We start from the raw sequence: 72,089 nt of genomic DNA, 5'->3' as shown, positions 1-72,089 counted from the left end.
GTGATCACAATATTTTAGAATTATGTGTTGCGTTAATATTCAACCAATTTATCTTAATAATAGGTTGGAGCAAATTGAATTTTTGTTTGTATGCCTTTGAGATCGCAGGAATGTTTTTCACTATAAGAATCGAGTAGAGGCAAATACGGGCAAATGTGACTCCATGACTCACTTTGTACCATCATTACCGATCCTCCTTTCGTGGTTCCAAACCATATGGAGTTAGTAATATCATGGATTATGAATGGGGTGTAACTTTCACGGGTCAATCGTTGTTGCCTATCGTTGTCCCTTTATCGTGGTTGCCTTTTATGATCAGTGAACGGTTTACAAGTTCCTTAAAAACTTGTTGGCGGCTCCCTACTTTCCTTGTCCCTAATCGTATTATTTCAATTCCCACTTCCTATGAGTGCCAAGCATATTCACAACATGCTTAACGTAGGTGCACTTCGAACGACGCCTACAATTATAATAACACAATTAATTTACCGGTATTAAATCTCATCTTTCGAATCTCGACCTAACCATTTATAAATTAACCTGCCTATTGAAACTAGACCTAAACATCAATTCTCATCTATCGAATCTCGAATTAATATTGTCAAACTCATGCAAAAAAGATCAGGCCTAATCTAGTCACAGAGCATTAAATCAATCAATAGAAAATTAATCTAGCATTGACAATCAACACAATAAATTACCCCTTCATATTATTTATGGATCCCCATAAACCCTAGAAAGAAAACTACTCACACATAATAGAAACTGAACTAATCAAAGCAATAAAGCAAGACATAATTAAAGGAATAAAATAAACATCTAAGATTGAGAGAAGAGAAATCGTTACCAAAATAAATCTGGAATTAAGAGTAGATTAAGAACAAAGATTTTTGAGAAGGAAAATTTAAGAAAACAATTAAGAGAGTAAAGTAAGAGTAAAAAGAGAGAGAGAGAGAGATCCTAAAATCGTATTACGGAGGAGTATTTATACCCCGTACAAATCCTAAACTAAAACAAACTTAAACGAAAAAATAACTCCTAATATTTACACGCGCCCGATCGGGCGCTTCGGGTAGAATCTCGCGCCCGGGCGGGCGCATCACCGGGCGCCGAACTTCGCTTCTCCCGCCCGGCCGGGCGCACCTCCGGGCGACAGCCTCTTTGGTCGGGCGGCTTTCTTAGGCCATTAATTGGACTACAATTGGGCTCCAATTCTTCGGGCCAATCTGGGTTTCCTCTTCGGGTCTTGAATACTCGGTCCAAATGCCCCGGTATCACCTATACCGAGCCCTTAATCACCGGTTTGATGGCTCTAACCGGCCCTGGGCTATAAAATCTGGTCGTGCTTCTCCAATGCTCGTGATTGCTCCAAAATATCTCGGGAAAATACTCCAAAAGTATAAATCCCTGCAAAAGTTAACCAAATCTACAAAAACACTAGAAAACACCAATTAGTAATAAAAGTGGCTTTAAAGAGCCAAAAACACTACTAATTATGACCAAGGGATGGGGTAAAATACTATATAAAATAGACACATCACTTGGCCCTAGGACGACCCATTTCTAATGGCGAGTAGTGGGGACAAGTAGAGAGAGAAGCCTTTTAAGGTGATGAAGCATATTCATGATGGGCATGAGTGAAGAGCGAATCATGCTTAGTTCTCATAGGAATATGATATGTTTTATTACTTTATTATTATTTATTTATTATGCTTGCAGACTAACGCAAAGGTTTTAGTATCACTTGGTTTTTAATAAGGGCCTTCAATGGTTCCAAGTTGTAGGTTGACTTGATTTAACTTTGTTTGACTTTATATTCGTTGGGGTTTGACTTTGAAGTTAACTTGTTTTGAATGGTTTTAAAAATAGGCTTCCACCGTGTGTTTTTAATATTTGCCTTAGCCGTTTTCACGGTGGTGGTAATGTCTTAGATTTTTCTTATTTTGTATTTTAAAAAAGGGCAAAGCAGGTATTTTAAAAGGAAGGAATTTCATGATGATAATTATAAACAAGTGATGTTTATATTGGGTTTTGCACCTTATAGGTTGAGGGTATTAGTGTAATTTCCAATTTAACCCCAAACAGTTTTTGTTAATGTCGCTCTTCATCTCCTCCATTAACATCACCATTCTCTCTCCTCCATCACATAAATTTGATGAACTTCAGTGGAGAATTGGCTAGCTGCAATGGAAAATTGGAAGTAGATGGCATACCTTACCTTTTAGGGTTAATCATGTCCTATATTTCACCATGTTTTCATAGCCTTCATTTGATTCCGAAGGTGAACCGCTAGGATTGGTGGTGGTCAACCTGCTCGTTATTATTGGTGTTGGCGAATTTGAAGGTGGTGGTCGACCTGTTCGCATAGTTGGTCGTGTAGTTGTTAGTGGTGTATATTGTTGGAGATAGGAGGAAGAAGAAGAAGCTAGTCAGTCGTTAGAGATGGAAAAAGATGAAGCTGGTTAGTCGTTACAAGAGGAAGAAGGTAAACTAACACAGTTAATATTGCATCTTCCATCACACATGGCCAATTGCAAGTACATGATGTGCCACATTTTACTGTTGCCAAAATTCACCAAATTCCCACTAGATAAAAAAAATATGTTTATCTCCAAGATAAATGGGGCTTTCCCAAGGGCAGAAACATCATCATTAAACTTCAATTTCTGTAATAAAATTATTTGTTTGGAAATTTATTTATAAGTTTCTGGAATTTGAGAGAGAAGAGTGAGCGAGGAAGTGAGCACTAATCGACGGCAGGGAATGGAGGTGGGGGGTTGGGGTAGGGTCGGTTGGCTAGGTGAAGGGACTCGATGCTGGTGGGGAACTTAGGCATTGCCCTGACAGTTGATGTGGAGGGGGAGAGGGTGGCTGGGCTGGTAAAGGGAGGGTGTTTTTTATTTCAAAAAAAATTATTTAATTATTATAAAAATAACCATGATTAAGTATTTTAATTAAAATAGCTATTATATGTGTTAATTAAATATTCATGATTACCATTGATAACAAATTTTTTTATAATTTACCAAAGTGAAAAATAAAAAGTTGGGTGATATTAAAGAGAATTTCCCTTATAAATTTTATATATCTTAAGGTATGAATTCCTAAAAAACATATTACATATAAATATATTTGGAAAAGGCGGTCCAATATAATACAACATGACTAACTTTTAATGTTTAAAAAGTTGTTAACTGATTAAATTTTACCACCTTTTTTTTAATCGAATAAGGAGGGGTGTTTTTATTACATAATAATAGTCATTTGGCACTTACAATCATCACTTAAGAAATTCAAAACTCAATACAAGTATTTAACACCTCTAAACTAATGACATCGCTTCTAAACTGCTCCTGAATAATTTTATATGTCTTTTTATCGTTCTTGACAAAGCTCCATTAATGTATAGTCGCAAAATTGATAAAACTTGATTGGTCATCAATATCGGCAATTTTGCAACACAAATCTTCTAAATCTGCAACCCTAAACCAGAAGACTCGCAATTTCACATATTCGCAAGAAGAATCTTCCAAATCTGTATCACTACCCACACAAAAACCGAACAAATTAAACAAACAATACTAAAAATCCCATCATTAGGGAAGTGACTAAACCCTACATGGAGGGACTGACTTTAATCACCATATTGTTGATGATTTTAATGGATAGGCTTGCTATTGATAAAATCCATGACAGCCCTTAAGGTTTACGATGGTGCATGGCCAGGTTTAAAGAGAGAGAACACAAATCATTTAGGATTTTTATCTTTTATTAAATTCCACCATCCTTTTATGCTATTTTATAACTTTTTTTAAAAAAAAATAACCACACAGGATGTTGTTGCAAAACTTGTTTTTTCTTTCTAGTTTATTTTTCAATTACAAATAAAAGATGAAATTAAAATGGGAATTTAGGGGAACTTAGTAGCCAAAAAAGCAACAATTCAAGATCGACTAATCCCCATAAAAAAGAATAAATAATTTTTGAGGTAATGTAGTTTTTAAATTGTTGTGTGACTTGTGAATTCTATGTGGAGTTTTTTTTTTATTATTATTATATTCTTAATTTGTATACTTTCAAAATTCATAAGGAGTTTTTTTAAATTAAATTTTAAATTTGTATCTATAGTATATATAAAAGAGAATTGCTGGTTTGGGCTAAAAGGGTAGCTCTACAATAATTTGTTTTGGTGAAATCTCTTTCAAGTCCCAATTGATGAGTTGCAACGTTGCAAGCTATAGCATTATTTATTTTATTTTTTTTAACAAAACCAAGTTGCAGCATTTACTTATGGTGTTTATGTTTTTTTTCCATCAAAATTTTAAAAGCAACTGTAGACAGCCATTTGTGTCTCCCCAAAACCAAATCCGGTGATGAGTACCTTTCACGTCGAATCATAATCGAATGAAACGAAAGTGTGGAAAGGTTTAGTGTTGCGGAAAGTTTTATTTCTTTTCTTTTCTTTTCTCTTCTCTCTGTTTTTTGAAAACTTTATTTTAAGAAAACAGCCAATCCAGTTTGGTTGGTCCATGATATGGGTCCAATAGTGGTGTAGTTGGATGGGGCTTGCAAAGACCTTTCCAACAATATATTATAAGCCCAATTCCGATGAATATTGAGGAATTTATGGCCAATTTACTAAACTGAGCCCGGTTTGAGCTTTAAGTACGACCCATTGATCTAGGGGAGGGCCTAATATGATTTATCATTCCTAATGTAATTAGGAATGGTTTTGGTCTTCTAGAACATTCTAGAAGGTTTTATCATTCTTAATTTAATTAGGACTCTTCAGAGTTTTAATCAAGATCAAATAGCATTTTCGACTGAAATTATATTATTTTATCTTCTAGTACGGGAAATTTTATCAGATTTTCGAAAACGCGTTAAAAGCCGGTTTGGCGTCCAACCCCAGGAATTGACGCCTGGAATCAGGATTGGCGCCAGACGCCAGCCATTGGCGCCTGGTGCTAGCCACTGGTCCTGGCGCCAAGTTAGTTTTTTGATCTTCAGACTCTGTTTTGATAAATTATCTTTTTTGGATGTTTTTCTCTATAAATATCGTATCAAAAACTCCGTTTTCAATCATCAAGAGTCACCAATTCTCTTTATTCTTAAGTTTTCATCAACAATCACTTTATCAATTACCATTCATTAATTCTCTTCATTCATCATCTACATCTACCGTTCATCAATTCTTTTCATCATCTTCATCTCTTTCATCAATAATTCTTAACATTCATTCATTCTTCCTTTAATATTTTGTTTTTTCATACAAAATTCCGCATTCACAAGATCTTGATACACCTAGCCATATTCGAAGTTGCCTTCGCCCTAGACGTGAAAGGTTTTAATTTCTGAGGGTTTGGTCCCAAATCTCTATTTCAATTATTTAATTTAATTGTTTTGATTATTATTTTTCCTTGAAGTTACTAACGTGTGTATTTTGTAATTAGAAAGAGGTACGAGGCATCCAAATAAGTACTTTAATTGATTAATTGATTTTATGATGTAGATATCATGCTTAGGTCGTTATTTTTGATTCTTAGTATCATGTCTAGGATAACTTATATCAAGTATGATTTAAAGTATGATGCTTCCTATGTTCTTTCTAATGTTTATGATTATGATTTATTATGATTATTTATTATGTTGCTTGATATGCATATATATTTTATATTGTTATTACTTGATCACCTTTTATTACAGGTTAAAGGGAATTTGTATTTGTAATCACGCTTAATAAGATAATTAATAATCTTGTTAGGTTAATTGTGATTATAATTCAAGTGATCGCCAATAATAGTTTATTTGTGCATTAAATTCAACCAACATAGATTAAACAGGTTTAGGGTTAATCCTATTGATTGTATGTTAGTCAAAAAGCGCACATGAATACGAGCAGAATAAAGTAGAGGCCTATTATTAGGGCAGGTTCAATCTCTTTTAGGTTGGATTTGTACCTTCATCCCCGGACCCTTATTTGGTTCATGAGCTTATGGAGTTGACGATCTCTTGGATCGTTAAGGGGTGTAACCTTCACCTCGTGAACGGTTTACAAGTTCCTTAAAAACTTGTTGGCGACTCTTTTGCTCTATCTTCTTCCCTTTTGGACGCCACCGTACTTTAGTGTATGATCACAGTGGGGTTCGAGCTAGTGGGATTTTAAAGGCTTGAAATTATTCCCTACAGCAACGATTATGTTATTTTATTTTGTTTTTTTAGTAACTTTATTTCATTGGTCATGAGTATGATTTATAATTCTTACTAAGGGTAGGACAAGTAAAAATTTGTGTCGTATTCATGTTTGGTCTTGTGTTCATTTCGTGTTGTTTACCAAATTTAACAAAAACCTTTGTTTTTTTTTTTCTAACAAAAAAAATTAATTTCCATTTATTCTCTTTGTTTTTTTTAAAAAAAATTTGTAAAATAAATCCATATATTTAAATTGGAAAATCCTAGGATTTGAGTAGGTTTGTAGAAAATGATTTACTTTGATAACGATGTCACAACAAATCATGCCGACAAGAGATTGATCTGAAGTGTAGTATGCAGTTCCATATGTCAAATAATAAAGAAAACTTTTCGGATGTGACGAGACTCTTAAATATATGAGAATGTGTGTAGAAAATTGGAGCCATAATATTGTCAGATGGCATGCATGCACCCATGCAATTAAATAGCTCATCACTTGCATGACAACCACCATCAATGTCCAAGTATGTATTTTATTTTTTGTTTTTTTTTTAAATATAAATTTATGGTTTTGTTTCTTACTAGCTATGTTTTAGTGTTATTTTGTCATTTCCTTTTCTTATATTTTGCCTCATCCAAAAATAATACCACAGAGTATAAAAATACAATATATGACCCATATTTATCACTTTATATTGTCTTTTATATTGTCATTAATTATGTATCAACTTCAAATTAATTTGAATTTACCTTTTCACTTTATTACTTTAGATAATAATGAATGAAATTAAAAAGAGTATATTGAACTATCTTATAACCAAATTGTTTTACTACATTTTTATCAAATTACTATTCAATGTTGTCTTTTTTTTGTTTTTCTTTTTTTCCCATGTATACATACATAGAGGTATCAATATACTGTACATCTTTTGGCATATATTTTCTTTGTTGATGAGCATAGTTATCAAGTTACTGTTTATGCTTTGGCTTTTATGATTGTGTATATAAGTAGATCTTTGGTGGTGCGATAACATTTTATTCCATCTTCATCCTAAAATATTTTGATACATCAAATTATCATGTGAAACTACATTTGTATTTATTTTCGTTCGTGTAGTTACATTGATCATCAGACAAGGTATTACTAAAAATCTATTACACCAAGAGATGACACGTGTCATTACCGGTGTGTCTTTTAGTATATAGTTATTGATGGATTGATAGATAGATTTACCTCTTTCATCTTTAGATATTACCTAGGAAATCGTGATTTATAAAGTGATACATCTTAATTGAAACAGAAGGAATATAATATTTCATAGTTTAATACTTTGTGTAATTCATGAGTTAAATTAGCTAGTTATTCAAACCAACTTTGAATCAGAATTTTCAAATTATTTTATTTTCTAAATATATACATTTTTTCCCTTGTCCAACACAACTCTATACTTAGTATTCAAAAACCCGATCCGAGATTAACGTGTTCCCTTTCTACTACACTTCCCTATCTTCTTTTACAAACCAAGGTGTCACATCATGTCTTCTTATATTTTCTATTTTTTTTCACTATCTTTGTTAACCCTTTTCTTACTCTTTATCTTCATCATCTACCTTTATCAATTCTACCTTTCTATTTTCTCTCTTTAATTTTACTCCTTTTACCTTTTTTCACGTCTAATTTAGAAAAAAAAAAGTCCCAAAGTTTATTTCTTTACTCATTTTGTTGAATTGGTTATACATTGCACCCATATATAATGCTTTAGTATATTGGTACTTCCTCACTCATCTTTCAATGCAGTTTTTTGTGAACAACACGCGCATTGCATGGGATTTTAGTAACTCTAGCTAGTTAATAACTTCTCACATAATGTTCACGTGTATTACTTCTACTTTTATAGTCATGTCTAATATGAAGTATAATAATTTCTTTAAGCATAAATATGTCCCATATATTACCGGTATAAAAGATTTGTTATAATCTAGGAGCCATAAGTACTTTTAATGAATAAATCTAAAACGTAAACTTTTAATTACAGCACTCCATCTAAAAAAATAAAAAGCTCAATACCTCCCTATATCAATAGTTTTCCCATATTAAACCCTCTAAATGAGGTAGTTTTGAGTTAGATTTATCACTTATGTGTTTTTAGTACTATCTCCGTATTTTTTTTAAGCAAAATGTTTAATTTTGATTTTATACACTATTCACCTAATCTATTTTAACTAACATATTTTAACTAACAATTGATTTAGAAAAGTTTATTAATTTACAATTGTTATAATGTTTACTTATTGATGATAAAAAATATTATTGATTATTTTAAATTAAAGTTTTGTATTGGCATACATGCACTAGAGAAACGTCTTATTTAATTTTAAAAAAACTACAAAGGGAGTAGAATATATATCCAAATTCTATAGTTTCTCCATTATTTTTTAGTTGACCAGCTTTGACTTTCACACAATTCACAACCAAACTTCTTTTGACTGTAGTTTGTGAGTTATATGTAATAAAAAAAAACATGTTATTGTGTGAGATCTTGTTAGAATCATCTTAATAAGTATTATCCTAATATATTATGGACAATTAGAGTTATTAATTATTAAGTTCTAGCTACTTTGGCAAGCGTGATAAGTGAAGTGTGTCAATGTGAGAGGGAATAATTAAATAAAATTTTACATCGATACACTTAAACGATAGGATTATTATAAAAGGTAAAAATAAAATTTAGTTAGTTAGTTTTATAAATATAACTTGTTTGAAATAATTATAATTGATTTATCGTACAAATTGTACCACTTAGGTCATCAATCAATCAATCAATAACATAATACTAAAACAGAAACCGAAAATGACACATGACACTTTTTGGTGTTGTTTTTTCGCTCCAAAAAAACACTTTCCAAAATTAAATATAATTTTACAATATTTTTCTTTTATATCTTTTTTATTGACAACTTATTTAAGACAATAAAATTATACGTGTAAAATTTATATATGGTATAGGATAAATCAGTCATTGGACAATCACCCTTAACCAAACACTAATTCTACCTAAACCAACCTAAGACAAGTTTAGGGTAAGCAAAGGATCGTATCCACGGGGAATGGGTAAATAAAACCAAGAGTATGAACGGTTGTAAGCTAGTCCAATCACAAATTGGGGTTTTGATTAGTTAACTTCTATAGAGATGAACACTAGGGGAAACGGGATTTAACACCAACCAAGCAAAATAATCGATAACAAGGATAAATCATGAACATACATAGGTGATAAAATAGGAACTTAACATTGTCTTATTTCAAAGTCACAATATAAGTATTCCCTAGATCAAACACTAACATGATAAAAGAGTAAGCCTCAATGGTAGGAAGTGGGTTTCTAGTTCGAATTTGTCTTTCGATCAATTCGAGCTAGCATGAAGCACAAATAATTGAGATTTCTCACCTAATTACTACACTAAAGCATCCTATTCATTGAACCAAACATATATATTCATGAATATAACATAATCTAATTGCATAAGAAAAGATTCACTACCAAACCCCATTATCTTTTAATGTGAGTAAGGAAATGAACACATGAGCATGAAGTGGCCACCAAAATATACATGCAATAATCAATTCAAGCACAAAGAGACATCAACCCAATGTAGAACATGAAGACATCCAAGTTAAATCAATCAACCAAGGCTTGGTTGGGTTTTCACCCAACCCCTAACTAAAGAACTACTCACTAAACATGGTGGGAATTATTCTAGAAATTATATCTAGGGTTTTCATGAATTCAATTATATTAGGAGAGAGATAAATCAAGGATAGATTGAACATGCACGAACAATTAACAAGAATTAGAGATAAGATAAAGCAATTAAAACATATATAATCAGAAAATTAGCAAGAGATAAAGAGGAAAGAGATTATTATAATTGATGCTTCAAGGTTTGAGAAATTGTTGAAATTGATAGAACAAACTAATTCTATTGAGTCTTACAAAATGATTGAGTTTTTGGAAATTTAAACTATGGGAGAGGAAATCTATGCACTAAATGTGTGAATAAACCTAAGGGAATTAGGAGAGAATAAGGTCCATACAAAGAAGCTCAAGGGAGGTATTTATATGACCCCTAAATATAAAGGATAAAGAAAACAAGAATTGGGCTCGAAAGCAGGCTTGCATAGACGTGCCACCTTATGCACGGATGTGCTGGAGTGAGCATGGTCGTGCTAACTGCCTAACTGGAAGGAAGGGAAATAGTAGGAACTATTTTGAAGCTGGGCACTCTACACGGACGTGCCACCTTATGCAAGACCATGCAGGTCTTGTAATGCTGAATTAGTGCCTCCTTATTTGAACCAAGATACCTTGCACGAACGTATAGGGTTTCGCACAGACATGGCAACGTGCCTTTGCTACAGTTTTCAGTACGGACCACTGCATTTGCAAAGCATGGGCTTAGTGTGGAGCGTTTGACCCAAGAGAAGGAGCAAGCCATCTAAGAAGTCACCTCGTTGAAGTAGCAGGTTGCGGACCTGGAGTCATAGCTCAAAGAGATTAAACGTCTTCGGCAACAGGGTATCCGGAGAGTGAACCAGCTCAAGAGAGAGCAGAAGGAGGCTTGGGAAGAGATGAAGATGTCTCTGGCGGATTTGGAGTCGAAAACGGAAAAGTTGGCCAACATTAAATACTAGTTGAACACGGCTGGCACTCAAGAAGAAATGGCGAAGGCTTGACTCTTAACAACAGACGGGCATGCCCATATTGCAGACTCATGTGTTAAAGCCAATGAGTTGGGGCAAGAAACGGGCGTCCATCGTATTCAGGATGCGCTTGAACTTGTTAACCCAATTCTCTAGTTCAGGCCTCTCTATCACAAGTACCAAGAAATCCTCCAAAGCGAGCTTGATGAGATGATGAAGAATTTCTCGGTTTGCGATGAAGAACTGATAGGCGTGTCACGTACCTAACAAAAATTACCAAACTCTACTATGTAGTTGAGAAAGTAGGGGTCGAATACTAAGAGACTAAGGACTAACTAATTAAACAGACTCAAATTAATACTAAGCAAGTAACCAATCAATATCGAGAAATCTATACTAGAACAACTATGAATTATCAAGCAACGAAAATTATAATAATGAATTAATTAAAAAACTAAAGAGATCTAAGATTAAGTATCCCCACTAACATGAATAAATACAATAGAACAATCTCCTATCCCTCAATTAAACCAATAAATGGTCCACAGAACGGATGCTCTCTGTAACAATACTAAGAGTTTCTTTCAATCAACTAATAGCTTCCCTAATATGCAATAATACCTATTTTCATGGAATCATACATATTAAAGACATTGAGAACGACATCCTATAAGTCCTAGCAAGAACAATTAGTTATATTCATGCATAAAAGCTCTTACTTTTAATTAGGGTTTTAAAATCAATTAAGAATCAACTTTCGTTGTAAACTTAATTATTACATTCAATAATACTATTTATAGTTAATCATTGATAATTACACCAACCCTAACAAAGAGAATCATAAATTAATTAAATTGGGAATTGGGAATTAATTAACACATCAATCCATATTAGGGTTCAACTTAACCCTAGATTATGAAACTACTCACACATGATAATAGAAATAAAAAGACAATTAATTAAAGAAAACATAATAACAATAGAAATTAAAGAGAATAAAGAAAAGAAATCAATACTTGAAATTTAATATGAAATCTTTAATCTTCAAAGCAAAACCCTAGAAAGTATTGTAGAAGAACGTAATACCAAAAAAACTCTACAAAAGTATATAAAACCTATTTATTTGATAGGAAAATAGTAGTAGTCATTTCTTAGGATGAGGACTCCTAAAATCCCAAAAATAGAGCTAAATTCATTGGTAATGAAAAGGCCGCAACCGAGCTGCGGTACAGGGTCGTGAGCCGCGGTACAGTTGTGAAGTGGGCTGTCAACTTTGAGTTTACTGCTCTTTTGTGAAGTGCGCCGCAGGCAAGCTGCCTGACAGGCTAAAGTCGTATCACCTAATCAAAAGTAATTCCTAAATCCTCTAACTAATGTATATAGGGAAGTAGGGTCGAATCCACAGGGAAACTGGTCTTTTTATTCCTAATTAATTAAAGCAATCTAAATTATAAAGTAACCAATATATTGTAATCAAAGGAATACTAAACTACTAAGAGTAAAAGTAGGGAAATATAAAAATAGAGAAAATCAATGAATAAAAGACCTAGGGTATAGGTTCACCAATAAACAATATTCCAGGGTAAGGCATAATAATAAAACATCAATGCATAAATTAATCAGATAATAAAGGGCTTTCACTACGTATTACAATCACAGAATTAATCTACCGGTATTAAATCTCATCTCGACTTAACCATTTATAAATTAACCTGCCTATTGAAACTAAATTAATCAAAGCAATAAAATAAGAAATGATGAAAAGAATTAAAGTAAATAACTGAGATTAAAGTAGAAGAAATTGTTACCAAAATAATCTGAATTAGGGAGTTGAATTAAGAACAAAGTTGTAGAGAGAGAAACTAATCTAAAAGCTAAGTAGAGAGAGAAAGTCTAAGGCTATGTTTGGATAACAAAAAATGAAAGGAAAGGAAGGGAAGGGAAAGGGAGGGAGACAAACTTCCTTGTTTGGATAATAAGTTGGGGGAGGGAAGGGGAGGGAGAGGGAGAGATCCAGTTTCCCCCCTCCTTTAATAAAGACAATCCCTTCAAAATTGGAGAGATTTGGAGGGAAAATGGAGCTCATCATTTCCTCCACTTTCCCTTCCTTCCCCTTCCTCCTATTTCCCCCCTTCCATTTCCCTTCTAATTTGTTATCTAAACCTAGAATAAGAGTAAGAAAGAGTAAAAATATCTTACTAAACTTGATTAACAGAAAAGTATTTATATTACGCAAGAATCCTAAACTAAAACAAACTTAAACGGCGATTAAAAATCTACTAATGCTGACACGCGCCCGATCGGGCGAGGCACCACCCGATCGGGCGCGCCTTTTTCTTCAAGTATATCTCTCGCGCCCGGTCGGGCGCAAGTTCGGGCGCCAACTTCTCTTCCCCGCCCGGCCGAGCGCGCCTTCGGGCGGAAGCTCCTTTCGCCGGGCGGCACTCTTGGGCTACTCCTTGGACTTTGATTGGACTCCAATTCTTCAGGCCAATCCGGATTTCCTCTTCGGGTCTTGAATACTCGGTCCAAATGCCCCGGTATCACATATACCGATCCCTTAATCACCGGTTCGGGGCATAGAGAAGCATGATTTATAATTCATTGGAATGTATTTTTGGAATTTTTTTTTATTTTTTTCAATTTTCTTGTATTTTTCATAGAAGAAAGCAATAAAACTAATAAAAAGTAATAAATCTAATCTAAGAAAACACACCAAAAAAAATAAAAGAGAAAAAGAAAGATACCAAATCCAAAATCTCCCCGAAGCTAGAATAAGACAATGTCCTTATTGGCTCGGGAACTAGCCCAGCATGGCTAATCCTCAACATCCTCATCCATGGAGCCAAATCCTCCACCTCCGCTGCCACCTGCACCACCTACATCAGAAGAGCTACCACCAAAATAGTCAGCGTGAAAACTCCCCCCCGGTGGTCCCCCGAAAGGAATGTCCTGGCCGTACCCATGGAAGGCAGAATAGTCAGTATAAATACCATGGGCAGTGGGATCCCTATCGTATCCCTAGGGTGGAGGCCGAAACCAGTTAGGGTAGATGGCATCGTCGGGAATGTTGCCCCGACGAGCATAATCATCATACATAGGGTAGATGGCTCTACATTTGTTCCTCTCAAGGTACCCTAATCTATGGTCAATGGAGCCTACCATCCTCCTAAGGTCAATGTGGGAATGCTCAATACGGCCTAAAACCTGACCTATACTCTGGAGGTCCCAAACTGGGTCAGAGTCACCATGGGGGACAGAGTGAGACATGTGAGGTGGTGAAAGCGCTACCTCAAGCTCGGGCAGGGGTGGTGGAACTGGCGGTGCTTGCCCCCTAGCGTGGGCAACTAATAGGTCGTACGTGTAGGACGCTTGCTCGGGGGGAAAAGCGGTCAAGTCAGGACTAGGTAAGGGAAAGATAGGCAATGGCTGCTCAGTCCCAGTCCTAATACACCAGTGGGGGGTTTGCTCACTATCCTATCGTACCCAAACCAACTCCTCAAAATACCTAGCAATCATATAGGTATCCGGTCCACAGTTAGTCATCTGGTGGGGTCCACTCTCAACAAAGCCGGCCTTTTTAACTGCTATCCTAGTGATCAGGCCTCCTATACGAATAGGGGTACTAGACTGGGTACTGGCCGTGGCATGTCTACTCAAATGGTGGATGATGTATCTACCTATGTTCAGTTTACCAAACCCATACACATAGTGTCCAATAATAGCTAGTTCGTTGATTCGGGCGTTATGAGGCTCGTACCTACCAAGAAAACACAATCCTGCAAATCTTTGCCAGATTTTTGGGATAGGGTGATGGATAGGTTTCGTACTAGCATGTTGGCGGTCGGGGTCGGGGGTCGATAAACCAGTTAAAGCGTGATAAATATCGCCCATTTTATAATAAGCATGCCATTGATGAGGTAATTCAGAATTCAATTCAAATAATTTACAAAATTCAACATATGTCAAACTAATATTCCTATTGTTCAACTTAAAAAATAAGTTCGGCCCATTTCTACTATTTATAAATTTCAAAGAGGACAAAAATTCGCACGTTAATTCACGATATGTAGGATAATGCATGTCAACGAATTTTCTCATTTCTATATCGTTCAAAAAATGTTTAACAAAATCATATAAGCAATAAGATTCAAGGGTAGAGCGGTGTAACCACCGTGAAGGAATTACCTCACGCCCGACGAGGTGTTCTAGCCGTTCTTTTTGCTCCTGGGTAGCTATTTGGATTGTTGGCCAATAAGGAAGCTGCAAATCTAGATCATACTCCTCCCTTGAACTATAACTCCTCCCAAAAATTGATCGGGGCCTCTTTGAAGCCATAATAGAGAAATGGGTTGAAAAATATTTGATTGAAACTTGAAAAGTTTTATGTAGAATTGTACAGGATGAAGAGGGGATGAAGAATATGTAAAAATTATTGGATTTGTGTGAGAATTGAAGAGAAGATCTTAGAGAGAAGGTAGAGGTTTTAAGGTTTTAGAGAGAGAAAGTTATGGAGGAAGGAGAGAGAAATAAGAAAAGAAGGGAGGAAGAAGAAGAAAAAGGGGCGGGGTTGTGTCCCGCCCGGTCGGGCGAGCTATCGCCCGGTCGGGCGATCTGCTTCTTTATTTTTTTTTCTTGCTCTCTCGCCCGATCGGGCGATCTGTTGCCCAGATTCTCGCGCCCGGTCGGGTGATCTAAATCACCGTATAAGTCAAATCTCGCGCCCGATCGGGCACCATTCGCCCGATTGGGCGAAAATTGCCGATTTTTCTAACCTTACTCTCGCGCCCGATCAGGCGAGCTTCGCTCGGTCGGGCCCGAGGCAACTTTTGACGCTTGATTTTTTTTATTTTCTCCAAATTTGACTTACTCTTTTCAAAGCTGTACAACTCAATAAACTCATTAAATTCCATCCTCTCTCCTCTCATAAGAAAAAAAAAAGAAAAATTAGCCTAAAAAGTAAGAAAATACGGGTTGCCTCCGGCAAAGCGCTGGTTTATCTAGGTCCCGCACGACCTTCTTACCAAGTTTAATAACTAGGACCCTTGACCTAACGCTTGGTTGGGTGGTTTCTCACCCGGTCGAGCGGTGTTTAGGCCACGACGCGGCTTCCTAACACACCCTGTGAGACGCCAATTCACCTTGTCTGGTGGATCCTCCTTGACTTGGGTTGGGGGTTCTTTAATGCTACACACTAGAGACCCATCTTCGATCGATGGTTGCTTCAAATTGTCACTAGGTTTAGCACTTGCAACTCGATTAGGCGGAACATGTACTGTAAGCTCAATTTCCATAGCTTGCTTGTTTATTTCCACCTTTTCATCTTCAAAGCCAAGACCGACAGTGTAGAGGGCTCTTTCTATTACATCAACTTCCTTTTGCCATTTGTCTATCTCATCTGTAGAAGATGCAACACAAGATACCGCCTCCAAGGGATCTTTTACAAGAGCTTGAGGCTTGTTAGAATAATTATGAACCACATTAACACTAAAACATTTCTCCTCTGTCATGGGGATTTTAGGGGTATTATTCAAATTAAAAGTAATTTTATCATCCCCTACTAATAGTTTCAACTTGCTACATCTCACATCTATAATTGCTCCTGCAGTGTTAAGGAATGGTCTACCCAAAATAATTGGGGTTTGCATATCCTCAGCCATATCAAGAATAACAAAATCGACAGGTATATAAAATTAACCTACTCTAACAGGAACATCTTATAAAACACCTAAGGTATATTTAAAAGAATGGTCGCCCATTTGTAGAGTAATGTTAGTAGCTTTTAATTTACCCATATTTAGCTTGGAACACACAGACAATGGCATAACACTAACGCTAGCACCTAAATCGCATAATGCATTATCAATCATTAGATTGCCAATATGACAAGGGATAGAAAAACTACTCGGATTTTTCAATTTAGGTGGAGATTTATTTTGAAGTACGGCACTACATTCTGTAGTGAAAGCTACTATCTCTACCTCACTAATTGTAGGGAATATTTCAAGCATTACCCCAAACTTGAACCCCACTGTGATCATATACTAAAGTACGGTGGCGTCCAAAGGGAAGGAAGATAGAGCAAAAGAGTCGCCAACAAGTTTTAGGAACTTGTAAACCGTTCACGAGGTGAAAGTTATACCCCTTTACGATCTAGGAGATCGTCAACTCCAATAGGTCTGGAACCATGACTGGTAGTTCGGGGATGAAGGTACAAATCCAACCTAAAAGAGATTGAACCTGCCCTAATAATAGGCCTCTACTTTATTCTGGTCGTATTCATGTGCGCTTTCTAACTAACATGCATCAATAGGATTAACCCTAAACCTGTTTAATCTATGTTGGTTGAATATTAATGCACAAATAAATCTATTATTAGCGATCACTTGAATTATAATCATGTTAACTCTAAACAAGATTATTAATTATCTTATTAAGCGTGACTACAAGTACAAATTCCCTTTAAACATGCATAAAAGGCGTGATCAAGCAATAAAAATAATATATATCAAGCAACATAATAATAATCATCATAATTAAAATAATAATATTCATGTTAAAGCATAATAATAGCAAGATCCTAGGCATGATACTAACAATATTAATAACAAACCCTAGTATGTCACTAAACAATAAAGATCAAATATATAGCCCTAACATGATACTAACATGAATATTAGGAAAGAAAATAGGAAGCATCATAGAAATCATAATTGACATTATATTCTTTACCCTAAACATGATACTAGGAATTTATTGTTGTCACCCTGAACATCAAATTAAGAAAAACATCCTAACATGATACTAGGAATCATAATAACAACCTAGACATGATTTCTATCATGATATCAATTAAACAATTAAAGCACTTACTTGGATGCCTCGTACCTCTTTCTAATAACAAAATACACACGTTAGTAACTTCAAGAAAAATAATAATCAAACAATGAAATCAAATAATTGAAATAAAGATTTGGGACCAAACCCTCAAAAATTAAAACCTTTCACGTCTAGGGAAAAGGCAACTTCGAATATGGCTAGGTGTATCTAAGTCTTGCGAATGCGGAATTTTGTATTTGAGAAAAGGCTAGTTTAGAAGAGAGAGAGAGAGAAAGTAATCAAGAGAATCTTGATGAGAGTTGGTGAGAATTGGTGAATGAAAAAGGAGTTTTTAGAAGACTATTTATAGAGAAAATCAGCCAAAAAGATAAAAAATCAAAATAGAGTTCTGACGCGTAAAACAAGGTTCGCGCCAGGCGCCAAGCTTAGCGTCAGACGCTAATGCTGGCGTTTGGCGCTAACTTAATTATTGACGCGTTTTCTAAAATCAGATAGAAATTGCCGTACAGGAGAATAAAATCGTATTTTCCTCAAAAACATTCTTTTGTTCTGATAAAAACTCTAAAAAGTGAACAAAAGTCAATTTATCAATGCTAATTGAATTAGGAATGAAAAGAACCTTCAAGAAGAATCTAGAAGACTAAAACCATTCCTAATTGCATTAGGAATGATAAATCTATATTAGGCCCTCCTCTAGATCATTGGGCCGCATATAAGGCTCAAATCAGACTCAGTTTAGTAATTTGGCCATAACTTCCTCAATATTCAGCGGAATTGGGCTTATAATATATTGCTGGAAAGCTCTTTCTAAACCTTATCCAACTACACTACTATTGGACCCATATCATGGACCAACCAAACTGGATTGACTGTTTTATTAAAATAGGTTTTCAAAAATAGAGAGAAGAGAAAAGAAATTAAAACTATCCACAACACTAAACTTTCCACACTTTCACTTCATTCGATTATGATTCGACGTGAAAGGTACTCATCACTAGGTTTGGTTTTGGGGAGACACAAATGGGTGTCTACACTAATAGACCCTTTTCTTGTCAATATTTCCTTCCTGAATTTTGCATATGCAGGAATTGTGTAATTAATTCGGTGAAGGGAATTGTTACCTGCAAATCTTTAACCATCTCCAGAAACATACCAAACTGTTTATCCAAATTTGTGTTCAATTGACGATTGGGGAATGGAAGTTTGATAACTGGCTTTGGACCATTACTGCTCTTATCTGGAGCTGCTACCTTCCCTGGAGTTGTACCCTGCAATGTATTTTCAGAAATATTAGTACTACTTTTAGCCTTGCAGGGCTATTAGCTACATTGCCAGGTTTAATGGAATCAAGATTAGCATTATTTATTAAAATAGGTTCATCATCTATTGGCATAGGAGGCCTTTCATAGTGTGAACCACTTCTTAGAGTAATAGCATAGGCTTGATCCGTAGGCCTGGTTGGTTGTGCTGGCAGGGCTCCCTGTTGACGGGCTTGCAGAGTAGCAGAAATTTGCGCAATTTGATTATCTACAATTTTATTATGTGTTATGATCGAATCAATTTGGGCATCTCTGCTCTTCATGTGTTTATGCAAACTAGCCAGCATTGCTCTAATTTCTGCCAAAGCAGGGTCGGAAGATGAGGAGGGTTGTTGTGGTTAGTTCTTCTGGCCAGCATTGGGGTGGTAATATTTCTGCTGTTGTTGTAGTGGCACCTGTGATTCTTGTGGAGGTTGTGGATTTTGAACATTGATGCTCCGGTAGGAAAGATATGGATGTTCTGGAACCCAGGATTATAGGTGTTGGAGTATGGGTTATTCTACCTATAAGCTTGAAAGACATTGACTTACTCCATGGAACTCCTGCAATCTTGCTCCCAATGACCTACAATTCCACAATTTTCACAGAAAGCCTTATTAGCATTATTATTAATTGCAGAATCATTAGCTACATTTGCAGTGCTAAAATTATCTAATTTCTGGCCGATAGAGGTTAATTGAACTTGTAAAAAGGATACAAAGTCGACACTATGTTTCCCTTTGTTAGCCAAGCCTCTAGGATTCCTATATTGGGAGTTATGAATTGCCATATCTTCAATAATTTGACCTGCATCATCAACATTAAGGTTCATAAACCTCCCACTAGCTGCAGAATCCAATATTATTCTAGATGAATTTCCAATCCCATTGTAAAAGGCTTGAATCAACTGCCATTGTGCCAGATTATGGTGGGGGCATTCTCTCTGAATATCCTTGAACCTTTCCCAAGCCTCATATAGAGTTTCATCAGCCTCTTGGGCAAAGTTCTGAATTGCACTCCTTAGTACAGATGTTCTCTCTACAGGATAATATTTATTATAAAAATTTAAAACAAGTGTTTCCCAGTCAGTTATACCAAGTGCAGTTCTATTCAATCCATTAAACCATAATTTGGCTTTTCCACATAGAGAGAAAGGAAAAAGAATCTCCCTGATTTGGTCTTATGTGACCCCAGCTTGCCTGATGGTGTTACAATACTGACAGTAGTCTACAATATGAAGATTTGGGTCTTCACCGTTAGCTCCACTGAATTGCTTCCTTTCTATCATCGGGATAAATTGGGGTTTAATCTCGAATTGTATCCCATCAAGAGCTGGAGTGGGAGTAAGGTGTGGAAAATCTGTAAGCTTCGGCTGCGAATAGTCACTAAGCTTCTGAGGTACCGCCATCTATGATTCTGGATCTGAAGATACCTCTGAATAGTTAGAATCAGTTGGAGGGTCTCGATGATTATTATTATCACCAGAACCCGCCAGGATTTGTCTCTAAAGATTCTTTTGTCAATGGAAGGATTGTTCGATCTTAGGATCGAATGGGATATAACCTGATCTGGAACACCTGGGCATAAACAAAGAACTAAAAGAAAATGTGAGACTTGCCTCAAATAACTAACTTTCTCTGAGACAAAAAGAAATAACCTAGACTACATGCAGAAAACAATCAGAAATAAAAATAAAACTGTTTCCCCGGCAACAGCGCCAAATTTTGACAGGCTAAAGTCGTATCACCTAATCAAAAGTAATTCCTAAATCCTCTAACTAATGTAGATAGGGAAGTAGGGTTGAATCCACAGGAAAACTGGTCTTCTTATTCCTAATTAATTAAAGCAATCTGAATTATAAAGTAACCAATATATTGTACTAAGAGTAAAAGTAGGGAAGAATAAAAATAAAGAAAATCAATGAATAAAAGACCTAGGGCATAGGTTCACCAATAAACAATATTCCAGGGTAAGGCATAATAATCAAACATCAATGCATAAATTAATCAGATCATAAAGGGTTTTCACTACGTATTACAATCACAGAATTAATCTACCGGTACTAAATCTCATCTCTCGAATCTCGACTTAACCATTTATAAATTAACCTGCCTATTGAAACTAGACCTAAACATCAATTATCATCTATCAAATCTCGAATCAATATTGTCAAACTCATGCATAAAAGATCAGGCCTAATCTAGTCATAGAGCATTAAATCAATCAATAGGAAATTAATCTAGTATTGATAATTAACAACAATAAATTACCCCTTCATATTATTTATGGATCCCCACAAACCCTAGAAATAAAACTACTCACACATAATTAAACCTAAACTAATCAAAGAAATAAAATAAGACATCATGAAAAGAATTAAAATAAATAACAGAGATTAAAGTAAAAGAAATTATTACCAAAATAATCTGAATTAAGAACAAAGTTGTAGAGAGAGAAACTAATCTAAAGGCTAAGTAGAGAGAGAAATTCTAAGAGTAAGAAAGAGTAAAAAGAACTTACTAATCTTGCCTAACGGAAAAGAATTTATATTAAGCAAGAATCCTAAACTAAAACAAACTTAAACGACGATTAAAAATCTACTAATGCTGACACGCGCCCGATCGGGCGAGGCACCTCCCGATCAGGCGCGCCTTTTTCTTCAAGTATATCTCTCGCGCCCGGCCAGGCGCGAGTTTAGGCGCCAGCTTCTCTTCCCCACCCGTATGGGCGCGCCTCGGGCGGAAACTCCTTTGGCCGGGCGACACTCTTGGGCTACGCCTTGGACTTCGATTGGACTCCAATTCTTCGGGCCAATCCAGATTTCCTCTTTGGGTCTTGAATACTCGGTCCAAATGCCCCGGTATCACATATACTGAGCCCTTAGTCACCGGTTTGATGTCTCTAAACGGTCCCGGGCTATAAAAACTGGTCGTGATTCTCCAATGCTCGTAAATACTCCATAATATCTTGGGAAAATGCTCCAAAAGTGCAATTCCCTACAAAAGTCAACCAAATCTACGAAAACACTAGAAAACATCAATTAGTAATAAAAGTGGCTCTAAAGAGCCAATAACACTACTAATTATGACCAAGGGATGGGGTAAAATAATATATAAAATGGAAATATCACTGCCATAAGTCATGGTGAGCCGCAATCAAGCTGCGGACTAGTTTGCCCATGAAGCTTCATGGATGCAAGAAACGCTCCATATGAAGAATATCTCGCAAACAAAGCTAATTCCAAACAAATCAAACAAATCAAGCCCTATTCCTATAAAAACAAAAACAAACAAATCGAGAAGAGCAATATCAAAATAGGAAGAATATTAACTCTAAAAGATTAGGAGGATGAAGAAAACACAAGAAAATATGACCAAATATCACATATAAATCATATATAATATCATGTTATCAAATTCCCCCACACTTAACCTTTTCTCATCCTCGAGTAAAGCAATGAATAAATAAATCATACTTCACCCCAAAAACAATCAAAATCAAGAACAACCAATTCAAGGTAAATCCAAAAACTATGCTTCAAAATCAACCTATCTCATCCATCCAATCACTCATCATCCCTAATAATTGTTAAACAGAGCAAACTACAAGAGCATATAGAATTCAAGACTAGTGCTCACGCACTCGACTCTCATATATGTGGCGAGTAAAAGACGTACTCGATCGCTCTCCATCTCAACCCCATCATGTGAACAATGCTCTCCCAAATCACGCACTCGTGTGTTTAAAAAAGACATACACTCAACCTAATAGTCGACTCGGAATATGTCAAGTCATTTCTTGCATCGGTAAGTAACTACTTTCACATTCACACAACTCTACGCACAAAGGTCGAAAGGTCTTCAAAGCTTGTAATGTAAGGCTTAGGATAAAGGGTAGAAAATATTTGGGAAAATGTGAGAGTAAAGTCATGCTTAAGGTCTTCAAACCAATGCCAAGAATAAATAATGACCAAAACATCTCTAACACAACTCAACTCTACAAATATTCACCAAACAATCAAATTAATATCTCACAAAATTACCATCACTTACAACTTCACTCATAAAGATATGATAATATAGAACTTGAGTGAATAAACAAACTTTGAATTATTTCTTTATTTTTTTCAAACTTGAAAATTATTTTATTTTGAATTCTTTTTTTTAAGCAACCTTCATATAGAACATTTGAACATTGAAATAATTTTTTTTCTTTTGCTCTTTTTTTTTCTTTTTATCTCACATTGGAATTTTTTTAACCTTTTAAACACAAATTCTCATCATTTTTTCCAATCACAATATAAAAGAACAAATTATTCTTCTTTTTCTCCCACATTGTGAAATTATGTGCACACTACAACTCCCTCACCTCACTAACTATTAGCTCCCCTAAGCCAAGCTTGGGACTAGTAACCAATGGGGCTTAAATCGGCTTGTAATGTGGCTAATAAACAACAAAAAGGTCACGATGACAACAACATGGGTAGCAGGAAGGGAACAAATGCATCTAATTTCATCTGAAGGTCACCTAAGAGAACAATGCCTTCGTCCTCCTCAATGCGCATAATAACGAGTCATAAAACACTACTTATAGTCGCATACCAATACTCAAATTCATTGACATACCAGGAACTAAAACACATTCCTCACCAAATCAATTAGTCAAACACTATATTCACAAGTAATTGGAAAAAATTGACGTATGTTAAGGAATCCAAGCAATCAAATATCAAATCATGGCTAACCTATCCACAATACTCATCATCATTTACCAAGAATCAAAACAATTTTCAAGTTATGGGGCACAGGGAAGCATAATTTATCATTCATTGAAACATATTTTTCAATTTTTTTGTTTTTTAAAATTTTTTTTAATTAATTTATTAAATTTTTTTTTTTAAAAATGAAAGCAATAAAAACTAAACTAAGCACACCAAAATATGGAAAAGATATAAAGTAAGAAGGAGAAAGGGTAAAAATGTACCATGCGTACACAAGAACCTCCCCCAAGCTAAATCAGACGATGTCTTCATTGAGGGGGAAGAGGAGGGTTTAGAAACCCTTGAGATCGCAGCCAAACACCAAAGTCAATGAAAGCCTTTGATAAATAAGCCAATTGGTCCTTGATTTCCTTCAGCTCGACTTTGATTTCATCAACAGTCTTTTGCACTTTTGTAAGTGCTTGTTCAATCGACATAGGAGAAACTCTAGCAATTTCAGGAGGAGATGATGAACTGGGTGGCTAAGGAAGCAATGGAGCTTGGTCTCTCAATGAAGAATGAGTAAAGGACCAATTATTCATGTCCTTCAAAGACATTTTCTCAGGAGAGAGGAGTGCACCTTCCTCTTTATGAGTGCACCAAAGGGTGGTGCCATCTTTCTTTTTCAACCTACTGGAGGGAATTTCTACATCATCGATCCCATCTACAAAACCATATATTTTGAGGTCTTCATTGTATCCTAGATAAGTTTCAATGCGAGTGATAAACCCTCCTTGCACAATTTTTCCTCCAGTAGTGTTATTATTGGCTACGTGTTGCAGTTGTTGAATGAGGAAGGCACCAATGTCTATAGGTTCAACATGAAGCATGTTATGGAGCATATATAACTCATCCTTACGAACCCTATCTACTTCCATCTTTTTGACCAAAAATTGTATTGGAAAACAACTTGAGAGTATAACGTAGTGTAGGGTGGTGGACGGACATAATAGAACTCCCCTTTGAATCGTATGTGCCTTCACCAGTGAGGATCCGCCAAAGGTCATCGACATTCCATCTTATTGGGGTCATTCACGAGCCATCACCCTGTAATCCAAGAGCCAAATTAAGATTATCCAAAGTCCAAGTATGATCATTGTTAAATAGCCGAAAAGTGATCTTAGTCTCGCCACTTAATGGGTTAGGGAATAATTGGACTTTTAAGGAGCTTAAGAATTCCAAAGTCGCTCTCTGTGATGTTTGGAACTTAGTCATGAGAAGGTTGCCCGTCCCGACATTATCGAAAAGCCAACGAATATCATCCTCAATGTGTAAGGTTGTCAAAGTATCAAGGTCACCATAGCGTGTAGCAACGACTCCTCGATTAAATAGCTGCTCATATTTATCCTTATACTTTGCATCCCCATTAAAGTCAATGTCAAAGTAATTGACGGCTTCATTGTTCTTGGCTCTAGTGATTGACGAGGTTGCTTTCTTGCCATTAGAGACGGAGGAATTTCGCTTGGATGATGAACCTTTCTTTATAAAAGGCTGCCTTGCCTTAAGAGTGGAGTTATTAGTGTCGTAACTGTCGTTCTTTTGTCGAACTCTTGAAGTGCGTGCCATGAGAGAGAGGTTTTAAAAATAGGAGCAAATCACTACCAAGCACCACAATTACAATTTGTACAACAATAAGCACCCACAATTACTCTACTATCCGATTATCTAGCCAAAAATCACAATACTCCCCACTTGAGCATCAAAAATCAATTCAATCGGCAGAGTTCTCCAATGTTACAGTACCCGCACATAATTTGAGCCAAATTCACAAACTAAATCGTCAATAATATCATAGGTATCCAAAAGATTGTCAAGCAAAACATACCATCCAAGAATTTGAACCCAAAAACCTTTCAAGTAGCAATTAGATCTCGACCGTAATTGATCCCAACGAATGCAATCACCCCAAAACAGTAGATTGACCCGTATACTCCAAAATTGATGTCGAAGCGACTACTAATTTGAGTGAGAAAAAAGATTTCAAAATTTTTTAATATTATTATGTAGTAAAATAATTAAATTTATAAAGTTAATTCAAAAAGTTAAACTTATTTAATTAGCAAGCTAGTAGCTAACCATTAGGGCACAAAATAAGTACAAAGAGGGTTAGCGTGATATCATACATGGCAATGTGGCATGACAAGCTAATTTTATTTAACAATGAGCATACCATTGGAGATGCTCTAATGATCACTCTATTTTGGGTAGTAATTAATTATTTGCTTTAGTAGTAATATGTATTAGGTTTATTTTCCTTATATATATATATAATAGGTCAAATTTTACTAGATTATATAAGGTATATAATAGACTCTTTTTTTGTTGTTGTAATTTAGAGAGCCATAAGGAAAGGCCAGAGGTGAGAACTGATCTCAATATCTCCTAAAATCGAGAGAGAAACTCAAATCATTTAAACTATCCCTCACTCTCATAGGTATATAATATACATGAATACAAATTAAACTATGGAGGCTCAGTGGAAAGCAATATAATATTAACATGGAGTGTATCTCTAGTGCTTCGATTCGTTTATTTTCTATAGTTAATCTACTGATGATATAAATATCTACTTTATGTAGTGATGTTTATAATAAATTAAGAAGCATTAAAAAAAAAAAGCATTAACAACCCCTCCAAAATATAAAAAGTATTAACAACGTTATTATTGTTGCATCTTTTGTAAGTGTACTTAAAAATTGTCAATAATTCAAACTGATCAACTCGACATAAAAACTATCATTATTGGTTTTTAGCCTTTGTCTATTCTTTAACTTTTCGGTGGAATTTTTTAAGTAACAAGAAATTGCATGACTAAAGAATAATCTTCAACATATCTCACTTATTTAACGTGTTAATTAAACTTTAATCCAAATCTATTATGTTTGATTAGTTGACTGCTTCTAGGAAATAAATTATTCCCACCTACTAAGAAAATTTCATTCCACTTCTACCAAATTGAATGAATTTTCAAATAATTTAGTGAAATACATTTTAAAACTCCCTAATTAAGTCAGAACAAAATCGAAATATTAAACAAAGAAAGAGTACATAATTGTATATATATACATATTATACTTCGTTACATTCATTGATCACCTACAAAGAAGAATTATTATAGTACATTGCATTATATTATTGACTAACTGTCTTTAATATCTTAGTTGATTGAAAAAAAAATCAAAAGAGTGTTAAGTTATGTTAGAGAATTAACTCGTGACAATAATTCTTGTGTGTCGACTTTCTTCCCTTTCTTAACCAATATAATGAATAATGCAAAAATAAATAGTTAAGTTTGGTTCAAGATGTTCTGATCTAGATATAATAACGTTTGATCTAAAAATTTAATTTCTAGTCTAATCAGGCATGATTTTATGTACTGGTTTGTTATTTTTACATTAATGTATAAGAAAAAAAGTATATCAAATGATAAATTGTTATTTAGATTTATCTATTAAATTGTGCACTTTTCAAATATGTTCTTTTCATAACTTTTATCAAATTATCATTCATATGCAATTAAAGTTTTATTTCCCAATGAGTAAACAAAATTTTAAAAGGTATAATCTCATGTGATTTAAATATTTATGATACGATTTGATCTAGTTTGCTATGCTTCCGACAAGAATAAGTAATACTCCCTCTGTCCCTTAATTATATGTTTGTTTGTTTCATTTATTACTCAGAGAATAGAGAGAAATAGACATATAATTAAGGCACGGAGGGAATACAAAGTAACTTGAATGAAGAAATAAGTTGTAAGAAATCCTTATAGCCAATTTATGTTTAATTAAATCCCAGACCCTGCTAACTAATTAATAAGTGTATACTTGCATAAGATAGTCAGTCAATGTTATTCGAATTATTAGCAATAAGCATGTGATTCCATCAATAATATTTGGTGTTTAATACTATGTATTAGCTAAGAAATTGAAGTGGTGTGCAATTATATATGCAAGTGTGTATCATTTGATTTAGTTGATGAGCTTGATTCTTTATCAACTTATAATATCGTCTTTTTATTTAGGCAATGTTGTAGAACATGTCAAATACGAAATATAATATTTAAGAATGTACATGTAATTGTGTTGACCGGTCAGATTTTTATTTCATATTCTAGAATATGAAGTTTATTATGGAATTCTTGATGACTGCATATGTTTATACGTAGTAGTTTCTTGTAAGATTAATCTCTAAATTAATTATGGGATCTAGATCTTGAAGTATAATATAGTATGAAGGAAAATGTAGTTGAAAATATTTTTAATTAGTTTAATACACCATGATTATAATAAGGCGAAGGTTTTAATCGGTTACCAAAATGATTACCTTTGTCTCTATACAATGTATTAAATTAATGATTAAAAATCTTGATCATACAAGTTACTGTTAATTTATCTAGGCGTTGCAAGTATTTTGGGTGTTGAACAAGTTTTTATTATATCTTTTTTTATCGGTGTTACATATAGTGTCTTGACGTTGTAATCCACTAATCCCTCCGTCACAAGTTAATCCAAGTGAAAATAAAATTCATTCACTATCTTACATCATATTTCGTATTCACTTTTCAAATAAAAATTATTTTTTATTTTTAAAGAACCACAAGGACAAGTGATGAGAATCGCTATCAAGATCTCCTACAATTAGAAGAAAAGCTTTAACTACCTTAATATCCCTCACTCTCATTAAAAATTACCAGTAACTAATCTAAAAACAAATTATCACATTAGCCTCGATACGTGTGTATAAAAATCATACTTCGTATTTACTTTTCAATTAAAAATTACCTTGTAACTAGTAACCTAACAACAAATTATCACATTAACCTCATGTATATGTAAAAGGTTATGTGTTGCTTAAATTGCACAGAAGGAATATCTCTTTATCTAGTTGTGTTCCACTTCAAAAATTACACATTTTGAGGTAGTTAATAAAACCATTTGAGATTAATTTATAAACAATAAAGTTACCTTAGCTAGTTTTAATCCATGTTTAAATACTCATCTCATAATACATACACCCTTTTTACATTGAAAATTCAAAATTAGTTGTCACATCTCTAGCATACAATCTAATTTATTTTGTGTATTTCATCATCTACCATAATTAAGAGCTCTCTTTATTACGGTGTATATGTTTTACTTATATTGACCAAAACTTATTTGAATTTGTTGATTCCGATTCAAGTTTAGCTTATGTGAATATATAATCTAAATACGTGATAGAAAAAATAACAAATTAACATCCTTCACGGTGAATTTGATTGATGCATGGTGTAATTAATTTGAATTTATTTAATAATGTGTCAAGTGTGACAACTACATCTAAATGAACAAATTAAATAAAGATTACGGAGTACATAATAACGCATATTATGGACCCTAGATTGGAAGGTCGTGGAGATCGATTGATCGATATGAATATGTAGTTGAGACTACAAATTAAAAAACATGAAATACTAGCTAAAGGGTACTGAATTACTTAATCAATGTTATTCATACAAAACTCGTACTCCCTCTATATTTTATTAATTACTTGGTTCATTTGCAATCTATCTATATATTATACTAAAAGACAAGCGCCTCAATGTGAGGATGACAAATGTCACTTTCTCATTGGCTTATCTTATGTATAAAATATATCTATATAATTACTGTTTACATATTCAAGCATAGTTATTTTTGTTAAACTTCAAACAATAAAAGCAAGTTTCTATACATGCATAAGATTTTCATGATTTCCTAACATAAATATTGATTTAATTTTTTTATAATAAATATATACTTTCCAATACTACAAATAATCCATAAAGTCTTTCCAATCTTTATTTATAGTCAAGTTAAAGAATAATAACTAATTTGAAGCAATATGATTAAAGTGGCATAATTAAGGAAACAAATATTTCGTATTTTGAAAGGCTAATATTGTTTTTTTTTCATGAAAATTAAATAAAATCGATAGAATTTAGTTTGACGTCAATTATGAAATCAATACAAACATTTAAAAAAAAATCAAATGTACAATAAAATATTGTGCACCTGTTATACAAGTTACCCTGTAATGAATGAAAGTTATTTATGCTTTATTGATAAAAGTTACCCAAAATAGTCTACAAGTTATCCTAAATTCAATTCAAGTAATTGGATGAATACAAAAGTTTTTGATAAAGATACAAAATAGTGTGTAAAAATTACTTTTATCGTTTGTTGTACTCCTTGACAAATACTGAATGCTGAGCCGAATTGTTGTCTTGGAAAAAAATACATAATCTTGAAAATAAATTTATTTTTAATCGGCCTTTCATTTTCTATACAATGTCTTTTACAATGACCTTTTGTTTTTCTTGCATTTAAATAAATAAATTCTTGCATTTAAATAAATAAAAAAAAAACCAATATAACACAAGAAGAATAAAAGTTAAATTGAATTAGACATTTGACGGAAAAGGGATAGATATAAAATGTATTATAACTATTACTCGTGTTTTAAATTGTAATATTCGTATTAACAATGCTATTACTTATGAATTTTTTTTTATAGAAAAACTAACATTTTTTATTTAAAAATTGTGCATTGCTCATGTACTATACTAGATATACAACAATCTTGTGCAATTATTTATGTTGTTTTATACATAATAATACTTTTAACTATAATAGTATGTGTATATAATATAATATTTTTTATAATATAAAAAAGTATATGTATATAATATAATATTTTATAACACGTGTCCTTCATACCAAGTGTAGTCCCAATCACCACTACACCAAAAATTTGGTGTAGTGGTGATTGGGACTACACTAGGTAGGGAGGACTTGTGTTCGCTCCCCTGCAACAACAATCGGAAGGGGAATGAAACCTAATAACCTATAACTGATCCGATCCTCAAATTAGTTGTTGGTTATATATGTGACTATTATATAATATATAGTTTTTGGCACAATGGTTAACTTAGGAAAATATATGTTTTGTAGGTCAAATATAAGGTTATTATTGTGTCTATAGATTTAATGAGTGCGACGGGTAAATAAAACATGTATATATTAGATTGATCGTAGCTACTGATGCGGATGGTATGATAAGAAAATTTCAGTTTTTTCTCAATGGGAGATATATATAAATTAGTCCAATTCTTATATAGCTATGTGGAGTATTATTCAATTATTTTTCAATTAATAAAATAACATTATAAATTAAAAGAAATTCAAATAACATAAAATACTATTAAAATAATGTTCCTTTAATTTTTTTTATTGACCATTAGTAACCAAGTCCTTTAATAGTAAATGAATATAAGTACCTTTGTTTTTATTTTTATTTTTCCTACGGGTTTAAGAATTTGATTTATAAATCGTGCATCGCACGGGCACTATGCTAGTTTTTACACTATTTATTTAACTTATTTTGACTAATATATTTATTTATACATAAGAAATAATACCAAGTATAATCTTGTAGCTATTTATTGAAGTCATCTCAATGGATAAATTTAATTAATTTTCAGTTGTTATAATTAATACTTATTGATTGATAATTTACATCGCAATATACATGCCCTGAAATATGGAGTAAGTTATAAAATACAAAGGAGGTAATAACTACTTAACGGATGAATGTAATTTAGTAAGAATCTCCAAAAAGACAATGAATTTACTTTGTTTTCTGGCTCACGAGAAGAGGCACTAATGCTCGACGTTCATCGAAAAGGTGGTAATATGATTTATGAATGTCAAATTATTCTGATTTTTTGTTAAGATCCATATTCTACTATATTATTATTCTGACAATTGGGGTACTTGCTTCCATCACCCTGTCTCATATTTGGTAGAAAAAAAATCACATATCATGGATTTTGTTTACACACAACATTCTAAACTTGTGCGGTAAAGTATGTTATATTATTATAAAAATATTTGTCTAAGAAAATGCTCTTAGGAATTATGATATTTGATGGTTTCTTGCCTTCTTTGTTATGTTTGTAAGTCAACGATAATATATACTCCATAGACCGTTGTACTTAGAGATAAACTACGGAGTATATATATATTTTGAAAACTACTCTTTAACTAGACTCTTTCATACATGTGGTATTCTTTAATTCAAACAATATGATAATTGATACATGCAACATGCCACATCTAATTAATATAAGCATAATTAACCACTTTATATTAATCACTTTTGAGCATTAATTAAAGTGGCCGGCAATTTTACCCTTCTCAAATCACAATCCCATAAAATGTATAAAGTAGGAAAAAAATATTATTGACTATGGACATTAAAAAATGTAATTGGTTGAGGCTTCATCCTTTTCATTAGCCCTTTTTCCACTATCTTGCAAATTGTACTTAATGCTCTTCCTTCTAATCGTATTAAGTAGAATCTACATTTACTTAGACACTAATTATATTTTGGTGATTCTATGTTTTTTTTTTCTACATTAATTAATTAAGGGTAATGATATATGTAACCCTTAGTGCTGCATATAAGCATTAAATATATTCTTTAAAATTGTACAGAGTATAAAATTAAGATTTATGACAATAACACACATAAATCAGTGTAATTAGCATGTTTTTGTCGTGATTTCCTAAATTTAAACAATTTTCTAGACTGTATTTAATACTTATATATAGGGATATGTATAACATTTTCCATTAATTAATTAGAGTATAGTCTCGAGATTGAAATGAGTAATCAATTCATATGAGTAATCATAAGTGGTAAACCAAAAAGAAAATTGGTGCAAAAACAAAAGGGATAAAAAGCTCATATAACTATGCAATTTATATGTTCTAGAAAAATTGATTTATATCTTGTTGAAATATACCATGAATCTGTTATAATCGTGAATGAGCGAGTTAGCTAAACCTCGCTAGCTAGATCGTAGGGGAATGTCACACGAAAAGGTTTGAGCTATAGCTCATATATAGGAAAGTGATTTAGCCATCTTTCGAAGGCCGTTGGAGAATGACAATGGTGGAGCTATAGCTCTAGGTATATTGAGCCATCATTCACTATCTAATAATCTATTGATCGTTCCTAATCTATTTTATTTTCAGTAATTTAGTCTGTATTACTCCTCAAGAGCAATAAAATTATTCTTCTCAAAACATGTAGATGTAGCCCACCTATATTAGTCGAATATACTTGTATAAAGGAAAGGTAAAATGAAAGTTAGGGAAGGGTATTAGTACTTTTTTTTTTTTTTTTTTTTTTTTGAAGGCGGGGTATTTTGAGGGCGGGGTATTAGTACTTCAATTCGTAATACATAGACTATTTTGGAATGTTGTGTGTAAAATTATCACTATTTAAAAATTGGTATTGGCTCATAATTAGACTGAAAACCGAACGATTGATTTTAATAGGGGAAGTGTCAAGTGTAAGATTTCCGGTGTGTTTGGACTTTAGAATAAGGATGATTCTAGCGTAGTCGCCGACTACAGACGATTACGGACGACTATAGTCGACTATAATAAGAGACTTAATCTGAACCATTGATATTTTTAATTAATTGCTTAATCTTAGCCTTTGAATAATTTTTTTAAAAAAAATTAAAAAATCAAAGCTACACGTCATTTAAGTCATGACAAGTCAGCGATTAGTCAGCGCCCAGTCAACAAAGGTTTGTTTGGTTCATTACTTTTAGAGGGTAAATTTTTTTTTTTTCAAATTATAACATTAAATTACTAACCAAACCTTCATCCTCATTTTGATTGTTTATCTTTCGGTCGGGTGTACTTAATCTAAAATCCAACCATAGATTACTAAAGTTTATAAGAAATTAATAAAATTAATGTATAACTATAATATTTTATTGATTATCACCAATCAGATTATCTTCATAAACATTTTCATGTAAAGGATCTGGCTTGTATTATATCTTATGATTGTATGTTTATGTAATATTAATTATATATTTATTTTTATTTATCCACCATTGTTGAATATTGAAGCTCTCAAATATATACAACACCATTGTTGAAGGTTGAAGATCTCAAATTGATAATAACTGTAAATTAGGAAGGTGGTCATATGATTTTAGATAAAATTTTAAAAAGAATTTTAACTTTTTTTTTTTTTGGAGGAAAAGTAAAGAATATTAACATTGATTTACCAAAAAAAAATAAAAAAAAAAAATAAAAAAAATTACGTGTAGCTAGTTTTCCGTGAATTGGGGGGTGATAGCTTTGACTAAATATACCTTGATTATCTTTAAATATACCTTGATTATCTTTACCTAAAAAAAATTTGTTACAAAATTACAATATAATTAAAACATGAATTTTTTTTACCAAACTTGTGTATTAACATTTAATTTTTAAAAAATATATAATTAAAATTGTTAGATTCGAATTTCGACTTCAATCATAAGATGCATTTCGCATAACATTGGTGTCCGGTGATAACTTTTTTTATGGGAATACAGAGTAGTTTTCTATTTTGATGAGTTTTGACAACCAAGTTATATTGTAGAAGATAAAATAATACTATGTATAATAATATTCCTATTTTTGATGATACTATAAAATTTACCATGTTGATTTTCTGCTGTATTAGTGTATTATTATACACATACTTCCTCCGTTTTTTTTTTAGATGCAACACACCCTTTAGCGCGGTAATTAAAAAATGTGGGGTTTACATGATATAATAAACTTTAAAATAGGATGAGTGTTGTTAGGAGTGTAATTTAGTGGGCCATGTGCTTTAAATAAGGGAGATAGTATAGTTTTTTCCTAAATTAACTTTCCTTTTATAGTGTGTTGTAAGTATTGTGACATTTCCTTTTTAGGGAAGTGTTACAAGTAAAAAAAAAACGGAGGAAGTATATATTAGTGGAAATCAAGATTTGAAAGAAAAACGGTGAAAATGTTAAAGATTTACATATTCAAATAAATAAATAATAAATAAATAATCAAGATTTACATATTCAAATAAATAAATAATAAACTGCTCCTGAATAATTTTATATGTCTTTTTATCGTTCTTGACAAAGCTCCATTGATGTATAGTCGCAAAATTGATAAAACTTGATTGGTCATCAATATCGGCAATTTTGCAACACAAATCTTCTAAATATGCAACCCTAAACCAGCAGACTCGCAATTTCACATATTCGCAAGACGAATCTTCCAAATCTGTATCACTACCCACACAAAAACCGAACAAATTAAACAAACAATACTAAAAATCCCATCATTAGGGAAGTGACTAAACCCTACATGGAGGGACTGACTTTAATCACCATACTGTTGATGATTTTAATGGATAGGCTTGCTATTGATAAAATCCATGACAGCCCTTAAATTTTACGATGGTGCATGGCCAGGTTTAAAGAGAGAGAACACATATCATTTAGGGTTTTTATCTTTTATTAAATTCCACCATCCTTTTATGCTATTTTATAACTTTTTTTCTTTAAAATAACCACACAAGATGTTGTTGTAAAACTTGTTTTTTCTTTCTAGTTTATTTTTCAATTACAAATAAAAGATGAAATTAAAATGGGAATTTAGGGGAGCTTAGTAGCCAAAAAAGCAACAATTCAAGATCGACTAATCCCCACAAAAAAGAATAAATAATTTTTGAGGTAATGTAGTTTTTAAATTGTTGTGTGACTTGTGAATTCTATGTGGAGTTTTTTTTTTTATTATTATATTCTTAATTTGTATACTTTCAAAATTCATAAGGAGTTTTTTTAAACTAAATTTTAAATTTGTATGTATAGTATATATAAAAGAGAATTGCTGGTTTGGGCTTAAAGGGTAGCTCTACAATAATTTGTTTTGGTGAAATCTCTTTCAAGTCCCAATTGATGACTTCCAACGTTGCAAGCTATAGCATTATTTTTTATTTTTTTTTAACAAAACCAAGTTGCAGCATTTACTTATGGTGTTTATGTTTTTTTTTCCATCAAAATTTTAACTGCAACGATTATGTTATTTTATTTTGTTTTTTTAGTAACTTTATTTCTTTGATCATTAGTCTTATTTATAATTCTTACTAAGGGTAGGACAAGCAAAAATTTGTGTCGTATTCATGTTTGGTCTTGTGTTCATTTCGTGTTGTTTACCAAATTTAACAAAAATCTTTGTTTTTTTTTTCTAACAAAAAAAATTATTTTCCATTTATTCTCTTCGTTTTTTAAAAAAAAAATTGTAAAATAAATCCATATATTTAAATAGGAAAATCCTAGGATTTGAGTAGGTTTGTAGAAAAATGATTTACTTTGATAACGATGTCACAACAAATCATGCCGACAAGAGATTGATCTGAAGTGTAGTATACAGTTCCATATGTCAAATAATAAAGACAACTTTTCGGATGTGACGAGACTCTTAAATATATGAGAATGTGTGTAGCAAATTGGAGCCATAATATTGACAGATGGCATGCATGCATGCATCCATGCAATTAAATAGCTCATCACTTGCATGACAACCATCATCACATGTCCAAGTATGTATTTTATTTTTTGATTTTTTTTTTAAATATAAATTTATGGTTTTGTTTCTTACTAGCTATGTTTTAGTGTTATTTTGTCATTTCCTTTTCTTATATTTTGCCTCATCCAAAAACAATACTACAGAGTATAAAAATACAATATATGACCCATATTTATCACTTTATATTGTCTTTTATATTGTCATTAATTATGTATCAACTTCAAATTAATTTGAATTTACCTTTTCACTTTATTAATTTAGATAATAATGAATGAAATTAAAAAGAGTATATTGAATTATCTTACAACCAAATTGTTTTACTACATTCTTATCAAATTACTATTCAATGTTGTCTTTTTTGTTTTTCTTTTTTTCCCATGTATACATACATATAGTTATCAATATACTGTACATCTTTTGGCATATATTTTCTTTGTTGATGAGCATAGTTATCAAGTTACTGTTTATGCTTTGGCTTTTATGATTGTGTATATAAGTAGATCTTCGGTGGTGCGATAGCATTTCAATCCATCTTCATCCTAAAATATTTTGATACATCAAATTATCATGTGATACTACATTTGTATTTCTTTCGTTCGTGTAGTTACATTGATCATCAGACAACAAGGTATTATTAAAAATCTATTACACCAAGAGATGACACGTATCATTACTGGTGTGTTTTTTAGTATATAGTTATTGATGGATTGATATATAGATTTACCTCTTTCATCTTTAGATATTACCTAGGAAATCGTGATTTATAAAGTGATACATCTTAATTGAAACAGAAGGAATATAATATTTCATTGTTTAATACTTTGTGTAATTCATGAGTTAAATTAGCTAGTTATTCAATCCAACTTTGAATCAGAATTTTCAAATTATTTTATTTTCTAAATATATACATTTTTTCCCTTGTCCAACACAACTCTATACTTAGTATTCAAAAACTCGATCCGAGATTAACGTGTTCCCTTTCTACTACACTTCCCTATCTTCTTTTACAAACCAAGGTGTCACATCATGTCTTCTTATATTTTCTATTTTTTTTTCACTATCTTTGTTAACCCTTTTCTTACACTTTATCTTTATCATCTACCTTTATCAATTCTACCTTTCTATTTTCTCTCTTTAATTTTACTCCTTTTACCTTTTTTTTCACGTCTAATTTAGAAAAAAAAGTCCCAAAGTTTATTTCTTTACTCATTTTGTTGAATTGGTTATACATTGCACCCATATATAATGCTTTAGTATATTGGTATTTCCTCACTCATCTTCCAATGCAGTTTTTTGTGAACAACACGCGCATTGCATGGGATTTTAGTAACTCTAGCTAGTTAATAACTTCTCACATAATGTTCACGTGTATAACTTCTACTTTTATAGTCATGTCTAATATGAAGTATAATAATTTCTTTAAGCATAAATATGTCCCATATATTACCGGTATAAAAGATTTGTTATAATCTATGAGCCATAAGTACTTTAAATGACATAAATCTAAAACGTAAACTTTTAATTATAGCACTCCATCTAAAAAAAATAAAAACCTCAATACCACCCTATATCAATAGTTTTCCCATATTAACCCTCTAAATGAGGTAGTTTTGAGTTAGATTTATCACTTATGTTTTTTTAGTACTATCTCCGTATTTTTTTAAGCAAAATGTTTAATTTTGATTTTATACACTATTCACCTAATCTATTTTAACTAACAATTGATTTAGAAAAGTTTATTAATTTACAATTGTTATAATGTTTACTTATTGATGATAAAAAATATTATTGATTATTTTAAATTAAAGTTTTGTATTGGCATACATGCACCAGAGAAACGTCTTATTTAATTTTAAAAAAACTACAAAGGGAGTAGAATATATATCCAAATTATAGTTTCTCCATTATTTTTTAGTTGACCAGCTTTGACTTTTACACAATTCACAACCAAAATTCTTTTGACTGTAGTTCGTGAGTTATATGTAATAAAAAAACATGTTATTGTGTGAGATCTTGTTAGAATCATCTTAATAAGTATTATCCTAATATATTATGGAGAATTAGAGTTATTAATTATTAAGTACTAGCTACTTTGGCAAGCGTGATAAGTGAAGTATGTCAATGTGAGAGGGAATAATTAAATAAAATTTTACATCGATACAATTAAACGATAGGATTATTATAAAAGGTAAAATATAAAATTTAGTTAGTTAGTTTTATAAATATAACTTGTTTGAAATATTTATAATTGATTTATCGTACAAATTGTACCACTAAGGTCATCAATCAATCAATCAATAACATAATACTAAAAGAGAAACCGAAAATGACACATGACACTTTTTGGTGTCGTTTTTTCGCTCCAAAAAACACTTTCCAAAATTAAATATATTTTTACAATATTTTTCTTTTATATATTTTTTATTGACAACTTATTTAAGACAATAAAATTATACGTGTAAAATTTATATATGGTATAGGATAAATCAGTCATTGGACAATCACCATTAACCAAACACTAATTCTACCTAAACCAACCTAAGACAAGTCTAGGGTAAGCAAAGGATCGTATCCACGGGAAATGGGTAAATAAAACCAAGAGTATGAACGGTTGTAAGCTAGTCCAATCACAAATTGGGGTTTTGATTAGTTAACTTCTATAGAGATGAACACTAGGGGAAACGGGCTTTAACACCAACCAAGCAAAATAATCGATAACAAGGATAAATCATGAACATACATAGGTGATGAAATAGGAACTTAACATTGTCTTCTTTCAAAGTCACAATATAAGTATTCCCTAGATCAAACACTAACATGATATCTAGGGTTTTCATGAATTCAATTATATTAGGAGAGAGATAAATCAAGGATAGATTGAACATGCAAGAACAATTAACAAGAATTAGAGATAAGATAAAGCAATTAAAACATATATAATCAGAAAAGTAGCAAGAGATAAAGAGGAAAGAGATTACTATAATTGATGCTTCAAGGTTTGAGAAATTGTTGAAATTGATAGAACAAACTAATTCTATTGATTCTTACAAAGTGATTGAGTTTTTGGAAATTTAAACTATGGGAGAGGAAATCTATGCACTAACTGTGTGAATAAACCTAAGGGAATTAAGAGAGAAGAAGGTCCATACAAAGAAGCTTAAGGGAGGTATTTATATGACCCCTAAATAAAAAGGATAAAGAAAACAAGAATTGGGCTCGAAAGCAGGCTTGCATAGACGTGCCACCTTATGCACGGACGTGCTGGAGTGAGCATGGTCGTGCTAACTGCCTAACTAGAAGGAAGGGAAATAGTAGGAACTATTTTGAAGCTGGACACTCTACACGGACGTGCCACCTTATGCAAGACCATGCATGTCTTGTAATGCTGAATTAGTGCCTCCTTATTTGAACCAAGATACCTTGCACGAACGTGTAGGGTTTCGCATAGACATGGCAACGTGCCTTTGCTACAGTTTTCAGTACGGATCGCTGCATTTGCAAAGCATGGGCTTAGTGTGGAGCGTTTGACCCAAGAGAAGGAGCAAGCCATCTAAGAAGTCACCTCGTTGAAGTAGAAGGTTGCGGAACTGGAGTCGTAGCTCAAAGAGATTAAACGTCTTCGGCAACAGGGTATCCGGAAAGTGAACCAGCTCAGGAGATAGCAGAAGGAGGCTTGGGAAGAGATGAAGATGTCTCTGGCGGATTTGGAGTCGACAAAGGAAAAGTTGGCCAACATTGAAGACTAGTTGAACACGGCTGGCACTCAAGAAGAAATGGCGAAGGCTTGACTCTTAACAACATACGGGCATGCCCATATTGCAGACGCATGTGTTGAAGCCAATGAGTTGGGGCAAGAAACGGGCGTTCATCGTATTCAGGCTGCCCTTGAACTTGTTCACCCAACTCTCTAGTTCAGGCCTCTCTATCACAAGTACCACGAAATCCTCCAAAGTGAGCTTGATGAGATGATGAAGAATTTCTCGGTTTGCGATGAAGAACTGATAGGCGTGTCACGTACCTAACAAAAATTACCAAACTCTACTATGTAGTTGAGCAAGTAGGGGTCGAATCCTAAGAGACTAAGGACTAACTAATTAAACAGACTCAAATTAATACTAAGCAAGTAACCAATCAATATCGAGAAATCTATACTAGAACAACTATGAATTATCAAGCAACAAAAATTATAATAATGAATTAATAAAAAACTAAAGAGATCTAAGATTAAGTATCCCCACTAACATGAATCAATACAGTAGAACAATCTCCTATCCTTCAATTAAACTAATAAATGGTCCACAGAACGGATTCTCCCTGTAACAATACTAAGGGTTTCTTTCAATCAACTAATAGCTTCCCTAATATGCAATAATACCTATTTTCATGGAATCATACATATTAAAGACATTGAGAACGACATCCTATAAGTCCTAGCAAGAACAATTAGTTAAATTCATGCATAAAAGCTCTTATTAATTAGGGTTTTAAAATCAATTAAGAATCAACTTTCGTTGTAAACTTAATTATTACATTCAATAATACTATTTATAGTTAATCATTGATAATTACACCAACCCTAACAAAGAGAATCATAAATTAATTAAATTGGGAATTGGGAATTAATTAACACATCAATCCATATTAGGGTTCAACTTAACCCTAGATTATGAAACTACTCACACATGATAATAGAAATAAAAAGACAATTAATTAAAGAAAACATAATAACAATAGAAATTAAAGAGAATACAGAAAAGAAATCAATACTTGAAATTTAATATGAAATCTTTAATCTTCAAAGCAAAACCCTAAAAAGTATTGTCGAAGAACGTAATACCAAAAAAACTCTAAAAAATCTATAAAAAGTGATTAATAAAAGACTATCTAAAACCTATTTATATGCTAGGAAAATAGTAGTAGTCATTTCTTAGGATGAGGACTCCTAAAATCCCAAAAATAGAGCTAATTCATTGGTAATGAAAAGGCCGCAACCGAGCTGCGGTACAGGGTCGTGAGCCGCGGTACAGTTGTGAAGTGGGCTGTCAACTTTGAGTTTATTGCTCTTTTGTGAAGTGCGCCGCAGGCAAGCTGCCTGACAGGCTAAAGTCGTATCACCTAATCAAAAGTAATTCCTAAATCCTCTAACTAATGTAGATAGGGAAGTAGGGTCGAATCCACAGGGAAACTGGTCTTTTTATTCCTAATTAATTAAAGCAATCTAAATTATAAAGTAACCAATATATTGTAATCAAAGGAATACTAAACTACTAAGAGTAAAAGTAGGGAAAAATAAAAATAGAGAAAATCAATGAATAAAAGACCTAGGGCATAGGTTCACCAATAAACAATATTTCAGGGTAAGGCATAATAATCAAACATCAATGCATAAATTAATCAGATAATAAAGGGCTTTCACTACGTATTACAATCACAGAATTAATCTACCGGTATTAAATCTCATCTCTCGAATCTCGACTTAACCATTTATAAATTAACCTGCCTATTGAAACTAGACCTAAACATCAATTCTCATCTCTCGAATCTCGAATCAATATTGTCAAACTCATGCATAAAAGATCAGGCTTAATCTAGTCATAGAGCATTAAATCAATCAATAAGAAATTTATCTAGAATTGATAATTAACAACAATAAATTACCCCTTCGTATTATTTATGGATCCCCACAAACCCTAGAAATAAAACTACTCACACATAGTTAAACCTAAACTAATCAAAGCAATAAAATAAGACATGATGAAAAGAATTAAAGTAAATAACTGAGATTAAAGTAGAAGAAATTATTGCCAAAATAATCTGAATTAGGGAGTTGAATTAAGAACAAAGTTTTAGAGAGAGAAACTAATCTAAAAGCTAAGTAGAGAGAGAAAGTCTAAGGCTATGTTTGGATAACAAAAAATGTAAGGAAAGGAAGGGAAGGGAAAGGGGGGGTGACAAACTTCCTTGTTTGGATAATATGTTGGGGGAGGGAAGGGGAGGGAGATGGAGAGATCCAGTTTCCCCCCTCCTTTAATAAAGACCATCCCTTCAAAATTGGAGAGATTTGGAGGGAAAATGGAGCTCATCATTTCCTCCACTTTCCCTTCCTTCCCCTTCCTCCTATTTCCCCCCTTCCATTTCCCTTCTAATTTGTTATCCAAACCTAGCATAAGAGTAAGAAAGAGTAAAAAGATCTTACTAAACTTGCTTAACGGAAAAGTATTTATATTAAGCAAGAATCCTAAACTAAAACAAACTTAAACGACGATTAAAAATCTACTAATGCTGACACGCGCCCGATCAGGCGAGGCACCGCCCGATCGGGCGCGCCTTTTTCTTCAAGTATATCTCTCGCGCTCGGTCGGGCGCGAGTTCGGGCGCCGACTTCTCTTCCCCGCCCGGCTAAGCGCGCCTTCAAGCGGAAGCTCCTTTGGCCGGGCGGCACTCTTGAGCTACTCCTTGGACTTCGATTGGACTCCAATTCTTCAGGCTAATCCGGATTTCCTCTTCGGGTCTTGAATACTCGGTCCAAATGCCCTAGTATCACATATACCAAGCCCTTAATCACCGGTTCGATTGCTCTAATCAGTCCTAGGCTATAAAAACTGGTCGTGCTTCTCCAATGCTCGTAAATACTCCATAATATCTCGGGAAAATGCTTCAAAAGTGCAATTCCCTACAAAAGTCAACCAAATCTACGAAAACACTAGAAAACATCAATTAGTAATAAAAGTGGCTCTAAAGAGCCAAAAACACTACTAATTATGACCAAGAGATGGGGGTAAAATATTATAGAAAATGTATATCAAAGTCCCCCAAGCCAAACCTTTGCTTGTCCCTAAGCAAAGATCTCATCAATGAATAAATAAATATACTTCATCCCAAAAATAAAAATCAAGCACAAACAATTCAAGGTAAATCTAATAAACATGCTTCAACATCAACCAATCTCATCCATCCAATTACTCTTCCTCCCTAACAATTGTCAAATAGAGCAAACCACAAGAGCATATAGAATTCAAGACTAGTGCTCACACACTCAACTCTCATTTATGTGGCGAGTAAAAGATGTACTTGATCGCTCTCCAACCAACCCCTTTAATATGAACAATGCCCTCCCAAACTCACACTCTCATGTGTTTAAAAAGATATACACTTAACCTACTAGTCGACTCGAAATATGTAAAATCATAACTTGCATTGATAAACAACACTTTCACATTCATACAACTCTATGCACAAAGGTCGGAAGGTCTTTAAAGCTTGTAATATAAGGCTAGGGTAAAGGGTAAGAAACATTTGGAAATAAGTGAGAGAAAAGCTATGCTTAAGGGAGCAAATCCTAATAAAACCATGGTCAAAAATAAATGATGACCAATCATCTCCAACATACTCAACTCCACCAAAAATCCACCAAATACAACCCCAAACATATCAAACAATCCCAACACTTACAAATTTCACTCATAAAAAAATAATAATGTAACACTTGAGCGAATAACAAACTTTAATTTTTCTTTCTTGATTTTTTCATTGAAACTCAAAGATTTTTTTTTCTTTTGATCAACCTCCAACTAGAACATTTGAACATTGAACAATTTTTTTCTTTTGCTCTTTTTTTTCTTTCTTTTGAAGTTCACTTATTTTTTTCACTTTTTTTCTTGAACTTTTTTTTTTAACATCATACTTTATTTTTTTCAAGAAAATTCTATTTTCAAACTCATAAAAAATAACTATAATCAAGAACAAAATAACTTCTCAAAACCTACCCAAATTCAGCAAATAATAAGCACACTAGAACTCCCTCACCTCACTCACTAATAGCTCCCCCAAGCCAAGCTTGAGACTAGTAACCAATGGCAAAACATGCTTGTAATGTGGCTAATAAACAACAAAAGGGCACAAGCAACAACATGGGTAGCAAGAAGGGAACAAATGTATCTAAAATCATATGAAGGCTTCCTAAAAGAACAAATGCCTTTGTCCTTCACAATGTGCATAATAATGATTCATATAAACATTACATATAGTTGCAAACCAATACTCAAATTCATTGACATACCAGGAACTATCACACATTCCTAACCAAATCAATTAGTCAAGCACTATATTCACAAGCATTTGGACAAAATTGACGCATGTTAGGACATCTAAGCAATCAAACTTCAAATCATGATCAACAAATCCACATTTCTTATCATCATATACCAAGAATCAAAACAATATTTTCCAAGTATGGGGCACAGGGAAGCATGATTTATAATTCATTGGAACGTTTTTTTGGAATTTTATTTTATTTTTTTCAATTTTCTTGTATTTTTCATAGAAGAAAGCAATAAACTAACCTAGAAAGTAATAAATCTAATCTAAGAAAACACACCAAAAAAAAAAGAGAAAAAGAAAGATACCAAATCCAAAATCTCCCCGAAGCTAGAATAAGACAATGTCCTTATTGGCTCGGGAACTAGCCCAGCATGGCTAATCCTCATCATCCTCATCCATGGAGTCAAATCCTCCACCTCTGCTGCCACCTGCACCACCTACATCAGAAGAGCTACCACCAAAATAGTCAGCGTGAAAACTCCCCCCCGGTGGTCCCCCGAAAGGAATGTTCTGGCCGTACCCATGGAAGGCAGAATAGTCAGTATAAATATCATGGGCAGTGGGATCCCTATCGTATCCCTAGGGTGCAGGCTGAAACCAGTCAGGGTAGATGGAATCGTCGGGAATGTTGCCCCGACAAGCATAATCATCATACATAGGGTAAATGGCTCTACACTGGTTCCTCTCAAGGTACCCTAATCTATGGTCAATGGATCCTACCATCCTCCTAAGGTCAGTGTGGGAATGCTCAATACGGCCTAAAGCCTGACCTATACTCTAGAGGTCCCAAACTGGGTCAGAGTCACCATGGGGGACAGAGTGAGACATGTGAGGTGGTGAAAGCGCTACCTCGGGCTCGGGCAGGGGTGGTGGAACTGGCGGTGCTTGCCCCTAGCGTGGACAACTAATAGGTCGTACGTGTAGGACACTTGCTCGGGGGGAAAAGCGGTCAAGTCAGGACTAGGTAAGGGAAAGATAGGCAATGGCTGCTCAGTCCCAGTCCTAATACACCAGTGGGGGGTTTGCTCACTATCCAATCGTACCCAACCCAACTCCTCAAAATACCTAGCAGTCATATAGGTATCCGGTCCACAGTTAGTCATCTGGTGGGGTCCACTCTCAACAAAACCGACCTTCTTAACTGCTATCCTAGTGATCAGGCCTCCTATACGAATAGGGGTACTAGACTAGGTACTGGCCGTGGCATGTATACTCAAATGGTGGATGATGTATCTACCTATGTTCAGTTTACCAAACCCATACACATAGTGTCCAATAATAGCTAGTTCGTTGGTTTGGGCGTTATGAGGCTCGTACCTACCAAGAAAACACAATCCTGCAATCTTTCCCAGATTTTTGGGATAGGGTGATGGATAATTTTCGTACTAGCATGTTGGGGGTCGGGGGTCGGGGGTCGGTAAACAAGTTAAAGCGTGATAAATATTACCCATTTTATAATAAGCATGTCATTGATGAGGTAATTCAGAATTCAATTCAAATAATTTACAAAATTAAACATATGTCAAACTAATATTCCTATTGTTCAACCTAAAAAATAAGTTCAGCCAATTTCTACTATTTATAAATTTCAAAGAGGACAAAAATTCGCACGTTAATTCACGATATGTAGGATAATGCATGTCAACGAATTTTCTCATTCCTATATCGTTCAAAAAACGTTTAACAAAATCATATAAGCCATAAGATTCAAGGGTAGAGCGGTGTAACCACCGTGAAGGAATTACCTCACGCCCGACGAGGTGTTCTAGCCGTTCTTTTTGCTCTTGGGTAGCTATTTGGATTGTTGGCCAATAAGGAAGTTGCAAATCTGGATCATACTCCTACCTTGAACTAGAACTCCTCCCAAAAATTGATCGGGACCTCTTTGAAGCCATAATAGAGAAATGGGTTGGAAAATATTTGATTGAAACTTGAAAATTTTTATGTAGAATTGTACAAGATTATTTTGTACTTTAGTCTTCATTGACGAGCTTTGAATATCTCAAAGTAAAAAATAATAAATTGGCTTAGGGCCTGTTCATATTTACTGAATCGAGCTGAACTGAACTGATTGAAGCTGAACTGAACTGAACTGATTGGAGTTGAACTGAACTGAATTTTTTATGAGAGAAGGAAATTAGGAGCTGAATTGAACTGAACTGATTGGAGCTGAACTAAATGGAACTGAACAGAACTGAACTTATTGGAGATGAACCTGAATTGAAAATATGAACAGGCCCTTAGTTAAAAACAAAACGAAAATGCAGTTGTTTGAAAAAAGACGTAAATTGAATTATACGATTTTTTTTACGACCAAAAATATATCAGTTTCTTACTTTCCTTGAATCATAGTGATGTTTTTAACAAAATCTATCCTTAATTATCTCAAGTAAGAAAAAATCCATTTGGCCAAAAGAAATAAAAATACACATATATACCCAGAAAAAAAAAATGAAACGTGATATCATATTTTAAATTCTTGTTAATAGGGTGGTCCCAAATCATGAGTGGGTATCCCTACCTTGTTAGGGTATGGTGAATGAGAGAGATGATCTTAATAAATTGCATTTTTATCATTTTTACCAACAATGACACCCTTGTTGATTAAATTAATGTTGGATTCAATATTTAAATGTTCTTATCAATTTACCAACAATGACACACATGGCCCACTTGCTCTATATAATAATACATTAATACTAGATAAGTTCTACTTAAACTCTTCACATCATGAGGTGAAATAAATAAAAAAATAAAGTTAAAAAATAAGTAAGGACCTGTTCCGATTTATTGAATTAATTTAAATTGTACTGAACTGAACTGAATAGAGATGAAATGAATTGTGTATGAGAGAAGAAAATTAGGAACTGAATTGAACTGGACTGATTGGAGCTGAACTGAAATTATATTTTAAACAATACAAAAGTATAAGGTTATTTCAAATTATTTTATCCGTTTTTAGTACTCTTGACTAGATTAATTGGCACTCTAGCTTTCCAAAGTCTCATTAGCTTAATCATGATCGTCCTTGTTTGGAACGAAACCCCATTGTCTTAATTTAGAGATACGCAAAATTTAAAACATATGCTCGCATGTACATTGTACGCAACAATGAATACAAATAGGTGGTCCCAAACGACTACTAGTTAGTCTCAAAATAAAACGTTAAAGATCAATCTGTATTTAATCGAAGGATAATTATCAAAATTCATACACACAAGAATCCTATCAATTTCGATTAGTTCTATTGTTTGCAACGGATTACTCTTGTATAGAACAAAACTCACAACCCATTGAGCATACATAAATTTCACTTTTAGATATCCCTTATTTAATTTTGGGGATACCCAAAATTTGAGTTAACATTAAAGATAAGACATTATATATCTATCTTCAACCTTATTGTTTGGTTTGAAGTGCCAAGTAATGATTGAGCATTCTCATTGTGTTACGGACTTACGGTAGATGAATTATATAATTTTAAACACAAACGTTTAAAAAACTGAGTGTACATTAATTTACTTTGCTGCGCAGGAAGAAAAAAAGAAAGAATTATGGGCAAGTTTTGATAGCTTATGGGTAGCTTTTATGTTCTTTTTTTATCTAACCAATTTTCCTTATGGGTAACTTGTCGTTTTCATATGTTATATTTTTATCTTATCAATTTTTTAATTCCTTTAATGGTAAAGAAAATATATATGATTAGAAAATGAAAACATAAAGAAAATAAATAATAATGAACGGTTGGAGAACTACGTACCTAATTTGATTATAATAACTTTCAAATATTCTTTACTGGGATTTTATAATATATTTAATTGAGATTGCCTAATTTGATTGCAATAACCTTCAAATATTCTTATTTGGGACTTCATAATTCTTAGTTGGGATTGCCTAATTTGATTGTAACGACTTTCTTATTGGGACTCTATAATACTCCGTAGTTGATTGGGACTGCCTAATTTGGTTGTAATAAAGTTCAAATATTCTTGATTGAGACTACATAACACTTATTGAGTTATTAGGATTTCCTAATTTGATTGTAATAATAATCGCATACATACTATATTAATTGGGACTTTATAATACTTAATTGGGATTGTTTAGCTAATTTTATTGTAACCTTTATATATTCTTGATTAACACTACAGAATACTTATTGAGATTGCCTAAATTGATTGTAATAACCTTTAAAAAAAATTGTTGAAAGATATTGAGACTATATAATATTTAATTGAGATTGCATTGTAATAACCTTAAATATTATTTATTAGGAATGTAATACTTAATTGGGACTTCCTAAATTGGTTGTAATAACCTTCAAATATTCTTGATTGAGACTACATAACACTTGTTGGGACTGCCTAATTTGATTGTAATAATAACCGCATGTATACTATATTAATTAACACTCTACAATACATTATTGGGACTGCCTAATTTGATTGTAAAAACATTTATATATCTTGATGGCAACTACACAATACTTATTAGAACCACCTAATTTGATAATTACGCATTGAGAGCATACCCTTTTATTTTTTTTAAAAAAATTATTTATTTGGGATTACACTATAATTGTTTGGACATTCTAATTACATTATTAGGGGTGAGCATGAGACGGATACTTGTACTGTTAGTACAAACGGTTCAGGTAACCGAAAACCAATATCACTAAAAGTACCCGGATTTTCAAAACGGTGTTATCGAGTATCCAAAGATATCCAATAGTGATAATTAAATTTAATAATGTAGTTATTATGATATCATTTAACACCAATTAATAACAATACCACATTATCTTGGCCAAATTATTAATAATATTACTAATCATTGATATTATAAAGTGATTATACTCGTATGAAGTAATGTCAGAGTTTATATTTTGGAAAAATAAATTAAGTAGGTAATAAAACAAAAAATCGCTTATCAGGTCGAATCAGATAACCGTTAATTTTAAAATGATACCCAATTAGCCCAAATTCCCAAATCCTATGAAATCAAAATGATGGTCTATTACAAGATTTTCTTTAATAAAGAGTCCATATATATATTCCGTCTAGTATTTTTATTAAATTTTTTTATATTGACTTTTTTTACTATTTACATGTTTATTTTGATCATATATACTGTATAACTTTGTATATTATTTTTATCATGGAGATATCTTTCAAATATACTTAATTTTATTTATTTTTTTATTTTATTGAAATAATTTATAATTTTATTCTGTAGACACTTTTTTAGTCGTGAAATCAACTATATATTTAAAGATAATTAGATTAACAATTGTGGAATTGAAGTTGTATATTAGCAAATGTAGAAGCCAATAAACTGTAGTTATTTAGAACAATAAAAATTAACAAAAACTTTTGTATACATCCGGTTTACACTAATATTAGTGTGCATCGAGCAATATAAGGGTAACTTTTAGCTAATTTTAGGGTAACTTTTTGTCTTTTTTTGGGTAACTTTAAACATAATACAATTTTTATATAAATCAACAACAATAAAAGTTTTATAAAGGTATTTTAATTACAATCAATCACTAATAATTGATTTTTAGTCATTTAAAATGTGATTCTTTACTAATAAAACGTAGATAATTTTTATTTGAATTGGGTTACTTTAACGCATATTGGGGTAACTTTTATTCATTTCAGGGGTAACTTTTAATCACTTTAGGTTATCTTTATAATGGATGTACAATAGTTATTGTACACCCAATTTTTTTAAAAGTTTGTGAAAAATTAAAGATGATACATAGGATATAAGATAGGTTATATGTGCATTTTTTATGTTTTTATGTTTGGATAAAGTTGTAAATTTTCTATGTTTGGATAAAGAATAATAAGAGTATTTTTTTTTGAGGAACAATAATAAGAGTATTATTATCACTTTTAACGAAATAATTAAATTTAGGAAAAGATATATTTTCGAAATAATAAATCAATTAAATTTAGGAAAAGATAATTTTTTAACTTTTTTAAAAAAAAATATATTTCCTCCTTAATTTTTTTTTTTTGACAGGATATTTCCTCCTTAAATAACGCTTCTTTTTCTCTCAAAAAAAAAAACTTCTTTTTTTTTTCTTAAAAAAATAACGCTTATTTTAATTTCAGAATTTTTGTTCCTAAAAAACAAATAAAAATCTATTTTAATAGTTACCTAATTTTTTTTTAACGTAAATCTCTATAATTTCAGTTTTTTTTGTTAATTAAACAAGTTAATCTATTTTAATATTTTACCTAAAATCATGCCATCACCTTCTCAATTTAATTTTATAACCTTTGAGAGCTTCAACCTTCAACAATGACATATTGTTTACATTTTAGAGTATCAAAATACAACAATGGCGGATATAATAAAACATGTGATATTTAGGGAAGGGAAATAGAGAGATGTGATATTTTTCATTTGGATAACAAATGAGGAAGGAAGGGAATTGGAGGGGAGAGAAATGAAAGGATTAAATTATAAGAAATCATCTCTCCAACAATGGAGAGATTTGGAAGGAAAACTCACTATTTTTTCCTCCCCTACTCTTCTCCTCCCTCCCCTTCTTTAATCTATCCAAACACATTGTTAGTCTGACAATTTTATATTTAAAACTTCAATGTTACTCTCTTTAATAATTAAGCTAGAGTGTGATCGTGCAATACTCCAGGTCATTATTATAATTATTTACTCAATAAGTTTCTATATACATAGCGCATAATTTAATAAAATAGTATTAAACAATACTACGCTAAAATAACAAATGGAAAGTATAAATAAACACCCTAATCAAAGTTAGATACATAATTTAAAGTGTTAAAAATAATAGTATAACTAAAAGTTGGCTAAGGCTAAGATGGTTAGGCTTTCAGCTGAATTATTGTTGGTCATTAAGCTTGTATGAAAGAGTCTCCATTATAGGGTGAGTTTAGGCTTGCCGAAGAGAGAGGAGTTTCAATTATAGGGTGAGTTTAATCCGTTGGGATAGTAAGCTTCTCGAAGAAGTCGAACATGTACTGTAAAATATTTTTGCAATGAAGTGAATGGAAATGGTGGAAGAGAGGTCGAAATGGCGGTGGTAATGGTGGTGATGATGAGGAAATTTTTTGATTGGGAGAGGCAGATAAGGAGGAGAGTGAAGGAGCTTGAGGAGATGAGTGTCGGAGAAAGAAAAAGCAGAGGAGTTTGAATCAGATTTTTATTTTGCACATTTTATTAAAAAAAATTGCACATTCAATACAAAAAAATGCATATAAAATCCTTCTCATTATATATATATATATATATATATATATATTAGGGGAGGGATCCGGTGAGGATAGGTACATATGTTAGAATTCATACTTATATGAGAACTGATCTATAATTTAGAACACGAGAGTAAAAATTTAGAACATGCGACTCAAATTTAAATTTAGAACATATGACTAATAATTTTGAACATGTGTGTGAGCAATAATTTAGAACATCCAATTCAAGAATTAGAACATGAGAGTAAAAATTTTAAAAATTTGCTTTATGAAATTTAGAACATATAATTAAAATTTAGAACATCTGATTTAAAATTTAGAACGTGTGAATAAAAAATGTAGAACACTTGGTATAAAATATAGAAAATGGGAGTAAAAATATTGAACATATAAGTAAAAATATAGAACATGTGAGTAAAAATTGGAACATATGCTTTCGAATTTAGAACATATAACTAAAAATCTTAGAACACATGCACGTTTTAAAATTTAGAACATATAAGTTAAAATTTCGGAATAAGTCATTCGAAATTTATAACATCTAACTTAACTAATTTATGGTTTAGAACATGTGAGTACTAATTTAGAACATTTGATTTAATTTAGAACACATGGGAAAAAATTTAGAACATCAGATTTAAATTTTAGAACATACGAGTAAAAATTTAGAACATAAAAAGTGTTCTCACATAAGAAAAATTCTCACCAGAGCTTCCCCATATATATATATACTACATATATATGGGGAGACTCTGGTGAGAAACATCACAATATATATATGAAGTAATTAATTGATGGGTGCAAACTAAACCAACCATATTAGTTTAGTTTTTAACCATATTATTATTCATTGTATTATTATTTGTACATGTTGAAATGAGGGAGTTTAGTGGGTACGGTGAACAAGCTGATTTATTATTATTATTATTATTATTATTATTATTATTATTATTATTTTTTTTTTTTTTTTTTTTTACAAGAAACAAGCTGATTAAAATCATTGGATTCCTCGTTACACATACTCTATAGTAGTAGTGTAGTACTATATATAGATTTTATATTAATCATTAACATATAAAATTATAAACCTTGCCTTTGCTTCTAATCAACCATTCGGGATCATAGATGATGAACCTAGCTAAACTAATAATACCGCCGTATATATCCGTAACTCCCTTCATTAAACTTCTACTCATTTATTATTCATATGGTCAATGTTTTTTTTCTTTGATCGTATTTAGTAAACTATATATTATATGTAAAACATAATCATATAAAATCTAGGTTAAATCCTCTTGTCAAAAACAAAAAGAAAAAAAAATTCAAATCTAGGTCAAATTCATTTCAATGTATATATAGTAAAAAAAAATATACATATACAATATATGCCTATTTATATATAGTAATTAATTATAGGGTAATGCTATATGTAGCCCTAAGGGCTATATATTAGCATTAAATACACTCTTGGAAATAGTATAAAAATAGGAATGATAAAAACAGGCGTAAATCAGTGTAATTAGTGTTTATATTTTGATGATTTCTTAACTTTTTACGATTTTCAAATGTAGATTTAATGCTTATATGTAGCCCTAAGGGCTATGTATAGCATTTTCCTTCATTATAATACTAATAATCAAAATTATGCATTATTAGAGATTTAGAGATAGTGTAATATGGAAATGAGTATAATAGTATTTTTTTTTTTTTTTTGAAACAAGAGTATAATAGTATATCAATTCATAAAAGGCAGGGAATAATATTAATTTCATTTTATATACTTGTATACATGAAGAAATCATAAACTAATAATAAATTTTTAAAAAGAAAAAAAAAATTAAATTGAAGCTGGCAATCTTTGAAAAAACTAAGTATATGAATTAATTATATGATATATTAACCTATGATTAAGAAAAATGCAAAGAATTCATAAAAGTTACGCAGCTCTAGGAAAGCTTTTGATAACAACATTAGAATCTAAACTGTACTAAGCCCTAATTGAAGATCCAAAGATTGACAGCTTTGTTTTGTAACAGGTTTCACTATAACAGGAGTACTATTTTCTGAAGTGCACCTGCTGCCACCATGCGTTACCGTAAACTGCTGGAAAGCCGCCGCCCTCGGCTTCTGGTGATCGTGTTCGTGTTCGTGTTGATAATCAAACTGGCCGAAGCTAATTTGAGATTCTTCATAAAGTGAAAAATTATGGTTTTCTGCTGGTGCATGATAATAAGATTTAGGATCAAAGTACCATAAAGCACCTGAAGAAGAATTGTTGTTTTTCTGTTGGTATGGTTGAAGGTAAAAATTAATACTCGCTTTTCGAGCTTGTAGTTGAAGCCTCTTCTTCTTCATTCTCTCCTTTTTATGGGCATTTTGATGGCCACCTAATGCTTGAGAATTTGCAAATTCTTTGTAACAATATTGACACTCGAATTTCTTATTGATTTCGATCTCAGTGGTATTGTTGTTGTTGTTGCTGCTGTTGTTGTTAGTTACGGATGAGCTTCTTTCACGATCACCCTGCTGGTTTTCTTTTTTATTAGAACCAGAGGAGATTGTGTTGGATGAATTCGTACTTTCTTCGTGTTCATTCATGTTCATGTTCATGTTCTCGGGATTTTTGTATAAATCGACTTCGAACCCAAACAATTTAAGCTTCTTTTCTACATAATATGGGCTACTCTCCATGTTATATGTTTTTTTTTTTTTTTTTTTTTTTTTTTGGAAAGGAAAGTATGATTAGTGTTTGTGTTTTTTTTGGCTGTTTCACTAATTTGGTGTTGTTTGTCCTTTGGTATAACCTTCCTTATATAGGACTACTAACGAGGCCGGTTTCGACGATGCGTTGCATCACAAGCAAACAAACCTTATGTTAGTTTAATTAACATGAATAGCAAAGGTCAATTTAAAAAAAATATGATAAGAGGAAGGTAGGAAAAAAAAACAAAAAGTCATATAAGGGAAGCTCATGTATGCATGCAAAATGGTATATTATATAGTTATTATATAATCTAAGGAAAAAAATTTGAAACTTTTGTATAAAATAATAGATACACCTCTAACTTTCACTATCAAAAGAGATTCAGTTGGTTTAATAATTAAGAAGAATTATGGTAGATAAGCATTATAATTATGAATTGATTAAACTTGCAATTATGGGACATCATGTGGAATAATTTAAGCTAATATTCCATGTTTAAAGATGTGAGAATGGTAATATAAAAATCATATTATATAGAGAAGTCAAAGAAAGATGGGGATGTAATCACCCTGGTTTATAGTTTAAGGTTCCTGTTGGTCTATAACAAATCTAGCATACTGTACTTAACAATGTAATTAAAAATTAATTATATATATCTTGACCAACTAACAAGCTAGTGGAGTCATGATATAATGTCATCTACCGAAAAGCTTATTATAATATAATATAATATACATAAATCTGAAATTAATTAATGCTACCTTATTAATTAATTTATTTGATTAATTAATAAACATCTACTTTAATTTGGTCTCTAGTCCCATCCACTATGTAGCTTCAAAAATGATGCATATTATTATAACCTATACTTCTGTAGAAGGTGTGATTATTCAGCACTAGATGAAGCTTCATTGAACTAATCAAACACAATGTCTAGACCTGTCAAATCGATAGATCAAGTTGGATGAAGTTGGTTTGTTTATTTATGGGTAGCTTTTGGATCAAAACACTTTAAAGTATAATTTTTTTAGGGTTTTGGACACGGGTTTTGGACTGGATTAATGGTTAATTATATTTAACAGCGACAATTGCCAAATCAATTAATCGTATCATATAACTTACATGTATGTCCTAATAATAGGACCTTTTGGATCAAAAAATGTTTATTTTAATTTTGTTTTCTTGGTTTGAACTTTGGGTCAAGTAACTATACTTGAGCGAGACCTATGATCAGGTCGGTTAACTAATTAGGTCAGATGAACTTCCATGTTGTACATACAACTTATTTTTATGGTAGCTTTTAGTCATTACTAGATGTAAGCCCGTGCGATGCACGGTTTTTAAATATTTCATTTTGTATATTTTTTTTTATAATTTCTTAATATTTTTTGCTGTTATTTTCTATTCTATTATTTTAACATTAATTTAAGGTTAAATATTTTGTTAAGTTTTAAATTATTCTTATTCAAATTTTACGTATATACAACTTGAATTTATAAATTGAAATAAATATTATCTCATTCATCGGATAGTTAGATAAAATCATTAAATCAAAATATATTTTTTAATTTCTATTTGTTAATTTTTTCTTAAATGGCGACTGAAAATTTAAATTCTAAAAATTAATATATAAATCTAATTTTTCATTGGTCAAAATATTACTTTTGCTTATGTGGCGTGCGATGCACGAATTTTCATATACATTTTGTATATAAATATTTTTTTGGTGATCTCTTAATTTTATTTTATTTTTTTTGCATTATAAGTTTTAAAATTTTGTATGAAAATATCATATCATCAGATATTTACATAAAGCCATTAACATCAAATGATAAGTTTTTTAAATAATATAAATCCTAATATCTAAAGATAATTTTTAGTTTTGTAACAAATAAAAATGATAAAATTTAGTGTTCTTAAATAATTAAAATCCTAATAAATTACTATTCGTCGTTTTTACCTACGTGGCAAAAATTTAAAATTTCATTCGTCACTTTTGTTTAGGTGGCGAGTGATTTTTTTAATTCTAAATAGAAATCTAATTTTTAATTGGTCGAAAATAAACCTTTTCTTATGTGGCGCTCCCAATGCTCTCCAAAAATGCTTACTTTATTTATATATATTAGATTATTCGGTTTTTTCAATTAGAACTTTGGGTCGAACTAAAATATTCAAAGCTCTAGATTTTATACAAAGATCACATATAAGTAACTCTATTTTAAATAAATAAATTAACAAAGAGAGCAACTTGAAGATGCTTATCTTTAAATTTATGACCATATATGTATGTGAGAAAAGCTCTTGGAAGAGCAGAGTAGTTGCTACAACAAGCTAAGGAATATTAAGAAGTGGGCAAATGATGTAAGCATAATAATTATATAGTATTACACTTTATATTATAATTATAAAGTAATAAATTACAATTTAGGAGGTCTTCGTTAAGATCTCAGCATATCTTCTTAAAGAAGGCAAAACCCATATTATATACCCAAATAAAAAGCATATGTTTATAGGTGAATCAAGTCATCAACTATTATTATTGAAATTGAAACAAAGTTATTTTTGTTGGACAGTTGTTCTTGTTGGACCCCATCTTTAGTTTTAGCTTTATTAAGGACATGAGAAAACAAATTAAACTAATTAGATTATGTTGTTTATTCTATTGTCTCTCTTGATTAGATCTTTTTCTTTGATTGGTGGAAATAGTCCACCAATTGGTTTCACATACTCTATCAATTCCCACTCTATTTTATTTTATTATTTATATATTAAATTAGTAATTTTATTTATAATTTTTCTTTCTTCCTATCTCCTTCATCATCTAATCTTTTCAATCATATTCAAATTGCTTTCTTCTTTATAAGAGAAAAATTCCAAATTAGAGTAGTGAGTATGTTGTCATTGACATGTGGAAGAATATTAGGATTATTTTTTAAAATAAATAAATAAATTTGTAAATAAGGGATGATTATTTGGATTAAGTTGGCTAGGTGGGTGGGTTGGTTGATTGATTTGATCTAATCTAATCTCTAATTTTCCTGTTAAACTAGAGGATCCTAAGATAACCCCACCATTTTATTAAGCCACATCAATTTTCCATTTTCCATATCATTTAAATACTTTTCCTCTAGACAATTCTTGTCACAAAAATTGTGTACCAAAATTGACCAGGTGAAACTTATACTCTTAAAAGCATAGATCATGTGATATATATATATACTTTAAGAAACATTGAACTTTGTCACATTAAGCTTAGTTATATGCATGACAATTTTTACTCATTGACATGTTACTATTCTTAGCCAAAGCAATTCAGTAAACAAGAAGCAAGAAAAGTTATATGCCGGTTGATCTTACCCTTTTATGTCTGTCAAATAAATTTCATAAATAATGACATGCCTAAATGTGTTTATGAAAGTTGTTGCCTGTCCTATGATAAGCTAAAGTAAGGGATTAGATGCATGCAATCTTACCTGACCTGATCTACATGATCAATACAATTATAGAAAGACATACCTCAAGTAAATTTTTAAATTTTACTCTCTTAAGCTTTGTACTTATATGCGGACTGATTGTTAGGCAATACGCATTTGATTAAGAGTCGTTTTATTTTGTAAAGAACAAACTTAGAGAATACCATAACCATCAGTATTCACTAAGTATTTTAGCTTCTATACATAGTACGTATGTAGATATACTGTGGTGTTCTTAGTTAAATATATTTTCAATGACCATATCTTAAATGTATAAGGATAATTAATCAAAGGTAGGAATGACGATATTAGAGTATACTTTGTACTTAATTATGTAAATTAAAGATTATCTCATTTCAATGTCCACAATAATTTTAACCCAAAGCATGCATCTAAAAAAAAATTGTCAAAAAAAAAAATTGCACTCTGTAAATATTTCCATTACAAATTAAAATCACCTCTAAATTTGGCAATGAATGTAGTAGAGTTAAATGATTAAAAAAAATTACATTTTAAAAGACTATGTATATAAATTTAAGGTATAACTTATAATGCATAATTAAGAGGGATAATTGACCTATCAAAGAAAAACAACATATCAAAATGTAGTTTTTTTTTTCTTTTTGTTTTTTTGTTGTTCAAAAATTATGTTTTGTAGCTTATAATTTGTCGACAAGTAGAAAGCATACACCATTACAGAAAAAATGAAGTATAAGGAAGATTAAATTGATCATGTTTACTTAGTCTATCACAATATCTATGAACTTGTCAAACTCAATAAAACGGCTCAGCTTTCTCATTCACATGTAAGGTGTATATATATAGGTACAAGAGATATTCCTAACCCTAACTAGAATAGGAATAAGATAAATATGAACATAATTAGGAAACTAAATATATTATACAATCTTTCCTAATTATTATCTCAACATCTCCCCTCAAGATGGAGCATGTAGATCTCGAATGCCCATCTTGTCAAGTAACAATTCAAATTGCGCCTTCCCTAAGGCTTTTGTAAAAATGTCCGCCAATTGAACCTTCGTAGAAACATACGATGGCTTAATAACTCCTTCTTTAATGACATCTCTAATAAAGTAACAATCTACCTCAATGTGTTTTGTCCTCTCATGAAACACCGGATTATTTGCAATATGAAGTGCCGATTCACTAGTAGAAAAAGGCTTATTTGCGTCGCTCATTTATAGTGTATTTGCGTCGCTTCTATGAGCGACACAACTGCTCGCGACGCAAATGACTTAAAAGTCATTTGCGTCGCTTCTAGGCGCGACACAAATAAGAGTCATTTGCGTCGCTCCTTTATAAAGGAGCGACGCAAATGACTCTTCTGATAAACTTCTTTTTTGTTATTTGCGTCACTCCTTTATAAAAGAGCGACGCAAATGACTCTTATTTGCGTCACTCCTTTATAAAAGAGCGACGCAAATGACTCTTCTGATAAACTTCGTTTTTGTTATTTGCGTCACTCCTTTATTAAGAGCGACGCAAATGACTCTTCTGATAAACTTCTTATTTGTTATTTGCGTCACTTGTTTATATAGGAGTGACGCAAATGACTGAGCAAACAATACAAAATTGATGTATTTGCGTCACTTGTTTGTTTAATGAGTAACGCAAATGAGGTGAATTTTTTTTTTTAATTATAATAATTGCCTTGTATATGTTTGTAGTACCTGTTTTCCTTACTAATGGTATAAAGTAATATGCTAACGCTAATATAATTGAAATTAAAATGCAATATTATTGAATAATGCAAATGTAAATTTCGGCAGAATCTCCTTTGTAATTTGGCCTACCCATAAAATTGGGAATGACGACATTATATTAACAACCTGTCCAATAATTTACATCTCAATATCATAGACATTATACTCATCATCCCAACACCAATTAACCAAATTCATTCATTTCAAGCCTATAATCCAAAACAAGAGTCCAACATGCGCTAAGTGTAAATCTAAAGTTCAACATTACATATAAAATACTCTGCCCAAATATCTCGAATCTCATTTATCTCCTCCTCGGTGTACGGTGTAGTTCTTGAAAAATCCTATCAACACAACAAATATACAAGAGGAAAGTTTTAATTCAAGATTGTAGCTAACATCATATCAAATTGTATTTATCAAACAAAAATGAAATATTTGACAACTCATACCTTAATAAGATCTTCACTGCTATGATGATGTTTCGTACATATAACGCATGACGTAGTAGCCACACTCACGTCCACCCAATTGTTGAGGACACTACATGTAATATATTTATAAGTTGAATTAAATCGACTACAGCCTAGGACTCAACATCGGAATGCTAGAGCTATAACAGATTAAGGTGAAGAAATTAAACAGTAGAGGAAAAATGTTAATTTAAGTTCATATTACCTAGCTTCTTATATAAGTAAGCTTCATCCTCGGTGGCGGAAAATGTTCTTTCATTACTCATGCTCTTCCGCAGTCTAGCTTGTGGTGTATCTGTGCTCCCTAGTCCCAATCCAACAGATAGAAAAAAATCTGCAGCAGGTTTACAATATGAACATTGTCAAGTTAATATATGTAGCCTGTGAAGCAAAATGTAAAAGGAATCATACTCTGCTTGCTATTATATTATTATCTTGCCAGAAATGATGTGAATTTTAGTACAAATATGAAATATTGGTTTTGAATTATGTTTATTTATTTATTGTTATTTAATATGTACTTCGTACAAGATATAGGTGTTTTGATTTGATCAGAAACAAGAAATGACCACGCTAAAATCAGGGTACTGATCAGCTCATAAATTCTTTTAAAACCTTCCTCTCTCACTTTGTTGTGGTCCTCTTCCACTTCCTTACTAAACCATTAATTCAAATTACCTACTTTTGCCTCATATATCTAGATTTCAATTAACACCACTCCTCAATAGGAAATCACAATCAAACCCCCCCTCCTCCCTCTCTTCTAATGACCTCACATCAATAAAAATCTTTTCGTATTTGGTTAAATTGCTATGTGATGTACCCTGGAGAAAATGTAAGTGGCCAAGACTATGGATAACTAAGCACTATAGGTTTAATGACAACTAGACACTTTTGTTTAAAAACTGATGATGCCCTACTCAAATTCTGCTACATAGCTGAAATGCAAGTTGAAATGCCTTCATGTACCAGGGAAAAAAAGAAAAACACAGAAGAGAAAAAATACCTAAAAGGACACAAGCTACTAGGCTACAATGCAACTAAATCATTAAGCAAAAGTTAAGGGCACTGCAAAATTATATACTGATTCAAGTAGAAGAAAAACAACAAGGTAATCAACCTGCATATGAAGGAGAAAACAATGCACATAGAAAAGCGCCTTTGTCGAGTAAATCTTTGCATGTATCAATCTCAAAAGAAGTCCTTAGGATATGCTCAGTAACCTTGCCAATGCCTCCAATCTGTCCGTAAAGCATATAAAGCAAACAAGTGATGAACAAATGTTCATGTTCACTACAAAATTCAATAGGTTTTACAATTTACATTTATTGCCTTTCATAACATTCTAAATTACAGAAAAGATACCAAAAAAAGTAAAAAGTAAATAAATTGGGGAGGCTCATAACAAGTACCTTTCTTATTGGGAGGGAAGATATGAAAGTCATGATAAAAATTTGATCATTTGGCAAAATAAATTGTCCATTTGGCTTATTTATATCTGAGCAAACCTAAAAATCATACAATAAACACAAATCCCGAGAATTTATGTCAATATCACAATACAAAACAGGCATACATCAAAGAGCAGGGCATCCAAATCTGCTATTTTCAAAGTTGGTAGAAAGTTTTTTGCACATTTAAAGATGTAAATTACAACCTAACATTGATAAAGAATCCTCAAAAAAAGGCAGAGTACATTGTAGCTCATATTTTTAAATCCCAAATAGAAGTTATATGCAAAACAGATTTGATCACATCTTTAACAGAAGCTAGACAAATAACACTCAATCCCAAAGTCAGTCAATTATTGAAAGAGGGAACCCTTGGGTTTAGCTTTCTATAGGAGGTTTTTAAATTACGTTCTACTTTGGCTTCATTTATATCTAATAAATAAGATACTCAGGGCTTTATTTTGATACCACAAAACTTTAAAACAGGAAGGCTTATAAAGCTCAGTGAGAACAAGACTAAACACATAGAACTAGTAAAGGTTGTCAAAGAAAAGTGGGGAGCCACTATGACCAATTACATGAATAATATAGATAGCATATCTGCTACTTGGGCTGCCAATATTTTTCCATGAAATCATTTTACCCATTCAACTACGAGAAAAAACAAGTGGATGTTAAAAAAAGGTTTTGGTAAATTTGGCATTATCTGTAAGATCATAATGTGCACAAAGTCGTTCCAAGAAATATAAGTAGTGTACCATTATTGATTATTCCAAATCATCAGATGCACAAAATGATAGCAAAAACTCCATAAAGGCGTTAAGCTGAGGGAAGGAACATATCCAACTTCCTAATTATAGGACAGTGTTGAGACTGTCGACCTTAACAATGATGAACATCATTTTGATAGGCAAGTTCCATTTTAAGAACACCTTATTACAGAGTACATCTTAATCTTTTTCACTTCAGCAGCTCAAAAGTAAATTAATAGACTTCTATATACTAAGCATGAAACACATAATCTGCAAAAAGAAAATTCTAAAATTTGTGCAAAAAATCACAACAAAATAGTAAAATTAAACTAAGGTCAAGCAAAATTGAACCCTAAATTCCATCTGCTAGTTTGAAAACAGTAGAAAAAAAGAACAGATCTTACCTTCGTTGAAATCGACTACATAAATTTCACCAAACTAGAACCAAAATTCCTTAGAATCAAGTAAAAAACCATAAATTTCTTTGATGAACCCTAAATTCGAAAACGAACCCAAAAAATTTGTTATACAGAAATCTGCTTGTAATTCTAAAATTCGTGCAATTCATTTACAATTAAACTCCAAATATCTATGTAGATTGAAAATAAGATAAAGAGATGAAGAGCTCTTAAATCGGATGAAGCAAGCTTGCAACTTCTGCAAAAGTAAGCCAAAATCCCATAGAATCGAGTACAAACCCTAAGTTTCAAATAATCGAAACAAATTGCAACTAATTAAAAGAACCCTAAATTTGAAACACAAACTTTAATTCTCTCACAATTTTGTGGGGGTTTTGGGTCGATCTTTTGCTCGAAAAATAGTGGGTTTTGGCTCGAATATACGGGTTTTGCCTACAATTTGTTGGGTTTATCGATTAGTGGTCGAATTTGTAGGTTTTGGGCTCAAATTTTCGAGGTATAGCTGTTGAATTCGCTGGTGTTTGCAGGTGGAATGGCAGCGCTGGGGAATTCTAGGGTTTTACTGGATGAATTTTTTAGGTTTTGCTGTTAGAAATTTTGGGAATTTTGGGGTTGAATTTGCTGAGGGTTTTGAAGAACTTCGAACGGCAGCGTAAGTTTTTATTTCATTTTTTTGTATACTGAATAGTCATTTGCGTCATTTATCAGGAAATAAGTGACGCAAATAACAATAGTATATGCGTCGCTCCTATTTATAAAAGCGACGCAAATATAAATAAGCGGGAATGTATCAGACTTTTGCTTCGCTTTATAGCCAATGTCCGACGCAAATTACTTATAATGAAGCCAAAATATCTCATTTGCGTCATTTATTTCTACAAGTGACGCAAATAAGGCGACGCAAATGAGCATTTTTCTACTAGTGATTGACTATCACAGTACATGTTCATACCTTGTTTATGTTCTACACCCAAGGATCGAAGGATTTGTTTCAAGTGTTTCAACTCACATGTCAACATTGTCATGGACCTATACTCGGCATCAGTGGAACTTGTTGCTACTGTTGGTTGCTTTTTAGTCTTCCAAGACACAGGTGATAGTCCAATAAGTACAAACCAACCAGTCAACGATCTAGGAAACAAAGGAGTTAAACCAACTCACTGTATTTTGCGGAAAAAAAATTGATTTCGGAACCTAAGCTCTGATACCATGTCAAACTCAATAAAACGGCTCAGCTTTCTCATTCACATGTAAGGTGTATATATATAGGTACAAGAGATATTCCTAACCCTAACTAGAATAGGAATAAGATAAATATGAACATAGTTAGGAAACTAAATATATTATACAATTTTTCCTAATTATTATCTCAATAGAACTAATACTAAAACAAAAGTTATTGGCATCATGTCTTCTCCGAATTGTATACATGTCACCCTGACATAAAAAAAATTCCCGCCAATTTGCTATGGTGATGCCATTAGTTTTTTGTTTTTTACCTTTATTTTTTATCTAATAAATCTTTTATATGCTTTATTTTTAGTCCCTACCAAGTCTTTTTTTTTTTACAAGTATATTAATATTTCAATGTTCAAAATTGTTAGTTGTGATTATTTATTTTCCGTATTATAAACAAATCTTACAATGTATTTATTTAAACCGTGCATCGCACGGAAACTAAACTAGTCTAACATCAAAGTATAGTGCATATCTTGACTTTATTATAAATGGACTCAAAGTAATGCTAATCAGTATTATTAAACCAAACACTTGTACAATTAACCCATAAAAAGCTAATTAATTAGGTTCTTTAATTAATCAACAGTAAAATAAGGTATAGAAATGACATTAATTATTAATTAATTACAAAAACATCAACCAATGAATGCAAACGTAGCCTTACATGATTGGCCCTAGTAGTGTTTGAAAAGAGATGGGGACAATGAAGCAACGATATGATGTTCTTAGTTATCACATATATTCTCGCTTTCATCATGCACAGTCTTAGATACCAATGTGCTAAGCCAGATAATTGTTCTAGTTGGTGGAAAAGGAATATTTAGCTTAATATTAAGGAAAATTTGCAATTAAAGGTATTAATTGCATGTTATCCATCCAGCATGTGCCACGTTATGTATCTACTTATATAGAAAAAGTCAAAATATCTAAAAGCACACTTCTTTTCGGGGGTGTTATATACCGCCATCCAAAATTATCAAAACCGCCAACATTTAGTGTGAATTGACAACCATACCTTTAGTACTTTCACCACTATTTTCCCTTTTGCCACCAATCACTAACACCTTGACACCACCACCCCAATTAATGACTAACACCACCACCACACTGACCGGCGACGACGACCACCACCACAACCACCCTGACCGGCGACCTACCACATCCCCCTCAAAGATGACCCACCACCTTCCCTCTTTGGCGAAAAGGTGGTGGTTTTTTTTTTACAACCGTACCAACCGGAGCTCAAAACCGGTTACCAGACACAATAACCGGTTTTGGGCTCCGGTTACCATGGAATTGGTTAAGGTGCACGGTAATCGGAGCCCAAAACCGGTTATCGTGCGCAGTAACCGAAACCCAAAACCGGTTACCGTGCACGATAATCAGAGCCCAAAACCGGTTATCGTAAAAAAACATATATTAAACCACCACCTTCTTGCCGGCGAGGGAAGGTGGTGGGTTGTCATAGAAGAGGGTATGGTGGGTCGCCGATCAGGGTGGTGGTGGTCATCGCCGATCAGAGGGAGTTGTGGGTCGCCGGGACGATAAGGAATGGTGAAGTAATAAGGGTACGATTGTCCATTCACACCGAATGTTGGCGGTGATGATCATTTTTGTAGTCGGTGATGATCATTTTTGTAGGCGGTGTGTAGCCTTCTTTTCACTTTGTTACAGCGTTTTGATATTTATACTTGTTAATGCATCACAATTAACTTAGGGTCTGTTATGATACGATTATTTTCAGTTCAACTTTAATAAGCTCAGTTCAGTTCAACTCTAATAAGTTCAGTTCAATTCAGATCCTAATTTCCTTCTCTTATAAAATATTCATTTTAGTTCACTTCAGTTCAACTCTAATAAGTTCAATTCAATTCAATTCACTTCAGTCCAGCTCTTATCAATTCAGTTCAGTTCAGTTCACCTCACTTCAATCAATGAGAACATGCCCTTAAACAGTTCATCTCGAAAAACAAATCTAACATCACATAAAACTATATTTTGTGCAAAGGCTTAACTTTGTCTATCTTATTTTCGTTTATTTTAGAAATTATAAGTTCATATAAGTTTAGAGCTGATCAAATTTCTATTTTAGAGCATTTTGTAATTATTAATAATTAGCCTTCTCAAGCAATATAAGTTGTCATTAGAATGCACTCTAGTATTACTTTTGGAAGAAACATTAGTTTGCTGGGTGATCAATTAACACCTCTGAGTGATGATTTACCACTTTTGAATTCTCCTTAACCATGGGGGATAGGTATGTAATTTGGCTTTGGTTTATGACACCTATTACTACTTTAACCTAAATCTAATCTAGTTTACTTATTACATGTAGGGTGACAAGGTCATGGCCTCAAATCTTATCCACCCTTCCTTTTAAATAGAATATTTAGTGCTGGACACATTAGGAAGCTTATGTTGCATCCATATTTCTAGTACAGCAGACTCTCATGTGAGTGGATTTGATAAGCTAAGGTATATAAATCAATATTGAGCCTCAACCATAAGCTTAAACTTTTAATTAAAATTGGCTCTCTAACATAAGCAACAACCCCATATAAGTGTGGTTTGGTCTAGATTCTCAGGCTAGAAACCACAGCCGGCAATCATCCCTGGAAAAAGAAAATGAATAAATAATGAAATGTAATAATGATGATAATTATTAATGCTTAATATTAGAGTATTATTTAAGTACACTGTTGACTGACTTATATATTGGCTAGTTTTTTCAAATACAATTACACAAGTTCCAAATACAGAAATAGGGTTTGCATATTGTCCTTTATTCTAAAATTAGAGCCATTGATCAATTAAGAAATTCTATTTTTAGCTAAAGGAGAAAACATATTAAAATAGAAATTATGGATGGACTGCCCTTTAGTGCGCTTTCCCTGCATGGCAGTTCACAATTGCATTTGATAGCTACAAGATTTACAAGCGAATATAAGTTTTGGTAAAAATAAATCAATGTAAAATAAATTCAAAATAGATTAAATCAGACAAGATAAATTTAATTCAATTAATAAGTTTAGATAAGATAAGTACAAGCGAGAATCATAAACTAAATATTATAATACATAGTATTTTGGAACTCTTTCCAATAAACAAAAAAGAAAAAATGGTGCAATTGGATTGGCCGCATATTTGTGAGTTTGAAAGTAACTCTACTCAAGCTAAGGTAAGAACAAATAAGCTAAGTTGCATGAACACCTAAGTTAGAGGTACTTTGTCTTATCAATAAGCTTCTTAACTATATACTACGTATATAGTTTGAAAAATGAGGGTAGTTTGAAAAATGAGGGTAATTGACAATAATGTAACCATTCTTCGTCTTTTTGCAATAGGTTCTAGCTTGTTTGGTCTCTAGGTATTCGGCATGTTCCAACAAGAAGATAAGAGCATAAGACTTTGCATGTTTTACACTAATTAATTTTTTTTTAACTATTGGTGAAATATTACATTATTGGTAAATATACATAAATAAGTAAAATACAAGTTTCTTTCAAATTAGTCACATAAGTGATTAGAATTTGTCAATAAATTTTTTTCCATGGATGATCCATGCATCTGTTTTCTAAAAAAAAAAGCGGAATGAACATTTAGTTGTTCAGTAAAGAACATACAGTTGTTTTGTAAAGAAAATATAGCTATTTTATGAAGAACATCACATATATATTGTTGTATTATAATGAACATATAGTTGTTTTGTAAAGAATATATAGCTATTTTGTAAAAAAAAAAAAAAAAAAAAAAAAAAAAAAAATTCCAACTTTATGTTCTTTATTATATATATGTAAGGAACATCCGTCATATTAATAATAAACATGACAATTAGAAGTGATCACTTTAGCCCGGCCAGATCTGACCAGAAAATAGGGCGGGTTTGGACAAACCTAAAAATGCATTTACCTAAAAATCCAAACCCGATCCGAAAAGCCCGCTACATTTTCCGGGTATGGGCACGAGATATTATGTTAAGGCTCGGCCCGACCCAAATTTTTGATCTCCTCTAATGATAATATAATGTAATGAACATTATTTTTATTCAACCAACATAATTTAAAGACAAAATTCAACGAACATTTCAAAATAAACAATTAACATTATATCACAAATAAAAGTAGATTATACTGACAATAATAGAATATGAAGATTAAAAAACATTATTTAACAGCATGTTATGTTCTTTACAATTATATAACATGTTCTTTTCACTTTAAATGATTGTTCTTTATATTTCTATTAGGTTAAATCCCGTGCCATGTGATTAGGGGATTTTGCTCCCACCAATCGGAATGCGCCACGTGGGCCAATCAGGTCCTGCCAAGTGTCCCCCAGTTGGAACTGTCAGGGCTTGCCACGTGGCACACGCTTATTCGTCCACCTTGGACCTATTATGTCATGACACGTGGCATACTCCATGCCTAATGGAGAAACCGGCCACCCAGGCCCAACTTCCGAGGAAAGCCCAATCAGCCCAAGGTTAACCTAAACCTAGGATTGACACGCTTCTCAAAGACTATAAATACTTAATTAATCCTCATTAAAGGGGATTAAGCAATTGATGACTCTCACCTAGAGAAGTCTAAACACATTGATCACTCCTCCCCTAGAGGAACCAGATCTCCCACCTTTAATTTTCGCATCTATTACTCCTCAAACAAGTATTAACTTGATCGTTGGAGGCGGAGCTCCCACCACAAGGAGTCTCCGTTGTTTTGCAGGTACAGGCGTCCGGTTCCAGTCTCGGAATTGTAACTCTCCCGCAGGACATCAGAAAACCCCGAAACATTTAGCGCCGTCTGTGGGGAGAGTACTTCTGAGATGGCATCCACGTCTGTACCGACTCCTGAAGACAGGCATCCCCTAAACGACCCTCAAGTTCAGTCGGACCACGATATTGAGAATGAATTTGAAGTTGAAGCTCACACAGCTTCAGACGGGACCCTAAGGGCCCGACGTACCCGTCATACCGAAAGGAGGGAACGGGAACATCTTCAAACTGGAAGCGAGCCAGCAGGCGCACCGCCTGTTCGGCAGCAGCCGACTGATGGGTTTGCTCCCATCACAAGGAACGAACTCATGACCTTCATGAGGGACTTCAAGGGAGAAATTCAAGAGTTGATCAACAAGAAGCCGCTTGATCTGGACGAGGAGCAGTCGACTAAGAAACCCTCCTCTTCACAAAAGAGGAAGCCAGTTCAAGGGCGAGAGGCGACCCCTCATCCTAAATCTAGGAAGCGGGAGCCACCTGCCCTTGATTTCACAAAATACCGTTTTCCTACTCCAGGAATTAGGAAACCTGTTCGTCATATTCAGGCGGACGGGTCGAGGAAAACATACACATACGCTCGGCTACTGCTAGAGCAGAAGAAGAGTGACCGATTGTCAGAGTCGGCCTCTACTTCAAACTTCCAAGACAGTCTGCGAAATACCTCGATGAGGCATACTCAGTCGTATCATGAGAGTCAGTCAGGCGGCACCTCCCGTCAGTCCGGCTTTCATAGCGACCAGGCGGTACCAAACTTACCGTTTGTACCGCAACAACAGTATTTTTTACAGCCACCCCCGTTTGGTGGACATGCAGCAAAAAATGTCCAACCTATGGACTGGCAGCTACGGTTGCTTAGACTTGGTGAACAGCCGTCGGCCTTCTCCAAGGAAATTATTGAAGCCGCTCAGCCGGCCAAAGTGAAAAATGTATTAGTAGGCGCCTATGACGGCACTACTAACCCAGAAGACCATCTGATGGCATTCACCAACCTGATGTACCTTCAAGGGTTGGATGATCCTACTTGGTGCAAGTGTTTCCCAGCGACTCTCAAAGGAATCGCACATCAATGGTTCGGCAACCTGCCAACTGGTTGTGTAAATAACTTCAGGACGCTTGCTTACTTATTCACCTCCAACTTCGCCATGAACATCCCTGCGAAGAAGACGACCCTTGATTTAGGAACAATTCAGCAGGGCGAGAAGGAGGGGCTTCGTACTTACATCAGGCGGTTTAACCTGATGAGAATACAGATTCAAGGGTTACCGGATGAAGTAGCCTATACTGACTTTTTCAAAGGTCTCAAAGACGGGTCGACCTTCAAATTTGATTTGGTCCGAAAGAGGGTGACGACTCTTCAAGAGGCCTTGATTGAAGCGGAAGCCTATATACAGGCGACTGATATTTGTAGTACGGTAAAACAGTCAGACGGGAAAAGGTCCGGCAAAAGAGAAGGACGACAGAAACAGTCGTCAAACAAAGACGAGAAGAGAAAAGAGGTCTGGGCGGCTGATTCCTCTAAGCAGTCGGCCTAGAAAAAGAAAAAAGAATTCAAACCATACTCCCCAAAGTATGCGTTTAACAAGGATAGCCAATTTATCCTAAAGGAAATCAAGGGACGGATCTCAATTGAGAAGCCGGTCCCCATGAAGGGTTCTGCAAACAGTTGGAACCAAGAAAAATTATGTGATTATCATGAAGATGTTGGTCATCGCACCAATGAATGCATCAGTCTCATGCGGTATCTGGACCGCCTGGCTGAGCAAGGTGATCTTGACACTTATGTCAAGAAATCTACGGGGAACACTTCCTCAAAAAAGCAGTCGACCAAAAAGAATCAACAGGCCGACAACTCCGATACAGATGATGCAGTCGTCTACACCATTGCAGGCGGCTTCTCAGGAGGCGGCCCCACTATTAGGGGCAACAAAGACAATATCAGACGGTTAGATGTAAATTTCGTTCACCAAGAACTGCCCTCCAAATATTCATTTCCTGAGATTGTCATCACTGAAGAAGATCTAGGAGGGGTAAGAGGGCCGCATGATGACCCTATCGTTATTGAATGTAAAGTGGCCAACCAGAGAGTTGGTCGAATCCTCATAGATACCGGAAGCTCCTCAGATCTCATCAGTAGCAAATGTCTGTCGAAACTAAAATATCAGACTGATTGCATACATCCGGCATCCCACCCTTTAGTAGGGTTTGGAGGAGGAGTCGTCCACCCAGTGGGACGAGTGGATTTACCCATCCGCCTGGGCGAAAAAGGGGAAGGACGACACATGGTAGTCCGGTTCCTGGTAGTAGAAGAACTCTCGGCCTACAACATGATTCTGGGACGACCAACCCTGAATAATTCCAAGGCTGTTATAATCCCATCTCTTATGTTGCTCAAATTTGAGAGGGATAATGGAACAGTCGGGTCCCTAAGGGGAGATCAGAGGATGGCCCGAGAGTGCTATCTCTCGGATGTCAAGCCCACTGTTATGGCCACTGGGTCGAGTGGTGGAAAAATAGACCTTGACAATGTCAAGGAGAGTGCGCCTGTTCAAGAAGCCGGCGGCAAGAAGAGAAAGGCATCCCAGACAGGGGCCGCAAGAAAAGACAGAAAATAGCAATCATTGGCAGAGGAGCGGTCGGATGAATTCCGCCCTCAGCCGGCTGGTGAGCATACGGACTTACTTAGACGACTCGCGTCCTGACCGAACAGTCAAAGTTGGGACGACTGCTCTGAGAGTCCTGGGTGACGACTTTCACAAACTATTGAAAGAATACAAGGACATCTTTGCATTCGAAGTCCATGAAATGCCAGGCATTAGTCCTGATCTGGCAGTACATAAACTGGCCGTGGATCCGAAAAAGAAGCCGGTACGGCAGAAGAAGCGGAACCAAGGCGAAGAAAGAAGTCAGGCGGCAGCTGCCGAAGTTAAAAAACTACTTGATGCAGGGTTCATTCGGCAATGTTACTTCCCAGACTGGGTTGCAAATGTGGTGCTTGTTAAAAAGCCGAATGGCACCTGGCGAATGTGTGTAGACTACACAGACTTAAACAAGGCGTGCCCCAAAGACAGTTACCCTCTGCCTAAAATTGATAACCTGGTCGACTCAACAGCCGGCCATGCTTTGATGAGCTTTATGGACGCCTACTCTGGTTTCCATCAAATTCCTTTATGGAAGAAAGATCAGGAGAAGACGGCCTTCGTCACTGATCAGGGGTTATACTGTTACACGGTCATGCCGTTTGGTCTTAAGAATGCCCCGGCCACTTTCCAGCGAATGATAAACACTGTGTTCTTTGATCAGATTGGGAGAAATGTCGAGGCATATATTGATGATATGATTGTCAAGTCTAAACTTCAGAAAGATCATCTGTCGGACCTCCGAGAAACTTTCGCCACACTCAGGCGGCACCATGTCATGCTCAATCCCAAGAAATGTGTCTTTGGAGTTGAGTCTGGGAAATTTCTCGGATTCCTTATCAATCAGAGAGGAATAG

The 72,089-nt window shown here is 33.2% G+C and overlaps 2 protein-coding genes across 3 annotated transcripts; both read right to left on the bottom strand.

Moving 5' to 3' along the window:
* Positions 1–53,494: 53,494 nt before the first annotated feature.
* LOC110713834 (zinc finger protein 8-like) lies at positions 53,495–54,556 on the bottom strand. The gene has a single exon (XM_021892271.1). The coding sequence runs from the start codon at positions 54,276–54,278 to the stop codon at positions 53,565–53,567; it is 714 nt and encodes a 237-aa protein (XP_021747963.1). The 5' UTR covers positions 54,279–54,556; the 3' UTR covers positions 53,495–53,564.
* A 4,947-nt stretch (positions 54,557–59,503) lies between these two features.
* Positions 59,504–63,365, bottom strand: LOC110713715 (DNA polymerase kappa-like). Of its 2 annotated transcripts, XR_002510049.1 has the most exons (6): positions 62,569–63,365; positions 61,374–61,469; positions 61,082–61,202; positions 60,167–60,295; positions 59,941–60,031; positions 59,504–59,832 (listed from the first exon to the last, which is right to left on the bottom strand). XR_002510049.1 is itself a non-coding variant. In XM_021892165.1 (5 exons), the coding sequence occupies exons 1-4, from the start codon at positions 61,404–61,406 to the stop codon at positions 60,006–60,008; spliced, it is 309 nt and encodes a 102-aa protein (XP_021747857.1). In that variant the 5' UTR covers positions 61,407–63,365; the 3' UTR covers positions 59,504–59,832; positions 59,941–60,005. The 2 variants fall into 2 exon arrangements, 1 of the variants encoding a protein (XP_021747857.1); XM_021892165.1 differs by having other exon boundaries at positions 61,374–63,365.
* Between the last annotated feature and the right edge of the window lie 8,724 nt (positions 63,366–72,089).

Source organism: Chenopodium quinoa, unplaced genomic scaffold, assembly GCF_001683475.1.
Source record: "Chenopodium quinoa cultivar QQ74 unplaced genomic scaffold, ASM168347v1, whole genome shotgun sequence".
In the NCBI taxonomy this organism is placed as follows: Eukaryota; Viridiplantae; Streptophyta; class Magnoliopsida; order Caryophyllales; family Amaranthaceae; genus Chenopodium; species Chenopodium quinoa.
Note: the sequence above shows the minus strand (reverse complement) of the source record. Positions and strands in the feature narration are given on the sequence as shown.

Excerpts from the sequence above, each read along its gene's own strand:
- LOC110713715 (XM_021892165.1), bottom strand. The coding sequence starts at position 61,406 with ATGACTTTCATATCTTCCCTCCCAATAAGAAAG. Across the intron at positions 61,203-61,373 it reads CTTCCCTCCCAATAAGAAAG|ATTGGAGGCATTGGCAAGGT; the intron begins GTACTTGTTATG and ends CTTTACGGACAG. Across the intron at positions 60,296-61,081 it reads GTTTTCTCCTTCATATGCAG|ATTTTTTTCTATCTGTTGGA; the intron begins GTTGATTACCTT and ends AACCTGCTGCAG.
- LOC110713834 (XM_021892271.1), bottom strand. The coding sequence starts at position 54,278 with ATGGAGAGTAGCCCATATTATGTAGAAAAGAAGCTTAAATTGTTTGGG.